Genomic DNA, 67,287 nt, shown 5'->3' with positions numbered 1-67,287 from the left:
AAAAAATCATACACAAAGTTTTCTATACAACGTATAACTATACAACAATAAGATTAATTTACTTGAGTGAATTTACTTGAGTGAATTCTCTTTCTCTCGAAAGAGCGAATCTCGTTTTTTTTTGTGCGTTTTGACCCCCGTGTTGAAGAAAAGTGAAGTTTAGTGCACGAAATGTGTTTTTAATAAAGTGTACCTTTTCCACAATTTTTAAAAGAATTTTAAACTTTAAAATGTGTGTTTATGCAAAAGAAAACTTCTATGGGTCATTTGGGAACAAATTTTCTAGGATTTGTCCAATTTAAAGAAGGTTTTAATTTTCAACGGAATTCCGTTTCTTTGCGCAAAGTATCATAAGCCAGAACTTATTGAAACTAGAAAAGAAACGAGATTTATGATGGAATTGCTCAACATGTTTGTATAGGACTTTGAAGACCATGGAGACAGCACGAGACAGCGGTTTGGTACTACATGATTTAGAAGCAATGATGAAGCGGCAACCAATAGGATTCTTATGCATTTTAGGAATCCAATACATAATGGGGAGAGTTTTCATTTTGTCAGATAATGATAATCCAAATGTTTACACAAGTTTTCGCTATTTTCTAAAATGGAGTTCAAATCAAGATTAGAAGGCTGATAGGTTTTATTTCCAGAGATTTCTCTCAGTAATCTAGAAACATAAAACTTTTTACAAATCAAAGCAAAGTTCTTAGATGCTTTGTCGATTGTGACAATGACAAATCTTTTCTGTAAGGTTTCCAGATAAGCCAGCACTTCTGGATTCTTTAGAATAGGTTTAGTGTCATGTATTTTCGTTTTCTTTTTGAGTTTTCTAATCTTAATTTCAACTTTCGAAATAATTGTGTCCCTCCAAAATTTAAATGCCCTAGCTTTGAATTTAGTTTTTTGCTCTAAAGTATCAATGCATTGATCTAAACTAGTAATGATATTTTCTAAAGCTCTTTTAAAATTTACACGTTTTGGTTCACGGTAGTTGGGGCCTTTTGTTAAAAGTTTACGTAATTTAGAGTTTTCTACAACTCTCAAATCACCAGTTATAATGTGTTGGTGGAAAGGATCACAAAATTCTGAATTAACACATTCACAACGATCAGAGTCAAGTGTAAATGAGACCTCATCATCCATAAAAATAGAATTTACAGTGTCTTGATAATTGAGAATTTTATTTCGTATAGTTTTATGTAGAGAATAAGTGACAAATGGTCTTTTTTCTTTGGTCGTCAAAGGTTCAGGAAGAAGTTCTAAAATGTCAGGTTGGTTTAAAATAGAAGGAAGATGAATGAGTTCTATGGCTTTGTTGTCAAAAAATACATTGCAAATATGTTTTGGTGCTACTTTCTTTACTTTAGTAGGGAGTGGAATATAAATAAGAGTTTCGATGATATCCAAAATGTAAAGATAGTGTTGCTCAGAGAAAGAGTCAAGAGAAACCAAAGGACCACTTGAGATAATTTCGGAAGCAATTTTCTTCAAAGTCGATTTCTTTAGCCTGTTAAGTGCAACTCTGATATCATAGAAAGAATCAATGATCTCATTCTGAAGATGATTGTCAAGAACATTGAAAAAGTCTGTGTGGCTTGAAAGTATTTGATGGTTATTTCTATTACTACGACTGTTTTATGAAGTATGGGAAAACCGTCGAAGAATTTTTACATATTTTCAAATTGTGAAATTGTTTCTTGTGTATTGTATGTGTGTGTGTGTGTGTTTTTTTTTTGTTTTTTTTTCTGTTTAAAGAATTAGCATTAGCATCGGAGGTATTCATTTCCTACTTTTCTTTTCCCTGTGCAGTCCTCCCGTCGCGGCTTGCCGAACCGGGTTCGCGTCCAACTTACGATTCTGTTCTTTTCAGTTTTTGTGTGATTTTTTCCATTTTTGTGTGAGATTGTGTTTGTTACAAATGTTTGTTTCACCTGTAGTGTACGTCTTTCTGCCCTTTTGTACTGTATTTTGTTGTAGTGTCTGTTTGTTGTCTGTTATTTGTTTGGAAGCTGCTGGTCAGTTCCTTTTTCTATTATGTTTTCCGAAGGCGACTGAGTGTGGGCCCTTAAACACGTGGAAAGCCGGTGGAAAGTCACTATGCCAGTCACAAGTCTGGGACTTCGGGTTTTGTTTTGTGTTTGTATCTTTTTTTTAATTCATTTGATGTGTTTGCTTTTGTATTCGTCCCCATTTTATATGTATTTTGATGAACTTGTGTAAATGATTGTACGGAAGTGTGTTTATCAAAAAAGTTTTTTGCAATTCATTGTTTCTCCACTATTACTTTTCTTCTATCTTCATTTGGATTAGGTTTTTCTTTCACATACCACTATTTAAGTTCCCTTTAACTTTTTGCTAAATTACCCTCTGTTTCGGAATGATTAAAAAATTAAAAATACCAAAAAAATCGTAAATATACACAATTAACAAAAATATTCTTAACTTTTTTTCGTTTTTATCAGTTTGAGTTATTTATATATCAATACTTTTCTTTTTCTAAAATGACAGATATTACATATCTTCACTATATATATATATAGTATGAAAATAAAATGTTTTCTCCTGTCAGGTCTACAAACAACAAAGAATGGCCGAATTCTTTTTCCTCTTAGAGAGACGGTGTTATAATGAAAGGGTATTTAGTCCTCTCTGAGTCCCTCTGTCTTTATCCTGGCTTGGGACAGGCTGACTGTCATTCAAGACAGTCAGGCGACATTACCCCAGTGGCCTGTACAAGATGAAAACAAACTCCAGGTAGACTGACAGGAGAAGAAAACAAAAAAATGAATCAACGAAGGTGTAAACACCTTAGACTCCTTTCGAGCCGACTGCACTAGACACCAGGCAGGGGACATCCTCGCACATCCTTATATACTAGGCAAATATATATAGTATGAAAATAAAATGTTTTCTCCTGTCAGGTCTACAAACAACAAAGAATGGCCGAATTCTTTTTCCTCTTAGAGAGACGATGTTATAATGAAAGGGTAATTAGTCCTCTCTGGGACCCTCTGTCTTTATCCTGGCTTGGGACAGGCTGACTGTCATTCAAGACAGTCAGGCGACATTACCCCAGCGGCCTGTACAAGATGAAAACAAACTCCAGGTAGACTGACAGGAGAAGAAAACTATATATAATGTGTTTTCTTGAAAATTTATGACTAATATTGAGTTACTTCTTTCCATCTTAACTCATATTGAGTCGCTTTCTTCCTTGTAGTCACTTTAGATTACTAGTTTTGCATTGGTGGATTTCTATGTCATCATATTTTCCTTTTCAATTCCAACCTGATTGATTTTCTGTGAATGTTCATTGCCACCGCAGGAAGCCTAAAGCTTCCGAGGATGGCATTCATAGCTTCACTCGTGAGGGAAAGTTGGGAAAACATCTCATAATTTTGCGCGCGCGTTTCAGTATTTTAGTTCCGCTTAGCGGAACATTATCAATTAACGGTTATTTGATTTCCCGGAATGAAGAGCGATAAGCCGTGTTTTACAGGATAGCTCTTTTTTAGCTTGCGCGGCGGACGTTTGTTTCTTCCTATCGTGTCGGAGCTTTCAAACAATGTCAATTGAATTATCTGGTATTTCTTCTATTGACTATGTTTCAAACGATCAGCCGATGGCTCTGGCTTTAGGTATAAGGTAATGTCAGCGATAAAAAAGGAAAGTTGGTGGACCTGATGTGATGGTGGCAGACATCTTGAATTTCTCCCTGTTTCTTTAAATCTGTTTTATTCCAGTTATTAGCACAGTCCAGTAGTCCAATCGCACTACTTTTCTATAAACCCAACAATCCAGTGTGAGTTTGCTGAAAGGAAAACTAAACAATTTGAATCCTTTTTAGACATTGAGATTGATTTATATTTTCCAGCGAAACAGAACACAGACTGACAGAACAACAGTCTGACAGTTATTTATATAGTTTTTTCCATCATCGTTCTAACACTATTGATACAGAACAGCACACAGCTGACAATTAAAAGAATTTTTGAAACTGAACTAAAGTATAAAACAAGGCGCCCTATAAAAGGGAAATTCCATAAAGGAAAGTTTGCATTTTGCAAAAATCTATATATACAGTAATTGACACTCTCTAATTCAAATTTCAAGGGATTCTCATCGAATACCACAGCATATTGAATATTGAGAAAGTCTCCCAAATCCCTAAAGTAAATATTGAATTATAGAGTAACACGGGAAGAAGAAGGCGAAGCGAAGGTTGATTATTGCGATTGGTTTTTGAACGTCGAATCAGTACAATAACCGAAGATCTTGCTGAAAATTTATATAAGTTTTTTGGAAGAAATCTTTGATATTTGCAATATTTGAGGAGTCAAATTTTGAGTTTCTAATTTGAACGCAACAAAATCGAACATTTGAATTTCAAAATATCTGGCATTTTTTTTGTTACTAGAAATCAAATAAGAGAGTGGTTTTTCAAAACCTTTAAAGTGACTTCAAATTTTTATCCAAAACGGGCTTATCAAATAGTAGAACGTCAAATTAGACAGTGTCAACTGTAATTACATTTTTTGCTTTTTGCTCCTAAAATAATTTGAAGATTTTTCACAGTATGGCAGAGGAAGACTTTGCGATTAATCTAGACACTGCATTGAATGTTGCACATTTCCGAAATTCAAGCAGGACAACTGGCAGTCGTACCTATTCTTGCGCTGTTGATTGCTTTCTTGAAATATGTTACCGCTTGCTTCTTCCAGAAATGAAAGCTAAAGTATCATATGAAAAATCAAGTGATTTTTTTAAGCTGCTTCAATTAAGTGGATCAATGGAAATTTCACTTGAAGATTACGATATGAAAAGTAATGCTTTTCGACTGCTGGATGAAATTAGGGAACCGGTATGGTCTAAGATTATTGAAAATTGTGGTACCTTTGTGAGAAGAAATAGCGACGCAGAGTTTCAAGAGATTTTTGGAAGTAATATTTTCAAAGAATTATCAGAAGAAGAGAGACATGTTTTTGAAACAAGTTTTGTAATTCAGGGTACTTGTAATAGTTGTGGTAGTGAGAAGGAACAAAGAGAAACGGGTAGCATTGTCAGTCTTCTTTCGCATTTTTTATATCCAGAGATTTTAGTTGATGCAAGTTTGTGGCCAAACTGTGTATCAAATTCTCTTAATCCAAGCTCAGAAATTAATTGTGATTCTTGCTCTGTCAACATACCAGCACAGATTCAAGTTGTCAATTTGCCTATTTTTCTTCTTATAGAACTCTGTACAACAGTATGTATAAACAATTGTAGATTTTTTGAGGAGATTATAGTAAAAGAAAATAGCTACACATTACATGCCATTGTAAGGAATTGTGGTGCCCATTTTGCATGTGGTATATTTATTGAGAATAAATGGATTTACATTGATGATTTAAATCCTGAAAAAATTTGTTTTCAAAACATTAATGAAATGTTTTCTGAAAACAAAGGAGGTTGGTTTTTTGCCTTTTATAGAAAATCTGATTCTGAAAAAATTGACTTTGTTATAGATACTACTAACCCTCTTAACACATGGACCCCCTCGCTGCGAAAGGGTTAATTTTGATACTCTTTTTAAAAAAGCACTTGAAATAATTAGAGTAACAAAATAAAATTAAAAATTCGATAAATTGGAATTTAAAGATAATATTCTATTATTTTCTCACTCAGTCTTTTGAAACACAGCACTCACTCCTTAGAATTTTGTATCAATATAAGACATAAGCATGCGGGTGCGCGTCAATAAGAAAAAATTTTACCGAATATTTTAACTGCATTCTTAAACGCAAATGAAAAGACTGAAACTATTATTTCGATCATTTATAAAATCCCAGCACAAGATGTTGTAATGTAAATTGTAAATATGTTGTGATGCCAAGCCTTTTAATTGGTCAAATTCCAATGAAAGTTAGAAAAAGTCTCTTGTAAATAAGTTCAAATTTACGTCCACACACTGTTTTTAATTTGTCTCCAACTCAATTATTAACATGACTGGGTAATAAATTAGCACTAAGCTGCTTGAAGTTTAAAAATGCATTAAAATCATTTTTTTAATCTGCTATTGCGGTGGCATTTTAATGACAATTATGGCTAGTTCTAGATTTTTGTTGTATTTATATTGTCTTCTTGTTTTGTGAGTTTTGTCTTTATTGTTTCCATTATGAGTAGTTGAAGGTTTTATACTTCTTGACTATATATATACAGTAATGAATGGACATACCTTCTTTTTAAGGAAAAATAAATTATTTTTCTGAGATGGACTTACCTCTTTTATGGACTTACCTTAGTCTAATTATGGACTTACCTTCTTTTAAAATATGCTATTGCACTGTCAATTTTCAGATTTTCCAGATACGAACGTTTAGCGCGTTTAGCATTTCCAATGTGTCAATCGAATGTTCGAATTCATTTTAGAAATCTAAAGTTTGTTTCGTAATTTCCCTCACTCTGAACTCGTCTTGTTAATTTAAACATGGACTTACCTTCTTTTTTTGAAAAAATACTATATAACCACGACATTCATTTCTTATGTCAAAAGCAGGTAAGTCCACAATCTCTCAATAAATCGATAATAAATAGCTGAGTAAAAGAAATTGACTAGCCTTTTATTTTCTACAATTACTTTCTTTCCAAAAATACAAAACTTGAGCTAGTTAATAGAGAAAAGGTACATCGGCTCAGGTCAAAAGATTTTTTGCGTTTTTCTTAATGTTGACTTTTATGGACTTACCTGCTTTTTGCTTTGGACGGCAGAATTCGAAAGGGCCTCTTCCGCGAAATATTTCTAAAGAAAACTCAAAATATCTCAGATAAATACAATTTGAATGGTTACTTGCATCAAAGAAGCGCTAATGATCTGTAAGTAAAAGCCTCAAAATCGTGAAAATATTGCCACCCAATAGTGCCACCCAAGAAATTATTGAATTTCGTGGATAGGCTCAACCGTGAAAATTAATCTCCGCGAAATTTTATCCCATTAAAGTACAAAAGTAACTTCAAATTTTTAGGCGTTCAGATTTTTGTGTGTTTTGTTTATGCATTTGCAAGCAACAAAACATAACTTTTTTGTCGGTATGATTTGACACGGTGGAAAAATCTTGGAAGTACGTCAGAGATGTTGCCTTGAGAATGAGAAAGTTTAGCTGTCCAAGGGTATAATTGGGGCAATAGGTTCGAGTATTGTCCTCTCTAAAAGATGGTGTGTAAAGGACCGATTTGCTTCATACAGTATATTAGGTAATACTCGACTTCAATTGAAAAATATGATTGGAAAGCAAAATTGGTTAGTTATAGTTTGCAAGATATGAAGAAAGTAACCTCTAAATGTGAACGCGCAAAGCTGAACAAATAGGGGGCCGTCCACATAGTATGTACGCTGTCGCGAACACGATTTGAATATTTAAAGAACATTCTCGAAAAGAGAAGAAACGAAGAAACATTTCGAAATTTCTCGACACGTTGTTTATGACGTAAACTGAGCACGTTTGTACAATTCATAAACTGAACTCAGCAATTCTCATTGTACATAAACGAGTTTGGCTAGTTTAAAAGCGGTAACTCATCGGACTTGAACGTGACGTAGAACACGTACTAAATCTTCATTATATTTGAACAATAGGTCTTTTATTTTGCTTTGTTTAGGATTTTCATTATATCAGCAGTTTTTGAAGTACACGTTTTTTTTTTATAAGAACGTCAAAAATTTTCGAAGCCTTCGGGTGTTCTTAGTTTTTTGGATTTGAAGCCTAAAAATGTTCTTAAAATGTTCTTATTTTCAGCGTTTTTTGAGCATTTTGATGTAATTTCTTAAGAAAATGCATGTTTTTAAGTCTCCAAAGCCTTAGAATGTTCTTAGAATGTTCTTAAATTTTTAGGCCTCGAAGCCTTATGTTCTTATATAGTTTGTTCTTATAAAAAAAAAAACGTGTAGTATATAAGTAGGGAATATTTTAGTCTACATAATATACAGCTCCAGGCTTTTAGGCCTTACTCTTTGTTATTGAAAATGTGTGGAGAGTATGTCTCGCAATACTCGAAGTATAGTCATTAAGCAATTGCAAAATAATTATTTTGAGTTTTTTAAGGTAAGTGATTACCAAATTAAAATGGTTGTGTCATTTGCTAATGTAACATTTTTGGAAGTTGTGTTATAAAATAAATCACCATTATATTGAGGTCATCAGTTGAAGCTACCGTCTACAAGGTTTTCGGCCCGCTGTTGCTAAGCAACATCTTCAATAACCTCTCATAATAGTGGGCCAAGCTAATTGGTAAATTAGCGTCCTCAAATGGTGTTTAAGAGTTTGAATTCTTACCTTTTCCTTGGTCAGGGTTCATGGTAAGAGTTGAGAGTGTAGTCTTATAGATGTATATGTACTATCAAGACGTTTGAACAGTGTGGTGACTGTTTTACGCTCGGAGCGAAGGCAGATATGACGTAGCCTAGGAATATTTCTAGGGTATTTTAGAGTTAAATTTTAATGAAATAATTACGATAATTACACGGTAGCAGAGGGTGGTTCAATTCGTTGTTTTATGGAGTCAAGAGGAAAATCGCCTCAACAAGCGCAAAGGAAAACAAAGCAAGGATAAATCTTGTAATCGTGGGAGAAACTTCGTTAACAAATAAAGAACCATATAATAAAGGAACATTTGGATTTATATCATTTAAATTCAATAAAGTTTGGGAAGGGACATCCAAACTTTTTTTTTTGTGGACTTTTTTTCTTTTTTTGTGGACTTTTTATCTTTTTTTGCTGACTATTTTTCTTATTTGTCAACTTTTTTTCTTTTTTTGCGGACCTTTTTTTCTGAAGACATCTTGGATGATTTGGAACATTACATCCAGGCTACCAAGGAGAAAATTGAGATGGAGGAACGAGAGAAGATTCGCCAACTACAATCATGGTCGTAATATTTGAGAAAAAAGGGAAATCCACCGGGAAGTTTTGAAACCACAATCGATTTGTAAGTGCTCTAAAGTAGGTTTGAAGGGTAGAATTTTAACTCTGAGTTTTAACACTAGACGTAAGACTTAGGACCTTAAGATCTCAGGATCCAAAAGTTCAAAAATAGTCCAATAAGGCTCAGAATATAGCCTTGAAGTCTGCCAACCCCTCCCAAATTGAAATATTCGATTAAGTTAAAGAGATAGCCCAAAATCGACTTTCTCGCCAGAACTTTAAATCTTGAAAAACGTTAAAATAACCGGAATTCTCATTCGACCATGATTGTAGAGGCTAAGGAGAAAAATCGCCAACTCGAAGCTGAGGAAAAGAGACAAGAACAAGAATTTCAACTGGAGAAACTTCGTATCGAGTCCGAAGTTCAGATGGAGAAGTGTAAATCCGACACAGCCACTGCGACCGAAACTGCAGCTTTAGAGAAAAGGAATACTGTGAAACAACAAACTGTTCGACTACCAAAGTTAGAGCTTAAAAGATTTAATGGACAGATATTGAAATGGCAAGCCTTCTGGGACAGTTTTGAGGGTCTGCAACAATTGATAAGAATGACTCACTTAGCAAGATAGATAAATTGAACTATCTTCACTCCCAGCTAGAAGGTGGAGCTCTGAAATCGATCAATGGACTAGAGCTGACACAGACAAACTATAACGTTGCTATCGAAATTTTGAAGAGGAGATATGGAAATACGCAACTGAAACTGATCATAACCATTATACAAAGCTATCGGACTTGGGTGTTGCAGCTGATAGAACCTATTCATTGAGATCAACTTTCGATACAATTGAACAACACCTACGATCATTGGAAGCCCCATGAGAACACATTGATCAAAGACAGAATATCACTCTAATCCGAATAAAATTTCCGTGAATCCGTCATCAAGCAGATCGAAATGCAAAAACCACCAGAAGAACTTTGGACTGTCCAGAACTCGAGAAAAACCTTACAGAGATATATTGCAGCAAATGAACTTGCAGTCCAACACGAGCCTAATACAAATCATCAGGGCAACCACCGACCCGACTACAGAGATGGAACCATGTTCTCCAACACCAGACAACGCACCTTGAAATGCATATTTTGTGGAAAGGGACATTGGAACGACGAGTGCAAAACTGTTCCAACCGTCAAGGAAAGAAAAGAGAAGTTGAGGGGGAAGTGCTTCATATGCTTAAAGGGCCACCAAGGAAGATTTAGGAGACAAAAACCGTGTTACCATTGCAAGAAAACTGACCATCATCGAAGTCTTTGCCCTACTCACACCAAAAAGGAAACAGACAATGGGATGATTGCTGATGACGTGGAGATTGATGAGGACACCTTAATCGAAGAAGAAGGACTCTTATCCGCTGGCAAGAATGTCATTATGCAAACCACATTGATCGAAGCTATGGAGAGAAAGAAATCGACATCAGAAACCACCAGAGTGCTAATGGACACCGGCAGTAGCCGCACTTACATAACCGAGGAACTTGTTGAGAAACTGAAACTAAAAATTGAAGATAAAAACCGATTGACTGTTTTTACCTTTGGCGGGAAAAAGCCAAAGGAAATGACTTCACCCGTTGTCACCATTGTGTTGAAGTCAAAGGATGAAAACATTCTCCAAGTAAAAGCCAAAGTTGTGCCTAAGATTTGTGCACAGATTAATCGTCATCCCGTTCATCTTGAAGACAAAATGAAATTCCAAAGAACTTTCAGACTAGCAGACACCTTACCTACAAGCAGCGAAGCTTCAACCATCGGTATTTTGATTGAAAGTGACTATTATAACGATGCCATAACAGGAAAAAGGAAACAAGTCCAGGAGGGATTATTCGTATTGAAATCAAAATTTGGATGGGTGATATCCGGACGCACCAAAAATAAAGACAAGCATCACTCCGAGAGCACCTTGTTTGTGATGACCCATACATCAAACAACATCCTATCGGAAATCCAATAAGCTACAATCACAGACAAATCACAACCGACACCTCCCAACCTTGAGGACTTTTGGAACCTGGAGACAATCGGAATCAAACCAGACGAACCAGACAACACAAACGAAATCGCCACAGAAATGTTCAAAAATACAGTTGCATACAAAGAAAGGTCAACGATACTTTGTCAGCTGGCCGTGTGAAGATGAGGATCACGATTTATTACCAGAGAATTATGAACTGTCCCTAGGCAGACTGAAGTCCCTAATAAAACGTCTAGAAAAGGATCCAGACCTTCTCAGGCGATATAACGAAATTATCCAGACACAAGTTGAAAAGGGAATGGTCGAGAAAGTAGATGTTTCTGAAATGAACAATGCTAACAGAAAACATTACATCCCCCACCACGTCGTTGTCAAGCCAGACAGTACAACGACAAAGCTGAGAATCGTCTACGATGCATCTGCCAAAACACGAAAGGACAACAAGAGCTTGAATGAGTGTCTTTACAGAGGACCAGTCATCATGGAAGACTTGTGCGGACTGCTCATGAGATTCAAAACAAAGAAGATTGGAATTGTATCAGACATCGAAAAGGCATTCCTACAAATCGGCATCCAAGAGGATCAACGAAATGTAACAAGACTTTTATGGGTGAAGGATTTCACCAAACCAGTTTCCAACGACAACTTGATGGTATACCGACTTGCAATAGTACCATTTGGCATTATTTCAAGTCCAATTCTTCTTGGTGCCACGATCCAACATCACATCGAGAAGTCAAACACACCAATAGCACAAAAGATCAAGGACAACATCTACGTTTACAACATCATCACTGGGGCCAACAACACGGGCGAAGCCGTCGAATTGTACAAAAATACAGAGGAATTATTCAAAGATGCTTCAATGAATTTACGAGAATGGTTGACAAGCTCAAAGGAGGTCAACAGCCTGATCGAACAGGAAGATCGCATTGAAACCATGACTGCTAAAGTGCTTGGACTCAACTGGAACATGGAAGATAACGAGCTATCAATCTCAACAAAGAAATGCTAATTAGCCGAACAAGCCACAACTAAACGAGAAGTCCTGGCAGCTATCGCATCAATATACGACCCCCTCGGAATGATGAGCCCAACAATCATCAAGCTGAAGATTTTCCTACAATCACTTTGGAAGAAGGACATGGACTGGGATGACCCATTAACTACGGAAGACAGAGAAACGTGGCAATAAACAATCTCATTACTCAACAATTCATCAAACAAGTCGCTAAAATCAGTTTCATTTCGTTCGTACATAAGCTTTTTGAATTCTACCATGATATGAGGTCGGTCCTCTGATTTAATGGAATGGTTCTTTTCAAATAACCATGTCTGGACCCTTTTTGCCATTTCCACCAAAAGGATGAGATGACAACAGAGAAGTATACAATTCCAGTGCCTGGCATAACGTCTCATCGCTAGTGATGAAGATTCCAAGAGGTAAGGCTCCGATTGGGGTATCTGTTACAAGCAGGAAAACACGTAAATTGTATTCTTCAGTATTAGAAGTCGAGTCTAAGAAAACCAATTCTTTCGCAGTTGGAACCTTTAAAAATTAGAGAGTTTGATTTCACCTAACGAAACAACATGTAACTAAATGAGACTGCAGCTTTTATTACGAGGTAAATTTTGAGAAATTTCGATGCACTGTAAGGGTCGATTTTTAGCCAGATTTTTCCTGCACTGTAAGACTCCGATTTTAGAGACCTGATTTTTGGCTGAGCGTACGGTCGTTTTCAAAATCGAGTGCCCCCCCCCCAAAAAAAAGTCACTCAAAATTTGAGTTAGACTGGCGGTCGGCAAAAACTTTGGGTCTTGTGTTAAATTGAAAATCGGGGAATTATCCTCGAACAATCAATATCTTTTCACTGACATATAATATAGAACAGCAGCGTTGTAAATTCCAACCCCCCCCCCCGAGCTAGTAGAATTAGGTTAGCATTGAGCTTCGCGCAATAAACCACAGCTAAATCTATGCGACTGGGTTAATGATATAAACAAATACACATACCTTTTATTCTAGAATTAATTTTTTGTATGATATGTAGATACATTTAACAACCTAGAAATTTCATTTTTAACCTGATGATGAGCAGTTAAGACTCGAAAACCTTTGTTTGAATAAAATCAAATTTTTGTGTTGTAAATACACATAATTATCTCCCTTTTTGGTCCAGCGCGCAGCAGAATGGACCTTTAAAAAGCAACTGATCGAAAAGATTTTGTCTTTGTCGGGGCCTGTGTGCGCAATAAATTAACAAGTCGGTTAGATTAAAGGGTTGTTCCAGGTAGGGTCAGGGTTAGGGCTAGGGTATGGGAGGGGAGTTAACCCCTGGTTAGGGTTTTAGCTCCCGGGTAGAGTATGGAGTAAATACCATGTTTATAAGGAACTTTGAACTCCTACATGCAGTTGTGACTCGGTGGCCGAGTGATTAAGGCGCTGGCGTTCTAATCATAGGTGCTTTGTATATAGTAGGTTCGAATCCCATCAGCGACAAAAGTTTCGAAATTTCGGGAAATGCATCAAAAACTTTCAAAACTTAGCAATACAAAGAAAGTGTCAAAGAATAGAGGCTCAGAGTGGAGGATAGGAAGGAAATTTTTTTGCGTCACTTAAGGAACCCGGTACGAACGACACTCGGTTATTGCCACGTCAGCTGGACCTTCACGCCGCTCCGCCTTCTTGTTTACCTTTTCATGGACACGTTGCATTAGTGGTGATATTAAACATAATATTAATGGAGTATTATCTTCTGCATTGAACTTTTGAATAGCTTGATCAGGTAATCTGGATTTTCATTTTCGAAAGATGAAATTCGTTCTGTAAACGAATAAAAGAATGAAAAGTTTCTTGCAAAAACTCAAATTTTATTATCTTAAATTAAAAAATTTACTTGAAATATCCGGTATCGGATAGGCATCGATCTTATATGTTTGCAGCTTGATTCGACAAAAGGGTATTAAAAAGCTTATTGTGTGTTTTTAATGAATGGGAATTCGAAACATTGTTTTAACACTCGAAAGAGCCATCGGGGATTCTCAAAATTAAATTGTCATTTAATAAGGGAGGGATAAATTTTAAAGAGAATGGTACAGACCTCTCTGCAAACTATGATATTCTTCCTTTCATTGTCAAATGAAAATTAAAGTATTTGCGTATACAAATTGTTAAAGTCATTTCTCCTTGGCATTTGCGATCTGTCAGCCATATTGGTATGAAACTCTAAATCATCACGAGATTTAACTTTTATATCCTGTATCAGTTCTCTATACGCAAGACCTGGTGTTAGTCCTCTCTCGAATAGTTGTTTCACTCTTTCCGTTGTTTCTTCAGAAATATCTCTAAAAGTCAAGGATTGCAGTCATGATACACTGTGGTTGTGTTCAATGTCGATTATGGGTGATGGTTCATTTTGATCAAAACTTTTCAAGAAGCTGACACTCAGGTTGAATGTTTGTATTTTGAACCCTTCTTCCAACTTTCTTCTGAGAAAGTTCTGAAGTATTCATTGTTGATTGGTTGCGCGATCGGTGTTGACAAGGTAATAGAATATCTTTTATAAGGGCTGCCTTTCCCTGGAGTGCGAGGAGTAAATGTTCTTAGGGTTTGCTTTGTGTCAGTGTTGTAAAGCTTGATGAAGTTTGCCACATCTTCGTCTGTTTCTAGAAAACATTCAATTCTTGCTTTGAGCTTCAAAGGATCTCCTTTCACATCAATGGTTTTCTTCTTTATTTGGATATGTTCATTCAGAGCTGCTACAAGTTCCTCCGTATTGGAAGTTGAGTTAAATTGCCCACGTATTTCACTCAGCACATCACTGCATGAAGCCGCCATCTTTGTTTGTTGTTGTTTTCAAGATTTTGCTGATTCTGCAAAATCTCATTATTGATACTTCTGACCGTCGGGGGAAGATACTTCCGACCATCGAAAACTAGATTTTCAAAGTTTAAGATACTTCCGACCGGCGATGATACTTCCCACCATGTACGAAAAAAAAATTCGCGGCGGCACCCTCCATCAGCTCGCAACCTTAGTATTCCCCCGGGTCTATTCATTGCTCTTTTTAATTATATAATCATGCTTTTAGGGTGAAAAGATGAAGATGATGAAAAGTCTTGTCTTATTGTTGTGTATGGTGGTTGCTCACTTTGATTGTGTTCAATCCTGCAATAGGCCATTGGCCAACAAGCCAGTGACACCAGAGGGAACGACGATTTGGAGTTTATACTTGCAGCAATGCCAGTTGATATCAAAAGGTTATCCATTGAAGTCTAGACTAGTTGGGCAATGTCATTCGAGCTATGCTGATTGTGAAAGTAAACAAGGTAGCACTAACGATATCACATGTTCAAATGATTGTATATTCACTCATGTTTCATGCTTTGGTCACTGTGAACTAACAAATGAATGCTCCGGATCACAATATAAGTGTTTATGTTGGAAAGCTGACGAAAGCGCTGGATTATCATCAACACCACCAAGTGGTTAATGAAAACAAAAAATACATTTAATTCATCCCATCGTATATATCTTTAAGCGTTACTAAGATTTAGTTATATAACTTAGCGGTAAATCAACCAGTGACGTCAATCTGAAGCTAAAAAGTAACATTTCATCCAATCAAATATTATTTTTTTACACATTTTTTTTATTAGGACCCAATTTATAAGAACGTTAAGGCTGAACTTTGGAAACAAATAAGAAGACCGTAAGAAGATTGCCAGTGTACCTTAACTGGTTTTTACACGTTTCTCATAATAACAATGTGCTACCGTCACAATGTGCAATGTGCAATCTGCTAGATACAATACCCCCAGTGGAGGGGGGGGGCACTTGGACGGTAAGGGTCAGTTTTTCACTTTTTAAAGTCTCTCTAAGGGTTGGAAAAAATAGAAAATTTTAAATTAGTTTAAAAGGTCGGAAAATTTACGATTTGTAGGAATTTTTTTTTATTTCGAGGGAAAAAATTGTAGAAAAGTCTCTCTAAGGGTACAACTTTTTTCAAAAATCGAAGAAAATTTTTCAACTAAAAATTTAATTTTTATAGTCATTATTTTTGACCAGTGAACTGTTATCAGATAGAATAATATCTCACTTTTGCTACTTCATCATCTATTCAGATTCCCTTTGTTAAAAGTGATTATTGATGGTCGTAAAAACAGTTTCTCAAAATCTGATGTGTGGATAGAAATCTCTTTATAGGGGTATGTTTGCACGGTATTTTTTCTCAGTTACGAAATTTTTAGTTTTGGAAAACGATTGATATTTACAAATCTATTTTAGCTTACAATCTGGAATTTCAGGAGCTGAAATTTAGTGATTCCATCGATTTTAACTCAAAAAAGATAACATAACCCCCGTTTTTAGTAATAAGTTGGAGATATTTGATATTTCACATAAAAGCGCTACCAAGGGGTATTTCGGGTCCCATATCTTCCGAAGGACTTTTCTGTTTGCCTTGAAATTTAACAAACTTCTTAACCTAAGGTTGAACTACCACTGGTGTAAAAATGGACATTATAGCATAAGTAGAAAAAAAGCTCAATTTTTGCAATCGCAAATTTAACCACTAAAAATCGCGAATTTTTTAACCAAAAATACATTCAAATATAGCACTTTTGATTCTCTAAAACAAGCAAAAAAACTTCCATAATTATATTTGACTATCAAAAGTTACAGGCATTCTTGTTTCCACTGCCAATTATAATCTGGACAGACTTGATGCGATATTATTAGTATAGGGGGAAATTTGTTCGTTTTTTTGAGGTCGCTCGATTTTTTTAGGTCAAAGTACATGTTATACATTTTTGGAAAGCTAAGGGGTAGGAGAATCAAAATAATTTGGGTACCAATTTTTTTCGGACACTTTGGTGTGATTTTCGGACAAATACGACGGTCTCAGGCAAAAATAATAGGGTGAAAAATAAATGAAAATTTTAGCTTGAGAAAACGGAGACCTGTTGTATATTTTTGGAAAGCTCTCATAAAATTAAAAAAATTAAGATTAGTGATATATTGCGAGTATAGGTGATTTCTGTACCTAACTCGAGATATTAATCCCGAAAAACAGTGTTTTCAGTGTTTTTCAGCCAGAAACAGCTGTTTTGTCCAGTTTTTTGCGCTTTCGGAAGCTCAATATCTCGAGTTAAGTAAAGAAATCATCCATACTCGCAATATATCACTAATCTTAATTTTTTGAGAGCTTTCCAAAAATATACAACATGTCTCCGTTTTCTCAAGCTAAAATTTTAATTAATTTTTCACCCTATGATTTTTGCCTGGGACCGTCGTATTTGTCCAAAGATTACACCAAAGTGTCCGAAAAAACATTGGCACCCAAGTTATTTTAATTCCCCTACCCCTTAGCTTTCCAAAAATGTATAACAAGTGCTTTGACTAAAAAAAACGAGCGATTTTACGAATTCACCCCTACTATATGGCTCTTAATAGCAATCAATGCTTGTTTATTTCTCACGGCTAATGAATTGTTTTTAACTAACATATTGGCCAAAATGATCCCTTCAGAAATGGGCTCTTCCAGAAAATGTCCGTACATGGGGGTGGAGGATGTATTGCCCGGGGGTAAAACCCGTTGTCCAGGGAGCCAAAAGTCACTTTGTCCGAGGGTAAATCACTAAAAATTGTTATATCCTCCACCCCCATATTCAATTTTTTTCTGGAAAAGCCTAATGCAAGCTATTGCAGAAGGTGTACACTTAGCATTTATCCAAGCTGGTGCAACGGTAGGCTTATTTAGCGCCGCTTTCACTCTCTTATATTTTGAATATTTGTGTGCTTTTATTTTCGCAATTCCAGTTCTATTTGGAGTACTTTTATTTGTTAGGAGAAAGATTTTTCAAAATCCTGCAATTAAATTTAGATGTTGACTTGTATATTACTTCTATTGAAAGAAAATGAAGAAAATGTTTATAGAGGGCCTGACTCGTCTTTTCTTTAAACCTTGCTATTGCAACGAACACATCCAACTACTTTTAGTGAATGAGATGGGTGTTGAAAGCCGCGGCTTTCTTATACTATGCGCTCACCTTTCTCCAAGTCGCCATCTAAGTTGCTTGTACACAGCAGACCAAGTATCTACAGCAAATTTCAAAATTCATTATCGTAGAGATTTGAGACTTTTCAAACCGATCACTGTGAAGGAGTCTTAGTGAGAGAGGTGAGACAATAGAGAAGAGTTGCTTTTTATAAATTATACTTCATCGCAGAGGTCTCCGTACGGGAATTTTTTATGAAACAGTCAATGCGTACAGAGTGCATTACGAAGCGATAAACGTGAGATTCTGGCACAGAGTACCATCTAAGGCCCCTGATTAGGAACAATAGTTGGTAGTTTGAGATATAAGAAGATATTTCAAGCAAATGCTCACAGAAATGGCGCTCCACCTTACACATAATATAGCTAGGTGCTCTTTGCAACAACTATCAGCTCAAAACCAATAAATTGTATGTCTGTTTATTTCATTATACTCTTTTCTGTTGCGTAAATCATATGAAACAAGCATCATTTTTTATTGCACACTCAAAACTATTGAGAGGAGAGGCGTAGGACGTAAAAGATACAAAATATTTTTCCAAGATCAGGGGGATACGCTATGACTCAGAAAACTTCTTCAGAAGATGGTTTGTTATTACTCTTGTCATTACTTTTCTTCTGTGGATTTAACAAAGGAAGAGTTATAAGGTAACAAAACAGGCGCACGAAAGACAATTTGTGCACCACCAAAAATGAAGCTAAAGAAAAGATACCTTCAAAATCTCAAGATATCAGTGGAAGCACCATACCAGTTTTTACAGCTGGGAAAAGTCCAAATCTAGTCCAAAGAGAAATAAGGCAAACTCCAATAAAAGAAATATTATCTCTAATACGCGAGATGAAAAAATATAGAAATCACCCTCTCACACTCGCATTCGTCGAGGTACAACAAATACAACTTTTGATCCATTACGGGATGACGCCCTACAAGAAATATGAGGCTAGTGACACCATTAATGTTTTCACTATTTTTTCAATTGTTGCTGGTTTCATCTTCTTTTTGGTTTTGATGTACCTAGAAGTAAGCGTAAACTATATTGTTCTATGTGGGGTTGACAATTAATTTCCAATGGTTTTCCAGATTCCAATGGTTTATACCTAAAATGTTTTTAATTAAAACTCTTATTTTAAGTATTTTGTAAGTAATTTAGTCTAATTTGTATGGGGATGTTCTTCTCTATAAAGAATTCAAACGTACTCAGTATGTTCTTAACTTTTCTGCCGGACAATGTTCTTATAGGTATTCTAAAATTTTTTTATAGAAAAAAGCATGTAATCTTGTAGACGAGGTAACATAGATAAAAAACACAAGACTTCAATGCCAGGGTGATAACCCTGAATTTATTTTAACAACTGAAAATTTTTCCATGATACACTTTCAAAGATTTTTTTCGATAATGCCCAGCGGTGCCTGTTATTGTTAATTTCGGCGCCTGCTTGCTTTTTTTTCACCCTAGAATCAGCAGTTCAGATTTCCATTTCTGCAATACAATTCTTTTGCCGTTTTCCTAGCGGAAAAAGATTAGGACTTCAGGTAGTTGAAAGATAAGCTTCGGAAAGTTAAACAGTTTTCCTGAGTAAACAACACAAGATTTTACGTACCTTTAGAAACAAACCCTTTCCAAATAAGAGGCCCCCCCAGCGGACCCTAAATTCACGCATTCACGCAAAAATTTTTCGCAATTCACGCATTCACGCAAGTTTTTCTCGAAATTCACGCAAACCCGATTTTTTGGGAAATCGGGGAAATTTTCGGAAAAATCGGGGAAATTGTCAAACATTTCTACACATTTGGGTGAAAAGCCAGTTTGCAGAGTCTGAATTATCAGAGAAGTCGTTTGTTTTTGTTAAGTAGTCGAGAGTGGGGCAGACGTTAGACATTGCAATCTACTATAAATGGTAGAATGCCCTCGTATACGAGGCGCCCCAGCGGAACCAAAATGACAAGGCTGCTACACTCGAGATTTTTCGACCGGATCTGGTCATGCACTTGAGAAAAACTTAACTCAGTAGTGATTTTTTCCTGTACACCTGACTATAAGCACATTAGCTTAAAGCGCTACGTAAGTTTTTAACTTTAATCACATGCCATCACGCAAAATATTTTATTCTTCTAACATGTCACTGTCGTTTAGAAAAGGTGAAACTTATCCAGGTTAAGGTAACGCGATAGAATTTTTGTACAAAAAATATCTTAATCATTATCAAAAATAGGTCAAACAAACTCCAGGGTGACACCATAATGCTTAGCTAAGGGGTAAGGAGGCGCAACCATGGTTTGCGCAGAGAGGAAATTTTTTGCATTTCTGTCACCTCGCGGTTGGCTAAAAATGCTATCTTTAACACCATTGAAAAAGAATGTAGTCTAAATTCGTTAAGAGGCGAGGTACGATCGCTTGATAGTTTGCAAAATGAGGTAAAATGATGAACATTTGTTGCGAGCGAAGCGAGCAAACAAAAATTTTAAAAAGAATACTTTTAATCAGGGCTCGCGTCTTGATTTCCTAACGTGGAGGGGCCGAAAACATAGTGACTAAGGGAGGCGCAACCATGGTTTGCGCCGACAGGGGAAAATTTCTATTTTCACACTCTGATGTGCTTAAATACGACTCCATTTCAGACTGATTTTGCCAAGAAATGAGGTTCTCAAAAGTCTGCATCATGGGTATTAAATATTTCTTTGAATTAAAAATTTGTGGTGAGGCCTGACTAATCTATACATGGTTTTTTTTATAAGCAAGTGTCTGTCCCTACATCAGGCTCGCATTATGCTTAGCATTCTATTGATCTCAAACAATAGAGCCATTGTTTAGTGACCAAAAACTGAGCCTGCATATGCTTATAAACGTTATGCTTATAAAAGAAAAAATATGTACTTGCACTCGACTTTTGGCGAGTGCTGCACTCAAAATCTCGAACAAACGTGCCACGTTCTGCAAACTGGGTGAAAAGGGAAATTCCCCGAGTTCACGTAAAAAACAGGGCAGATTCACGCATTCACGCAATAGAAAATGGATTTTCACTTTCACGCAAGTTTTTTTAATTCACGCATTCACGCAATTTTTTTTCAATTTTCACGCATTCACGCAACCAAAAAAGCCCATTCACGCATTCACGCAAACCGCTGGGGGGGCCCCAAATAACATGCCTGTTATCCCGAGAAAAATAGTGGAAATATTCCAGAAAAGTAACAAGAGAAATGCGAATCTTATACAAAACAATATCAATATTTCACAAAACTGTCTTAAAATACTTCATTTGTATTGTCAAAAGTTAAAACCTTGCATTATCATTTTTTAGAGACGTTTTTTTCTGTTATCAAATTTTGTTTCCGATTTTTTCTTTTATAAGCTACCAGGTTGCAAGCCTCGGGCACTCAAATGAGGGTTTTTTTCAACATTTCGTAAAGTGTAAGCTTTTTAGATCTAATCTTACCATGTCAAAGATAGCCCTTGACCTTGACCCAATAAGTATAAATATGGTATAACATCAGGGATGGTCAAAGAAAACCTTTCAAAAAATGAGCTAGAATGCTAAACAACAACAGGGCTGCAGGCCTGGTGGAACAACCGTTAAAGTGGGGAGGCTGAATGCTATGAGATAAAATTCGCCAGGAATTTGAAAAAAATTCTCATTTGCTCAAAATGGGGGAGACAAAAGTCTCCCCAATCTTCCCGCTTGCGCTGAGCCTGGGGTTGGCTCAAAAACTGGAGTTGTTTACAAAAAAATGTATTCTATCGTATATTTTATGCAATTCTACATGATTTAAATGAATTGCCACGAGTACTCATCATAATACGCTCCTCTATCTTGCCTTATAATCTAATTAGTATAATTAAGTTTCTGTCTTATCCATGATAAATTAAGAACTTTCTGAAGGGCAATTAAATCACACAATCAACGTACATCCTTCCCTTTACAATTTGTGTACCTCCTTTATATGTATTGAGCTACTCGTTGATGTATCCATAGTATAAGAAAGCCGCGGCTGGAATGGTAACATCTGAACTTCTGTTGTTCTATCTCTGTCGTAGTTGATGACTATTTTTTGATCAAGAGATCAGTAATGTAGCATCTTAAATGGTAAATTTTATTGGTTTGTCGTTAATACTTACTTCTCAGTGTGTTTTAGACATTAATGATATACCCTTGATAATACACTTGCATTATAAAATCATTGTAAAGGAAAGATCAACAATAAGAAATTTAAACAAGCACAAAATGGCTGGGCTGAAAGAACTAAAAAATAAACAAAGTGCCTCGAATGCCTTTGCAATATTTCACTGAAATCTTTTTAGAAATCAATGAAAAAGTACATCTAGATAATACTGTGAAAGTTTCAAGCCAGCACCTTCAAAATTTATCATTCAAACTGACAAGAAAGTTGTCATCTTGAATATAGTTCTTATAATTTCAATTTTGGCGAAAAACTATTGTTTCCACAAAATACCCCTAAAATATGTCCAATATTAGTTCAAGTGTTCTATTGGGTACAGATTCAAAGATATCTAGCAACAAAAAAACTTTTTGTGAAGGAAAGTAAGAGAAAAATTTCAAAAACTATCTACCAATGATAAACTGAGCATCTTGATGTTCTTATAAAGCTCGGAGACAGAGATGGAACAGCAATTAACTGAAAAGACAATGCGGTACATATTCCAGCCGTGGCTTTCTTATACTATGATGTATCCTTATCCCTTTTGTTTAAGCTGAGATTACTTTAACAATAGTTTTCCAACATTTATCTATTCCTGTGTTGTTGTTTTATTCATCATCTGTCAAATAGCAGATCTATTGAATAAGTTTTTAATAAAGTTTTGTGTTAATAGTGGTATTATCTATTGCTTGAAGTGAGATGTAAATGCTTATATCTTGTCATGTTACTGTACGAGATGATCTAGTATCTTTATAAAATTTTAAAGATGAGAGTTAAGATCAACTACGTTGGAATTGGTTTACTTGCTTCTCTACTATTCTTGGTATTTTATTATTATAAGGGATCTGGATCTAGACCTAAATCTACACATAACGAGATCTTAACATTATCAACAGAAAATGAGCGACACCCTGTACTTCGAACTGTAAAGAAAACAACAGCATTGGCTACGACCAACGATGATCAGGAAGAATCAAACAGAATCAAGTTCACTCAGCTTCAATATGGACTTGATGGTCTTGAGTATTCCCAAGAAGTTCAAAGTCGACATTTTAAAGAAGAGCTCCAAGCAATCAAAGAATCACGAAGCCAAATATTAGAGAAACAAGAAAGTTATAATGAAATACAAAAAGAGTTTGTAGATCGTCAGAAAATACTTGAAGAAACTTTGAAGAATCTGAAAAAACATTTCGATGATGAACATGATGAACGCATGCGTGAACGAGAATACGGTCAAAAGAAATTACATCGTTTAATACGAGCTGAAAAAGAGATCAAGAAACAACGTCAACAGCAGGTTAAGGAACAAAAGAAAGACGACAAGGAACAAAAAGACGCGAATGAATCGGAGGAGGATGAAGCAAAACGAATGATCGAAGAACAATTGAAACGAGACGCAGAAGAAGCTGAATATCAAGCAGAAGAAGAAAGGTAATGCTTATACCCCCATTCTCTCACAGACCAGGTAGGAATTTTTCAGGCAGTGGGAGGGGGTAGATGTCAAACATCAAGGACTGAAACTCGATGGGTGTTGACATCCCCATTTGCTTAATGGCTGGAGATTGGAATTCCATTGTTTTCAGGTCGGAAAATTCAACGGGGATGGAAAAGATAACATGGTATTGTGTGAGGAGGATATGTTTGTTCGATCATATCCATCAGGATCCCTCCCGTTTCTTATTAGGACCCCCCCCCCTCGTTTATTTTTTATTTTTTGAAAATATTTTCAGCTATCATAAGCTGAATTGCTCTAAATAGCCTGCTTGTGGCCTGTAATTACGTTATCTCTTTAGAGTTTTTAGAGGTACAATTTCGGACCCCCCCTACTATTTGGGACCTTAGAGTAAGAGTTAAGACTTCAACATGACAAAGATTGGCTGAAATTTCTCTGAAACTATTGAATGACATCATAGTTTAGCAATGGCATAAATTTTAAAGTAACTATAGCTTTAAAAAAGCCCCACCCATTCACCTATAAATCACGAAATCACGCAAAAAATTGAAAACCACGTTATCACGAATTAAATTTTCTCTCTATTTCGATCACGTTGATCAAATTGGTTCCTCCGATCACTTAATCACGCACTTTAAAATCTTAAATCATGAAATCACGAACTTAAAAAAACGCCAATCACGCCATCGTGAAAACCACTGGGAGCCTCTTAAAAGTACTTGCCCAATCTTTAGCTAATTTTGTCAATAAATAGAATACCCCTGTCTCTCAGGACTAGGATTTTTGTGGGGATGAAAATTTCTATCGAAATCTAATACCAATGAGATATTGTTCATAGGTCAAAAAATTCAGTGGTGATTTTGAATGTATATTTTTTTTGCATTAAATCATGAGTTTTAAATGGAGATGAAAAAAAAGTCAATTTTCCCGTGGGGCTCAAATTGTAGGGTATTTTTGCCACCGAGGATGAAATTTTGGTAAGATTTCCCAGTGGACAGGGGGTGTCATCGGGTATGTGACACAGTAATAAAATCTAAACTTTGAAGAATTTTATCATGTTTGCTAAAGGGTTATTGTTATTTTTGAAATTTTTAGGAAAGAGATGGAAGCAGAGAGACAACAACAGCGTGAATACGAAAAAGAACATCAAAGTCACCAACAAATACAAACAGAGGTTGTACCTTCTGGAATCGTCGTTAACAATCGAGAAGATTTAAACCAAATGAATCAACATGGTAAAATGACTACAACTCGCAATTCAGAACTTAAAAGTGGCAATCGAATGCAAAAAAAGAAGCCTTCGTCAGTGGATCGAGTTTATCAAAACAACTATCCTGTCACGTTTGATGAGGTTGCAATGCTACATATTCATAATGCGACATACTCTAAAAACACACATAAGGAAGTAAGAGAATTCTATGACCGTGAACGTGTCTCTAAGAAGAAGTATGGAGAACGTGTCTTAGACGTAAAGCGTGACCGTGATGTTTTAATGGCTTTATTTCCTGGACCAAACGAGAAGCGTGATCGAGTCACGGATCAGTTACGTGTTCGATTAAATGTAAAAGACACGAAAATCATTTATCTGAAATCTTCAGTGAATACTCAACAGAAGTTTGATAATGATAAATGCAAAGTCAATAAGTGTACTTTTACGAACGATATCAATTTGTTACCACATGTCGATGCTATCTACTCAGAGCTTGATACTATACCGCAGCCTTTTGATATCCAAAATAAAAACCAAATAAAAATCAGGTTTCAACTTGAATCATCAGATAATTACCCAACTTTAACATCAGACACTGCTATTTTTAACTGGACAGCTACGTACAGAGTTGATAGCGTTTTAAATGCACCCTACGAACGTTTTGTAACGAAACTTAGCGTTACTGACTTACCTACAAAGCCGTTAGAGAATTATGCAAAAGGTAAAAAGAAAATGGCTGCTTGGTTTGTGTCTAATTGTCATGCGGGTAGTGGCCGGCAAGACTATATCAAAGACTTACAGAAATACATAACAGTTGATGTGTACGGGCTATGTGGTAGAAAATGTTCGAAAAAAGACATAAAGTGTTTTGAACAGCTGAACACAGACTATAAATTTTATATGGCTTTTGAAAACAGTCATTGCAAAGATTACTTGACGGAGAAACCTTATTGGAATGCGCTTTTGTAAGTATTACTTTACTTTGACTGTGTAATCTCAGCTTTAGTTGCTATGAGTAAATTTCTTATAGTGATTTTACAGGATGGTTAAAGCAAAAACAAAATATTTTTCTTACTTAGTAAATAAGTTCCCTTATTTCATATGGAAGAGACTAGACCATGTTTTCAGGGGATTATGTCAGCCATCTTGTCTCCGTGTATCCAAGGCTTTATATACGTTACTAATGGACGACGGGGATTATTATGTCATCCCAAGTAAACACAAAAAATGCGATAATAGGCACTGAGGTTGGGTAAAGTTTCTGTAACTGTGGAAACTTGGGTGTGGTAAGTAAAATGATGTCACGCAAGGGGTGATATATGCATGGCTTTTATAAGAATTAACGATATAAGAACATCAGGCTTCCATGGCGAAAATATTAAGAGCAAGCTAAGAACAATTTTAGGCTTAACACCCAAAAAGTTAAGAGCAGACTTAAAAAATTGTGGATACTGTTATAAAAAAATGTGTAAGGTACACTATTCAAAGCTCTTAATAAGCATATATACTTCATTTTTTTTCTATTTATAGCTACAAAGTCGTTCCCGTGGTTTTCGGCGCCCATCGTGACGATTACAAACGCCAACTACCACCCAACAGTTACATTCTAGCCGAAGATTTTGAATCACCAAAACATTTAGCTGATTATCTAATTTATCTTGACCATAACGATGATCTCTATAACCAATATTTTCTTTGGAAAGGAACTGGAAAATTTATAAACACTAAATTCTTGTGTCGTTTATGCACTATGGTACATTTGGCGCCGCATTTTCCAATGTGGTATAGTGAAGTCAATGACTGGTGGGGTCCGGATAAAACATGTGTCCAACCAGAAAGGCATAAAAATTTGATGTATAGTTCTTGGGGGAATAAAACAAGACCATCCGAATTTTCGGAATATGTACATTACGGATATAAGAGGATTTATTAGTAGTCTCTTGTTTTTAAATCAGGTAGGGTGAAAATAAAAAAATGTAGTGTTTCCGGAATGCGTATGTACAAACAGTATTAAGTAAGCCCTATGAATACTAATGTTTCAACTACTAACGTGTCTGTGACCGGGTCAGAAAAGTTTTTATTTATACCCGGTCGGTTTCCTGAAACACTACATTTTTTTATTTTCACCTAGGTAAGTTTTTTAATTTGATTAATAATTAATATATTCTTATTATTTATTTTTTGATTTGGTTATTAATTCGTTTCAAAAAGTGCTAAAATTACATGGCATTCATTTTAAATACCTCGTGTTGAGTGATATTCACGCAATATTAAAAACTACCTTAAATCGAACATTAGGCGAATGATAAAAAATGTTTTGTTTCCGGAATGCGGGTGAAGGAAAAAAGTTATCATGCGGCCGGCCGGAAAATAATTTTTTTTTGCTATTTTTGATAATTTATGGCTCATTGAAATAGAGTTTAAGAATAACTTTTATGTATAAACACAGCATAAATTATGCCCTAAATTACAACAAGTACAATAAAACGAAGGATAATCCGAAAAATTTCACCATCATAATCTTAATTAGAAAAATGACGATAAATGTTGTTGTTAAAAATTCTATATTTCGTGTACATCTAACACATCTTTCAGGAGAAATAAAATTGAAATTCACAAATCTGCATCTTATGTTAAAAAGTAGAGAATAATTACAGTAATTAAAATCGTAAAAAATCGTAAAAAAAAAAAAAAATCGTAAAAAGTTCATTCAAAAAAGATACAAATCCCTAGACGCTTTCAAGCCATTGTTTAGAACTGGCTTGAGGCGTTTGATATATAAAGCTTCTTTGAATAAGAGAGAGGACCAATTATCACTTGAATCAATAACTTTTGTATTGTCATTAACAACAAGTACGGACTACTAACGAACGAAAGTTTGCGGCCGGGTCAGAAAAAAAAAATTTTTCACCTGGCCGGTTTCCGGAAACAAGAAATTTTTTTTGTTTCGCCTTACGATGCATTTTTTTAAATTTGTTGTCAATTTCAGGGCAAAAAAAGTCAGATTTTCAAAAATTGGCCCAAGTAACTTTCTTTTTCTAACTTTTTACACCATTAAAGAATAGGCTTTTCATCCTTATAGTTCACTTTTAGAAGGCTGAAATAAAGGCAAAAAACCCTTAAAATCTTTTCCGTGCAGATACCTCATTTTAGCAACTCGATCTATTTGCCGCGGCTTTTATCCAATGTCGGATATATCATGGACAAATATATGCGACAAATCCTTTTCGAAAATTGGGACTACGGGGCATTTAGCGCCAAAATGCTGCCTTATCTTTACAGCTAGGGGACGTCAAAAATGGTCAAATTTGGCTGGAATTTGGCATAATTGTTTCTTGGGTCAATAGATAAGGCCTATTATTGCAAGCTAGACGACTAGTTCAGACATAGTAGAAATATCCGACAATAGTAGGGAAAGAGTTAAGAGCCGCACCTTACGGTAGATCGCTCACCCTTTGTCTGTAGGTACCCCGGGGATGGTACTTAGGCAAATGGAGGGTACGGTATGTGCCGCCCTTAAGGGTACCTTTTTTGGATTTCCAAAGTCCCGCTAAGGGTCGGAAAAATCAGAAAATCAAATTTCAGTCCCACTAAGGGTAGAAAAAATAGGAAAATTTCAACTTTTTACCCCCAGAAAGATCGAAATTTGGTCAAAATTGCTCAAATTTGTCCCGGTAAGGGTCGTAAAATTCACAAACTTTTCCCTTTTTTCTCCTTTTTAGTCCCGGTAAGGGTCCGAGGGTCGAAAGTCGGGCGGCAACCCCTCCCGTTAGCTCGTAACCCTAGTACTCCCCCCGGGTAGTACCAACTCTTATCATTCCCGAGATCTACTGTGTCAAAATTTCAAAATGTGTTCAAAAATATTATATTTGATATCCTTTTTTCTGAGAACTTTTTGTTCGAGAAACAAAAATGGAAGCTGATTAATTATAATTGTATTAATTGTAATGCTTTGAAAATGCTGATAGTTATAAAACTTTCAGCACATTTGTTTGAATAGAAAGTTCTGAGTACGCAGATCTTTTCAGTGAGTTTTTCTTAAGAACATATTCAAAAAGAACAAATAATACAAGAGCAACTTATCCAAGTACTTTCCAAATGATCCTTATCGTTAGAAAGTTTTTCTTCTGACAAAAAAACTCTACCGCTAAAAGTACTTACTAAAGAAGTTCTAGGCGCAGGAAGAAAGAAGATTCTTGGATAAATTTATTTTTTATTTTGTATTTTTACCCTAAATTTTCATTCATTAGAACATTCGAAATTTTTGAAGCATTCGGGTGTTCTAAACTTTTTGGGCTTTTAAGCCTAAAATATTCTAAACATGTTCTTAATTTAACCGTTTTTGTGAGCATTTTTAGACGATGTCCTAAAAATTTGGGTGATTTAGAGTCAATACAGCCTTGTTCTCAATATTTAGGCAATGGAAGCCTCCTCATCTTAAATAGTTTGATCTTATAAAAAAACGTATATTGTATCTCTTATGCATACAATCTAATGATAGAGATCTAGGATCATAAATAGAAAGAATAGTGACCCATAACAATTTTGTTCTAATAGAAAATACGACACAATGACGTGGAAAGTACTTTCTTTCAGCATTTCAGAGAAAAATTACCCTTTTTGCATCATTACTAAAACAAGATATATTTATCTAAGTATCTCAACATAATATTGACAAAAGCTGGATTGACGCATTGTAAAAGTATATACATAGCTCTGTCTACAAATCATAAATTTTGTGATGAAAGGTTGTTTCATCAGACGTATCGTCACAGTTGCAGTTAGGCCGTCTTAGTTCAATGATTATCAATTTCATGGATGCAATATATTTCATTTTCTTATTTTGTGTTCACGTCGGTTTGTTTTGAAAGGTTTTGTAGATTAGCTTTGTGAAAGCCGGAAGATATAATTCATGGATTGCTTTATGGTTTACTCTGGTCTTAGTGATTTCTTTCTCTGTCCCAGCTGGCACACAACGATGTTTCAACGCTGATCTAGCGTTCACAACGTCTATATAAGCGTTATCCAGTCGCCAACACTATACTGAAATGGCAAGTATTGCTTCAAAGGCGGCTAGTTCGAAACGCAGGTCACAGGTCACAGGTCAACAGGTCACAGGTCACAGGTCAGTGATGACAGGTTGACTCTAATCAATGTCATTGCAGAGGAAAATGTTTGGAAAACACAAAGAATTATCAAAAACATAATTCTCAAGCAATTTCATCCATATAAAACCATTTCAAACATCAAAATTTAACCATGTGCTTTTATCGATCTTTCGCAGTTTGCGCCGTGTATAACGCAGACCAGAAAATTTAAAACCATATTATACGTATAACAGGTATATTACATATTGTAATGTTTGTAATGTTATATGATGGTTACATATAATAAAACTCATCGCTCTAAAACTACCTTCTCAGAGAACTCACGAGCTTCTGATTGGTGTAATTTTATATCCAGCCATATTGTTATCATCACATTCGGTATGCTAAATATTTTTGGTGTTTTTCTCTTGTAAGACATGATATTTTGTGATTCTGTCAACATTTTTGTCAAAAATTGTCATTAAGTCATTAAAATAACAATTGAATGATTAATTAGTTTCATCCTTCTAAAACCACTCTCTTAGGGACCTCACAAGCTTCTGATTGGTGCCGTTTTATATCCATTCACACTATCAACATCACATTCTGTATTATAAATATTTTTCGTGTTTTTGTCTTGTTAGGCATCATATTTTATGATTTTGTCATTATTTTTGTAAGCAAGTGTCACTAGGTTGTTATTTTATTCAATTGTCATTTTATAATATCTAAATAACATGTATTACTTTTTTGTAATTTAATGCGTTATGTATTGATGTTATGTTATGTATATGTTATGATCTTATTATCTTTTTTCCGGTCTGCACTTTGTTGACCTGTGACCTGTGACCTGCGTTTCGAACTAGCCGCTTCAAAGGGAAATATTTTCCAAACAGGGAGGAAGGAAACTTTACGAAACGGCTAGAAGGTAGCATGTTAATTTTGAGCATCCGAAAGTTGCAATTCATGATATGCATCATTGCAATATCTTCCACGGATCCAACAGCTGATTGGTTGTAAGTGACGTATTGACTGATTTTACGTCACTTACAACCAATCAGCTGTTGGGTCCGTGGAAGACATTACAATGGTGCATATCATGAATGGAAGATAGATAACTGATACAACTTGGTAAGAATAATAAATACATAACATTCACCGGTTAAGTAGGAAATTCACCAGGTAACTGTCTTATGATTCCACATTTCCCGTCTTTGCCTTTTAATTCGGCACACAAATTTCAAGGGCACGGAAATAGATGAAAAATTCAGAATAGTGACCAAAAAAATTACAAAATCGAGAAGTTAATTCCGTTTTGGGCAGCACCACTTTCCTGTTTGGGAAATGATGTTCTCTCAATTGAATGTTCTGTAAATCTTTAGTCTTTTAGAGTATCAGCATAGTATAAGAAAGCCGCGGCTGGAATATGTACCGCATTGTCTTTTCAGTTAATTGCTGTTCTATCTCTGTCTCCGACCTTTATAAGAACATCAAGATTGTCAGTTTATTATTGGTAGATAGTTTTTGAAATTTTCCTTCACAAAAAGTTTTTTTATTGCTAGATATCTTTGAATCTGTACCCAATAGAACACTTGAACTGATTTTGGACATATTTTAGGGGTATTTTGTGGAAACGATAGTTTTTCGCCAAAATTAAAATTATAAGAACTATATTTAATATGACAACTTTCCTGTCAGTTTGAATGATAAATTTTGAAGGTGCTGGCTTGAAATTTTCACAGAATTATCTTGTACTATTTCATCGATTTCTAAAAAGATTTCACTGAAATATTGTGAAGGCATTTCGAGGCACTTTATCAATTCTTGAGTTCTTTCAGCCCAGCCATTTTGTGCTTGTTTAAATTTCCTATTGTTGATCTTTCCTGCACAATGATCTTATAATGCAAGTGTATTATCAAGGGCATATCATTAATGTCTAAAACGCACTGAGAAGTAAGTATTAACGACAAACCAATAAAATTTACCATTATACAGGGTGTCCCTAATAAAAGTATCGAGTTTGAACATGCGATTGAGTAAAAAAGTTTGTGTGTGTTATCGCTAAAATATAAGAACGTTCTCCGTCACATAGGCTTCATTACAAAAGGTAGTTACAACGTATAAATTAATCAATAGCCCTTTTACTATTCCCCTGTTGCATAAATGTACGTCTTTAAAAATAAAAATTAATAAAAATTCAAATTCCCTCGTTTTACTTTTTTATTGTTCCATACATTCCATTTTTATTATTTTCATAGTTTTGCATACGATTCTTTACAAACATGTTTTAATTGTTGCGTTTTTCTCATGATCGTAATTTCGTTGCATTTGTAAACAGGCAGAGTATGTTTTTATTGTTACGTAATGACAAAGAAAAAAGAGGGAGAGCTTAAAATACAATTTTGTGAATACACACTTAAAACTTTCTACTCAATCGCATGTTCAAACTCGATACTTTTATTAGGGACACCCTGTAGATGCTACATTACTTATTTCTTGATCAACAAATAGTCATCAAATACGACAGAGATAGAACAACAGAAATTCAGATGTTATCATTCCAGCCGCGGCTTTCTTATACTATGGTATCAGAGACCATGGATTTTTTTCCCAAAATCTTTTCAAAATTTGACACTAACGGTGGGTCTTTGAGAAGAAACTTAAAGTTTTGCTTTTATCTAAAATGGAATAATCATGTAATAAAGATTTTTATTTGCAAGTATTCTCACACTTTTGCAAGTTATTCCCTAGCCCGGGGTCCACTTAAAGCTTTTTGATAGACTGGATGGCGCGATTAAGTGGCCCGGTAGTATATGGTAATATGCTTTTGCTTAGGCGGACTGTAAAACAGTCCGCCAGATTTTAGTTGTTTTTGGAAGGTAAAAACAGTACGAAGCAATGTTTTTATTTGAGAATAAGGGATTGCAAATCTGTTATTGATGTTTGTTTCTCATTTTTGATTAGACCTTTCAACTTCAAGTAGTTTTTTTGTTATTTGGATTTTAAACATTCTTTTTCAAAATGGCGACCCGCCAAACGCTCCTAGTCTACTTCACTGGACTCAGCGTCATCAAAAATTATCAAAAAGCAAAGTTCAGCCAGAAGTAGACTCTAGTCTAGTTATTCCCGAAAAGAAATTTGAACGCTTTAAAGAAATTAAACCTGATTTACTCTTTAACTCAAAAACAGAAGACTAGAAAATTATCAAACGAGGGGTCCGAAAAGTTTTTGAAAATTGATATAATCTGGTGAAAGTTTATTCGGGACATCTGAAGCATCCTTGGCACAAATGCAGTGGAATCAGGAAAATTGTGGCCCCACCTGTTCAATGATATATAGGGATGCACAAAATACTTTAACGATAAATGATATCATTTCTTTAGAAATAATTTATCGCCGAATGGATAGATAAAAGTCCATTTTAACATGGAAATTGTTACGAAAATTGTTTTAATCTTGCTGGTTTTGTATATGAGCTGTAAACATAATGTAGAAGCTCGAACGGATGGAAAACTTCAGATTGGTGGGTAAGTATCAGCCACTTATCAGCCATATTTTTATAAAGCCCGAAGGGCTAGATAACGTACTTTTGCTGAAAAGTGTGCCGTGGCTAGGTAGGAAATCCTACCTAAAGTCTATTCACGATAAGTGTGCACTCTTTTTTCATTTACCTATAACTTTCGAAGGAATTCTTCAATCTTTATAAATTTGGTATCATTTGAAAGATATTAGTGAGTGGAACAATTTGAAATAAAAAAAAATTAAAAAGATTATAAAAATGAAGATGAAAATGAAGAAGAAAAAAATGAAGATCTTGTAGAAAAGTGCTATAACTATCATTTTCACTGAAGTGAGTCCTTAATCATCGAACGTCATCACTGTGAAAAAAATTCTCAAAAATAATCATTCAGTCAAAAGATATCAAACAAAGTTATAAGCTGATTGAAGTCTAAAAACGCTGTTTTCTGCAGTTTTTTGCTGTTTTTTGGGGTCAATCACTTATGAACTTTGTATCATAACTTTATATTGAATAAATATTTTAATAAAATTTCTTCACAGTGATGATCTCCTAAGATCAAAGAATCTCTCCAGTGAAAATGAAAGTTATAGCACTTCTCTACAAGATCTTCATTTTTTTCTTCTTCATTTTCACCTTCATTTTTAGAATTTTTTTAAAGATTTTTTTATTTCAAATTGTTCCACTCACTAATATCTTTCAAATGATACCAAATTTATAAAGATTGAAGAATTCTTTCAAAAGTTATAGGTAAAAGAAAAAAGAGTGCACACTTATCGTGAATAGACTTTAAGTCACATGACATTGCAATAGAATTTCAGCGCTTGACCAATCAGAGGCTTTGCGGATTTTCGAAAACAATAGCAACGACATTTCTTCCGACATTCATTTTTTTGCCTGCTTAAAGCACGACATCTAGCCCTTTGCGCTTAAAAATCTATGTTATTAGCCCTGTGGTGGCGTGTGGTCTGTTTTTAGGGAGAATGGTAATGAATTAATAAAGAAAATTTCTTTCGACGACGGTATCGAAAACACAAGTAAGAAATTTAGTAGTTAACGTCTGAAAAAACGATATCGCAAACGCAAAGAAACTACAGCAGATTTTATAATCAGACTAACTTTAAACGGCAGCAGTAATACATTTTGAGAAAAGGGTGTGTCAAAATATTCGAAAATTTTTTAATTCCAAGTGGTATCCCGCAGTTTGAAAATCGATTCACCTCTAAACTAGTAAACTATGTCGTTCTTTTCACTGCATCTTAAGCTTGGGTGGGGTTTGACATGCAAACCATTCTCCCTAGCAATATATTTTCTATAAAAGCTCTCTATAAGCACTGTTCCCGCGATCCTATGTCTCAAGTAAGGTAGACCTTTCATAATCTATTTTCGTTTTCTAAAAGTTCTTCCTTTAATTATCATTTGTAGTGAATGTTTCTAAACGATAAGATTTGAGTTTAGAGCCATGGGCGCGTACTGAAGTCAGTAGTGAGGTTAAATATCGATAGATTTAATTGCGGGGTAAGTCAGGCTTGCTTTCTGACCAGCCTGTAAAAAAGTGCCATGGCGTGAATGAAGACTGGAAAAAATTCGTCCGTCGTCGTTATCTATCTATCGATACTTAATCTCACTTGTGTCCTTTCTAAGGCATTATAATTACATGGATTACACTTACGGACACCTCTAATAGATTTTTCATAAATTACGTCACGAACATCACTTGCTTCGTATTCAAACAATTACCATAGTGATTATGTCCCTTGAGACATTAAATGATTGTTTATAAATAGAAAGTAGTTTTACTAAAATCCACTGGGAGTTTTAATCACCATAGCAATAATTTCAAGAGGAGACAAGTGATGTTCGTGACCAAATCTATGAAAATGTCTACTAACGGACACTTACCCATTTCCCCATAACATTGTCCGCTGATCAGAGGTTTAACTGTATAAAGCATATCTATATTTTTCCTTTGAATATTCTTTTCAGAGCCAACGTCTGTAAACGCGTTTTTACGTACAATTCGTACGTTTATTTGACCAAATATTATACTGGATATGATAATTATCGAACATGCTGCAAGAAACTTGCATGGGTGTGTACTTCACGTTGTACAAAATCAAGGTAAAAACTCAGCCTTCTCTCTTTCCTCTCACTCACTTTTTTACCCCACTGACCTTAACGGCCGACGGGGACGTGCCGCTGGAGTTCGAAAAGTGGACCCTGTCAGATATGATTGTTTGGTAAATTTGGGACCCTGTCGGTAGGAAAATCGAAAAAAAATTCCCATTTTCACCCTGAAAAGTGGCAAAAATGACAAAATGTAGACAAAAGATTGAAAGTTTTTCTAATGTTCACTCTGGAAATTGTCCAAAATAGCCAAAAGACAACCCTACCTGATAATATGTTGAAATTAGTAAATTTGATATCCTGCCAGATATCTTCAGAGTCTAAAAAAGGGACCCTGACCAGCGGTACGTCCCGATTCCCATTCGCCTGAGTGCCTCCCTTGGGCTGTTTTATCAATTTGCTGATAAAATATCAACCCCTAACGACAAATTAAAGAAATTCTCTCGCACATGTGTCAATCTAATCACTGTAGAAAGAATCAAAGATGAAGAGCATATTTTACCATATTAATATCTAGCAGAGCTGCATATCAGTATCTATGTTTACTATTGACAAAATCCCCAAAAACCTCCAAGTGTAATATTGAAATGAGTTTCTTTCAAAAGAAATCTTCTACATGATTCCCTAAATTACAACAGTAATTACTAAACTAATAATGGCTGCGTTTAGACCAACTGGCATTTGCTCATGAGGGATTCGATTTTAATAGCTTTTCCATTGTATTTTCTGTCATGGCATTTAAGGAATCATCTTTTTAGAGTCATTACTGAAAAGGTGATTCCCTCAAGCTCAACTTTGACTGATCAAACAATGAAAAGCATGGAATTTCTCAAAAACTGCAGTCATTAAGACTGAAACTTTTTGCCGTAGGGCTAGGCTATGGCAAATCTTGCAAATTTTACAATCTATAGAAAGAACTGAATAAAAAACGTGCAAATACTTTAAAAAATCAAAAATGTCATTTTTTCTCTTTGTTTTGGTTCCTTTGTTTGATTTGAAATGCCAGAAAAGGGAATTCCTTTGCTCAAAATGGCATTTCAAATGCCAACGAAATGCCAACACGCTGGCACCATTAGGCATTTCACAAGCCGAACAATTGCGCGGAACAATAGAATCAAAAGAATACTGCAAGCAATTACAAATGCCAGGCTGGTCGTCTAAACGCAGCCAATTATGGTAATGTCATAATGTAATGATTGATACTTCAATCTAATCGACATAATAGACAGATCTTTATGTTATAGTTCTCTACCAATGACTCTTTTTGATCCATTCAGACCTTCATCAGCGCCGAAATATATTGGCAATTTTAGGTATTTCAACGCTTTGCAGAATTTAAAGTTCGGACGTACTTCCATTTGTTTCATCGGATTTTTCGATTTGGGATGGGTTAAGTGGCTTCCAGGCTATATTCCCAGTCTTGTTGGAACATTTTTTAGCTTTTAGATCCTAAAACATCTAAGGTTTTAAGTTTAATGTTGAAACTCAGAGTTAAAAACTCTACTTTCCAACCGTACTTTATAAAGCACTTAAAAATCAGTTGCAGTTTTAAGGTTTTGAGGGAATTCCCCTTTTGTGTCAAATATTACGGCGCAGGTTGTAGATCTAAAGATGATGGCGATAATGACTGTTTTTTTAATGCATTGATGACATTTTTGAGTTGTTTTTTCAACAACACGAATAAAAATATTGACTGTTGAACTTAAAATCTAAGATCTTGGATTGCCGTCATAGTTACTTTTTCCTCTGCGTCGATTGCGCGCTGAATGGCTATTTATTGTCACAGGTTGGAATATGATTTTGGCATGTGATTTTCACGGTATTTTAAAATTACACAAGAAATAGGTTAACTAATACTAAAATCTAGCTAAATTGAAGTTCAAGTGCCAAACTATTACAGTCAACGATTTTCAAATCTTTCATTTATTCAACTACACAGATCAAAACAGATGAAATACATACATTCTAAACTTCACGTACGAAGTGCCACATCTGTATTCTGCTGTCCGGGATGGGCTCGTATCCGTACAGCTATTGATTGTCAACAAGGTAGGGCTCCGTTTCGCGGGTCTAAAAGTAAGTGGGTGGCCGAAATTAGTTATCAGAGCTACCTTTTGGTGACATTGCAAACAACCTCCTTCCCCCACAAAAATGGGCTACTGTGGGAAGGGAAAATTTCCCCTATTAGATGAATCGATTCTATATGACTGCCCTCTGCACGATGTAAGAAACTTCTTAAAATGATTTGGAAAAATGTGGAGCATGTTTACCCAGACGGCATACAACGTCAAAACAACATCCATGTGACATTCATAACGTCCATATAACGTTATTTGAACGTCAAAACAACGTTGTGTGCCAGCTGGGTAGATTAAAGAATGTCATTATTCATACCTGTTTTTATAACGTTCTCCATGACAGCTATTTGTAACCCACGATGTATCAACGGTGATTGTGTCAAACCTAATGTTTGCAAATGTAAGTCAGGATTCACTGGAACATATTGCGAAAAAGGTAAATATCATTTTACACTTCTCAAATGCATCTGCTTACCTTTTAAAACATACCTGTGGCGACCTTCGAACTTCAAATGGAAGAAAAACCGGGGGGGTACTAGGGCAAAATGGATTACAGGGATGCACTGCTGGTCAGGGTACCTTTTTTAACCTCCACGAGTCCCAGGTAGGGTCGCAAAAACACTAAAATAAAAAAATCAGTCTGTCGTAGGGTGGACAGTTTAGGGAAAAAGTAGAAAATTAAAATACTTTTTTACAGTCGAGTCCCTCGTAGGGTCCATTTTTCGAACCTCAGTGGAGCACCCCCGTCGGTCGGCAAGGGTAGTACCCCAAGATTTTTCTTATACATAGTTATATCAAGTATGTGTCTGCGATTCACGAGACTAACAATGGCGAAAACAATTTTCCAGTAATAAAGAAATGCATTTTCATCTTAAAAATAGTGAATCTCTATGCTAAATATTCATACCACAACTATCATTTTGAGCTGTGAACAAAAGACGGTGAGAAATCCTCACTTCCTTATCGCTTTACAGTAGCTTAAAAAGCCACTGACTCTGAAAGATTTCAACACCTCCAAGCCTGTTAATCACCTTGGTCCGCCAAGAGATCCGACCTTTTTCTTTTGGCGATCTAACCTTGAGTATGACACTGTCTTACACTTCCGTCAACTTTTTTCTAGATCCCTTTATATTGATGTATTGCTTTGCAACCCCCTTTAAACCCTTCAGTACTGTGAAGAGCTGAAATTTAAGAAATTATTGTCAGCCAAATAAATCGTTCACAAATGAAGGAAACTTAGCTGTGTAGTAATGAAAGAACTAAAGTATATATATTTTTGAAATCGCCAAGCTTTAAGCTTTCCGAAGATGTAAAAATAACGTTTATACAACCGATCTATAAAAATTTTTTCTTTTTCATTTTTCTTCATGTTCTTTTCAAATTTAACGGAAAAAAAACAACAGTAAATTAATAAGCTCCTTCCTACTTTCCCAACGATACCAAACTTTTTAAGATTGAAGCATTGGTCGAGAAATAAAAAGTAAAGCAAAATTTAGTGCACACTTATCGTGAATAGACTTTAATCTGCAATTTTTTAACTTGTTATATATGTTTTTCATATCAACTATCTTCTTATAGAGATTAACGAATGTTTATCGAGTCCATGTGAACAAATCTGTACCAACATACGTGGTGACTACGCATGCTCGTGTAAAAAAGGATTTCGTAAAGTGATCAGCAATCATACCAGTGAAATGCATAGTCCAAGATGTGAAAGTAAGTTAAATATCCTCAGGTAGCAGCTGAAGATGTCTTAACATTTTTTTGTAAGCAAGCAGGTTGCTAAGGCTCGAGGGCTCAAATTATCCGATTTTTTTTTAGATAATCTTACCATGTCAAACGATCTCCATTGAACCGATAAGCATAAATATGGTATAATATCAAGGGTGGTCAAAGCAGATTTTTCAGAAAATGAGCTAGGGAGTCCTTGGCAACCACACTACAATTTAATTCTTTGTAAGAGCAAAGATAAGATCTAGTTTTTTCCGAATGTTCTTTCTTTTTTATAAAGATATTGATGAGTGTAAAATCAATGAAGACCTCATGATCAAAGATGGCGATACAAACCGAACACAAGCGCTCTGTAAATGTGCATTCAACCAAAAGGGATGCAAAGCCTCATGCCATAACACTGTCGGTAGCTACAAATGTAGCTGTTCTTCAGGTTATCGTTTAGTGGCCAACCGTGTTTGTACGGATGAGGATGAATGTCGACTTGGTACACATCAATGCCAACATATTTGTTTAAATCAAAGAAATGGATATGCTTGTACTTGTTATCCCGGCTACCGGTTGGATAGTGATGGTAAAACTTGTAATGGTACGTGTAATAGGCCATTTCATGGTCAAAAGGAATTATGGGTAATTAGGACCAGTCTATAATGTTGGAGGTTTTTACGTCTAATGAACACGAAGCCGTTAAAGGGGCACAACCAGCCCATTACCAACTATTCAACCATTACCAATAATTCAATTCGACCATGAAATGGTCAATATCAAAATTTGATTTGATTTGTACGCTCTTGAATTTGAATTTAGTGTAGCAAATCACTCGAAAATGATGCCAATTCTATATCTTATCAATTTTCTAGATATAAATGAATGTAGCGTGAGTAATGGTGGTTGTGAACAGATATGCGCTAATACTCTTGGTTCGTTCGAATGTTCGTGTAAAAAAGGATTTCTACTTCTTGGTGATAACTACAGGTGCCAGGGTAAGTCAGAGAAACATTTCTTAGCTGACACATATCATTATTGAGTCTGTTAAATTGCGCGCCCTGCGCGCCTGCGCGCCTTCTAAAAAGTGGCGCTCCTTGTGCTCCTTCGCTCCTAGCGCGCCTTCGCTCCTTGCGGGCCTTCGCTCCTTGCGCGCCTTAATCTTTTTTGCGTGCCTTTGCGCGCCTTCTAATTTTTGCACGTCTTATAATATTTTACGCATTTCTGATTTAAAAGTTTTGAAAAGTTTCTAAATGCCTGTATAATTTGTTGCAAACCCGTTGCAAATGCAAAGAACCAGTCACAAAGCTTTTTATTGGTTATTTGAATGTAAAAAACCGGACACACTTTTGGGGATAAAATTTTCATTTTAAAATCTAAACGAAATTACAATAATCGTTGGGTATGCAAGAGCAGGAGGGCGAAGCCTTCCTGCCAGCCCTATTTTCGATTTGAAATCTTCATTTTTAGCCTAGGTTGATGGATATGAAATGTACTTTCAAAATCAACACAAAAAAGCTGCAAATTTAGTCTTTTTGGAAAGTGGATTAGTTTTAGCGAAAAAAAGGAAAAAGGAAAATATATGTAGTAGTTTTAAACTGAATCATGCAATATTTTTAGGTTTGCGTTTTCAAAAACACCAGGGCCTTTTTTTGGTAAAATGAGCTATGTCAAACTTTAAACGTCATTATTTCCTAAACCAGAAGGAATTAGAGGTTGGTTTATATCGTTGGATAGCTGAAAGTCTTCTTTTTCTTTTGGGACCTGACGGCATATTGCCCGGTGGTGCGGTTTTAAATCACTCCTGTTTCAATTCTATTTGCTAGAGGGCAGAATCTAGTATACTAGACTATGTTATAGTCTAAGACGAATCACTATCTAAGAAAAAAGCCCAATGCCGAAGAAAATTCGCAAACGGGTTTTTTTGCCGAAAAGAGTTAACAGTCGGTAGAGTTGCCAGTCTTAGACTATACGATTTTGGTACAAAATACAAAAACAGCCCAAATCGTACGAATTCGAGTTTCCGTATGCGAGGCCAACTGTGTTCGGTATTCGAAAAAATCAAAACAAAAAAAAAGGGCGGGAGAGAAACTGAGATAAAAGAGGGATTCCTAGAAATATTATAGTTGGTCAGCCCCGATGACCCTTCAAATCCCTTTTTTCCAGCCGCCGCAACTTAAGAGTTTGGTTTTTTTATTCCGATTTCTAAAGTTTTTATCCGATCGGGATAAGTTTGGTCTCCCGACCTGTGTATTTACTCTCCAGCTTTTTTAGGGCAACGTTCCGGTTGGGGTACGCTTTCAATTCATCCAATCGGGCTCAGTTTGGTTTCCCGATATGTGACAAAAATAATTCAATATGGCTGCCAAGGCGGTGCTTTTTCGTTCGTTCGTTGTTTTCTCTTGCCAGCTTTTATTTATACAATCATTATATTTTGTTGAAGTGGCTTTTAAACTTATAACTAAGGAAGATACAACACTGGAGTTAGATTATTAGGATGTTCTTTTCTTTAAAGTATGAAGATTTTAACTTATTTGCTCAAGTTTTTTCCTGAATTGTGAGTTATTTTTTTACCTGCTAGACCTGCTCATTGTTTTGTAGCATGAAAACATATTTTTTCATTTTGGACTTGAATATAGAATAACCACCAGCAATTACTGGAATTTGATGGAGTGTATATATATATATTACAGTTCACAGCTTAATTATCTGATTATTCACAAAAATAATGTTTTCTCAAACTTGAGTGTTTTTTTTTTTGATTTGATATATATAGATAGACATTTTATATGCTAGGCTTGTTCTTCTGATAAAGCGTAAATGGAAATTGATCAAGTATATTAAAGTACAGCTCCTATGTGAATTTGAGAAAGACCAAAGTTCCTTCATCAAATTATTGATGCAAACAAAAATGATTTTTTCCTAGACTTGCGTTTTTCACTGGCAGTTACGTTTGTTTTTTTGGACCGACTTGGAGATAATTATGATAAAGCGTAAATGGAAATTGATCAAGTATATTAAAGTACAGCTCCTATGTGAATTTGAGAAAGACCAAAGTTCCTTCATCAAATTATTGATGCAAAAATGATTTTTTTCTAGACTTGCGTTTTTCACTGGCAGTTACGTTTGTTTTTTTGGACCGACTTGGAGATAATTATTATAAAGCGTAAATGGAAATTGATCAAGTATATTAAAGTACAACTCTTATGTAAATTTAAGAAGGAAGGAAGTTCTTCATCAAATTATATTGACGCAAAAATGATTTTTTTCTAGACTTGCGTTTTTCACTGGCAGTTACGTTTGTTTTTTTGGACCGACTTGGAGATAATTATGATAAAGCGTAAATGGAAATTGATCAAGTATATTAAAGTACCGCTCCTATGTGAATTTGAGAAAGACCGAAGTTCTTCATCAAATTATTGACTTAAAAATGATTTTTTCTAGACTTAAGTTTTCACTGCGATTTGAAAGCAGACACTTGCATTTGTTCTTTTTGACTTGGAGATAATTATGATCAAGCGTAAATGGAAATTAATCAAGTATATATATTTAAAGTGCAGCTCCTATGTAAATTTCAGAAAGGCTGAAGTATTCTTCATCAAATTATTGACAAAAATTATGTTTTTCTAGACTTGCATTTTTTTCACTGTGATTTGATGGCGGACACTTATACATTCTGGACTAATAATGATAAATAATAAATGTATATAAATGGATTAAATATTTTTTAATAGATAAATATTGCACTTTTAAGCATATTTAGGCTCAGGTCAGCTCAGGTTAGGGAAAATACAGTACAATAATTACAGTCTTTCTGGGTCGACACCGGGTATGCTAAACATAAAACTTTAAATTTGAATAAATTTTAGATGTCAGTGTAAACCTTATTTTGAATTTTTCATTGCTTATTATAAAAATATGTAGAAATAGCTAAACTATTTCTCTGCAGTTAAGATGAATAAGAATGACACCATTTTAACTTTTACTGATTTACAGCATCTTTGTTTTTGAAACTTTTTTGATTTTTTGTCCAGCTTGAGCTTGAATATAATTATAAGTCTAAGCTTAGTAAAAAATGAAAAGTGTATAAATTGTTTGTGATTTTTGATAAGTACAGTATGCCTTGCATTTAATTTCCTTGCAAGGATTTTTATTTTCTTGAATCTGTTTTTGATGTAGCCTTTTGTTGCTGTTTATCTGTATATCTAATTTTTATTATCTAAATATCTATCCTAATTATATTGTGTACAAACGTAAATTTGATGATTTTTTTACTCTCATTTTAGTAAATCATATCAATTTTTAACAACATATCTTTCAAATTCATCATCCGAAACACGCAAGATTTCCCGAAATTACTCTTGGATGAACCAAAACTAAATGAAAATGAAGAATACGTTTCGTATGACGTCGAATCACTATTCACCAATATCCCGATTATAGACACCATCAATTACATCGTAGAAGAAATTTATACTCGAAACAAACTACCCACCATATGTACCAAACTCATTTTCACACGTCTACTTACAAAACTTACAACTGAAAACACTTTCATTTTCAATTCCAAGTTTTACAAGCAAATAGATGGATGTACCATGGGTGGCCCACTATCAGTAATATTGTCTGATATATGTATGACCAAGTTAGAAAATGAAATTGTTGTACCAAGAAACCCACCATTTTACTACCGTTACGTAGATGATATTATAAATAGACGGCGAAAGGATCAACCAGATGAACTTTTTGAAACCTTGAACCAACATGAAAAACTACGTTTCACGTGTGAAGTTCAACCGACTAAATTCCTTGACACAAAAATGATAAAATGCCCTGACAACACCTTCGAAACTGCTGTTCATAGAAAAGCAGCTAAACTTCCAGCCCACTGGACCTCCAAAGCTCCCAAAAGATACAAAAGGAATGCCATCAACAGTGATCTAGCAAGAGCTAAAAGGATCTCCACTAATTTCGAGAGAGAAAAGAGAGTCATTACAGATAAATTCATTCGTGCTGATTTCCCCAAGCCATTCATTGCTAGTGTGATAAAAACCTTTGAAGATAAACAATCAACACAACCTCAACCGAGTCAAACTAACCAAACTGAAGTACCAGCTAAACTAAAGCTCTCCTTTGAAATACCGTACTGCGAAGAAAACGAGAAATTGTCTAAATATTTCCTCACCAAATTCAATAATTTCACTGACAATCGCTATAAACTTTCAATATTTTGGAAAACAAGGAAGGTAAATACTTTGTTCACGTTAAAGGATAAAAATCCACATCCCTCCTGCAAAATTTATGAGGGTTTATGTGATTGTGGAGAGAATTATATCGGGGAAACGAATCGTAATGTTGAAGTCAGATGGACTGAACATGGGAACCCCAATCATAAATCAGAACCCGCTAAACACCTACTCAACAACCCAGGTCACTCTTTTGTTTGGAAATCAATCTTCAACGCGTCAAAATTCTCAACACAAAGAAAAATCTTGGAGGCATTCTTTATTGCTACCAAAGGACCTAGTTTGAATAACCAAATAGAAACTCGTAGCCTTATGCTTTTCAGAAATGGAGTCACGTGAGACTTAATGATATTTATAGCTTTTTAATAATTCCCTATACTGTAATATATTTTATCGTCACTTAAATTTTTATTGCTTTTAATTACTCACATTTTTTTTTTTTTTTTTTTTTTCCAATTTTTTCAATAAATTTGTTACTTTCTTTTTACTTGTATGATAACTGATGATGGCGTAAGCCGAAAAGCTTTTTATTCAATTTTTCAAATATATTTTACATTCACAACTTTCTAAAGCGCAGCTGGTTTATTCTCTTTGGAGACCCTCCCTCTTCCTTTTATTCCCTTTACACGTTTTTTTTTTTTAAGAAACACACTTTTAAGAAACATGAGGCTCAGAATGCCTAAAAACTAAGAAACATCTAAGAAACATGCTGAGGCTGAAAATAAGAAAATGACATTTTTTAATTCGTTTTTTAAGAACCTTTCATTCAAAACATAAAAAATAGGCTGATATTATGTCAAAAAGTTTAGAAACATGTAAGAAACATTTAAGGCTCAAAAGGTCGATTTCTTAAGAAACATTGAGGCTGCTTGGTAAAACTAGTTTCTTAAAAAAAAAAAAACGTGTATATTTTCTTGCAACTACACTTTCTTTTCTTAGAAAACAATTTTTATAATCAGTCATTTTTTTAATAAGTTTGTAATTTCTTTGCAACAAGGATATCTATCTAAACTTTCACCTTATAAATTTCTTAAAAAACATCAAATCATGTAAGTTTGTTTGTTTGTTGTTTTTTTTGCCTGAGGATTATATCCTTATATTTACCCCTTTCATATATTAAAGTCCATGTAAATAAAAAGCTATAGTATATTCTCCCCACCACCATTTGCTCAAAGACAAAGGATATGTATACAAATCATTGACAGTTTAAATGTGACTTTCCTGTTTGATAAAAAAATTTACAGTAGTGGATGAAAAATCTTATGATAACTTTTGCAGGGAAAAAGTAAAAAAGTTCCAGCTTGTAAGCTTTGCAGCATGTTGATCTTGCTTTGATTTGAGCTTGAATTTCTTTCTACCCAAAAAGAGACTTTAAAAATGAGGATGAAATGGGAGAAAAGTTAAGAAATCCCCAGAAATTAGCTTATAATGGAAGAGTACCAATTAGTAAAAACCTTGAGGCAGATTTAAATGACATTAAATTTCTTATATACAAAAACTGATAAATAGGTAATTCAATCATGATAAACAAATTAATCTAAACTGTCTTCCGACAATACTGTATTACAGTCTCGACTAATTCCAGAAGGCTGATGTAAATTTTTCCAAGTCATAATCTCAATTTATATCAGGACGTCAAGTGAAAAATTGCATATCTTGATAACATATTTTCAGTAACAGTCTCAATTTATACCAGGGCGTTGGTGAAATATTCCAAGTCATAATCTCAAATTGTACCAGGACGTCAAGTGAAATAAGTTATAATTTCAAATTAAACCAGGACGTCAAGTGAAATATTGCAAGTTATAATCTCAAATTAAACCAGGACGTGAAGTGAAATATTCCAAGTTATAATCTCAAATTGTACCAGGACGTAAAGTGAAATATTCCAAGTTATAATCCCAAATTAAACCAGGACGTGAAGTGAAATATTGCAAGTTAAAATCTCAAATTAAACCAGGACGTGAAGTGAAATATTCCAAGTTATAATCTCAAATTATACCAGGACGTTAAGTTAAATATTGCAAGTTATATATATAATCTCAAATTATACCCAGGACGTCAAGTGAAATATTGCAAGGCATTTTCTCAAATAATACCATAGGACGTCGTGATTGCAAATCTTAATCTCAATAATAAACCAGGATGCTGTGCCAAATATTTCATTTCGGTATTGTGCTCTCTGCAAATTACTGCCACACATATTCTCATTATTTTCCCATGCATCCAATTTCTGAATTTTTGATTCTTACCTAGAAAATTTAGAATAATATGAAAATAACTTTTTAAGAGTGGAGATATGAGGGTATTCACATATCTAATGAGACACTGCCTGTGATTCATAGGATTCATAAGAAATATACAAACTGACTTACCTACTATTAGTTTCTCTGTGTCCTTTTGCTGTATGTCAGTATGTAGACTTCAGTTGAAAAATCATTTTAAAACAGCTTCTACAGAAGCATACTTGAGGAATAAATACTCCCTTAAACTAACTTATCTTGTAGTCTCAATAAAACTAATGAACCAAGAAGAAAAAATCCATAATGAGCTGGATTTTCACAGAAAAACCATAGATCCATCTTGTCCTTGGTGTCTTCTTTCCAGTGACCAGCGTGTTTTTGATCGTTTGTTGAACCAAGCTCGGCCTTTAAACTTAGGCGGTTTTCACCACGGAGCGACTAACCAGTCTCACTGGTTAGTCCAAGCAAAACCGCAAAATATTTTTTATGCCAAAGAGTTATCGTCCGTTTCTTCGAAACTCTCCCGCCGATTTTTTTCCGTATATCGCCATAACGCCATACCGCCATTTTCCCGCCTTTACTATCACTGTAACGGACGATAACATCGTCTACTAGTATACATGAGGCAAATTCTTTGGATTTTCTTTCGCTTGTTGACCAAATATGTCTAAAAAATGGTCAAAGTCTCAAAAAAGTGAGTTTCTGGAAAACTTTGGCATTTTTTTTACTTCAATGGCCAAAATCTCTCCAAAAAGACCAAATTTGTAACTTTTTTGTGTTGATTTTGAAAGTGTATAATTCATTTCTATCAACTTAGGCTAAAATGAAGATTTCAAATCGAAAATGGGGCTGGCAGGAAATTAGAAGGCGTGCAAAAATTAGGGCGCACAAAAAAGATTAAGGCGCGCAAGGAGCGCAGGTGTGCAGGGAGCGAAGGCGTGCAGGGAGCGAAGGCGCACCGGGAGCGCAAGACGCACGGGTGTGCAAGGAGCGCCACTTTTTAGAAGGCGCACAGGCGCGCAGGGTGTGCAATTTAACAGACTCATCATCATTTTAGCATTTATCTATTGTTTGCAGTGTTTGCAACTTCCAAATTTTACCTCTAAATACGCCAAAAATAGGTGAGGATAGAGAAACCTAAGCCTTTTTTGACAACTGAAAATATTTTCATAACTTACGGGTAGATCCCTTTTCATGCACTTTAAGAGCAATTGGTAAGATAAGATTTTCAGAGGGGAGGTTGGAAGACGTTCTGCATAATATCGATTTTACCATCATTCGCACATAGATATTAACGAATGCCAAATCGGAAGACCATGCGATCGCTTTAATGGTTATTGTATCAACCTTCCTGGGAGATATCAATGTGGGTGCAATCCTGGATATGAGCTGGATTTACTGGATCGAAAAACATGTAAAGGTAAAAGTCTTAAATAAAGCATTTTTAGAATAAAAAAGTTAATTTGGAAAATTAAGAGAAAACTTTCACTCACTGAACTTTATAATTCGCATTATAAGCGCTGGGACACAGTTTCTTGATCCAGACCAAGCAAAATCAACGATTGTGCTACCATTAGGGTATCACTTTCCTGAAAACCCTAATCAAAGATGGGTACAGCTTGGTCCAGGATATATAAAGGTCAGTGGTTTCCCTGAAATTACTTTTCACTAAAACAAGATTCCTAACATAAGATGTTGTTTTACTTCTTATTTTAGATGTTGATGAGTGTAAACGAAGGAATGATTGTCAACATTTTTGCTACAATATTGATGGCGGGTACGCTTGTGGATGTCGCCATGGTTACCTGTTACAATCAGATGGACGCACGTGTCAAGGTACTTAAAAATTTTCCCATTCTCTTATCTATCGATGGATCTGAAATCTTAAAGAAGGCTGCAAGCATAAATTCAAGAAAGAAAATTAGGTCTCTCCATTAATTTCCTTGTTTAAAACATACATCAAATTCAAACTCCTCAAGGTCGATTCAAGAAGAAGTTTTAGCAGATTTTAGGTATTACTTTTTTGCGTTTTTGAAAGATGTAGAAGAAGGAATATTTTGTTATGATATGTTAGGATATTCGAAATTATATTGTCAAGAGGAATGGTAGAGAGGAGTTGCAATGGCTCCGTAATACAGAGACACGTGTGTTAAAGAGCTAAAATCTATGTCGAAATACATTGATAATTTCGGTTATTTCCCCATTTTTAGAAATTTAAAGTGTGGCTGAGAAAGTCGACTTTGGGCTGTCTTTTAAATGGAATTGAATATTTCAATTTGGGAAGGGTTTATAGACTTCCAGGCTACATTCTAAGCCATATTAGACCATTTTTGAAGTCTTAAGTCAAGCGTTAAAGTTAGCGTTAAAATTCGACCCTTCCGACATAAGTGAGAGCGCTTCCAAATTGTTTGTGGCTATAAGCTTTCGTGGGAATCTCCCCTTTTTCTAAAATATTATGACCTTGATCGTAGCCAATTTTTTCTGATCTGTTTAAGCCCATAACGTTAACCTTAATTATTTTGCAACATTTTCATTTAGATCTAAACGAATGTGCTGATAAATACAATGGTTGTGAACAGATTTGTGAAAATACTCCTGGATCATTCAAGTGCAAGTGTAGACAAGGCTTTACACTCAACTATGACGGGCAAACTTGTAGAGGTAAAAATGAATTAGATATAAGAATAGTAGATAGATTGTCATATGCATTATCGATAAGATAGATGGAGGCGATATTTTACGCGGAGAGTCAAGTAACCTAGGACTTTCAGACAGTCTTTTGATTGTTTTCAGTGGGTTCACAACCCACAGACTTGGCTATCTATAAACTGACATAACATTAAAAAGAGTGAGAATTCGAACTGCAAATAACCCTGGTTTGAGGCAGTCAGGAAAAAGGCATCTCAGAGATAAATTAAATAGAAAGCCCAAGATACGATATCATCAGTATTGGCTAAAATCCGCGAATGATCACCGCTCAGTCATTTGTAGAAAACTATAAATTACCAACTTTTGAATATTCGTGTGTTTTTTGTGATTTTTGGGTTATCGAGACACGCTAGCTTATCGAAACCTCTTATATCTAACGGTTTTTTTTAGTCTAGCTAACTGACTTTCTTTTACTCTTTAAAAAAGGACTTCCATGTCAAACGTTATACAGTCCACCTCATGGATCCATAAAATGCGATGGTCACAACGTTGGTGATCGTTGTACATATTCTTGTGATCTTGGCTTTCAATTGATTGGTCAACAAACACGAACATGCTTGAACCGATCCGTATGGGAAGTCGGAAATACCAAGTGCGAAGGTGAGGCTAAAAGTTATAGTGGAGTCTATTTAACTCGAATGTCTCCTTGACTCGATTAAGTTGTATGGTCCCTTCCGTTGAGAATGTCTTATAAACCATAATTTTCACCATCTTTTTACACAATAAAGTGATTGAGTTCAAGAGACAATGATGAAAATTATGAAAATTATGACATCTATCATGGGTGCTATCGCTATCTACAATCAGGGATAGTATTTCTTGTGTCAGTACTGTAAAAGCCAAAATTAAGATTTTGGTGGGAAATTTTCATATATTCAGTGAATCAAAATAAAAATGAATAATCAAATACTCAGAGGTCTTTTTTAGACCCAGGGAACAGCGAACTTCGCCGGTCAAAAGCACAAAATAATTACAACATGCCGATCTAAAAATTCAATTCGTCACTTTAAGTACATACACGCTCTAATCAATACACTGGGCTTGCTAAGAATTCGCCGGCCCAAAATCTAGAATTCGTCGGAGTTAATTTTTCATTCGCCATCCTGTCAAATAAGGCGTTATAATTGGCAGCAAAACCACTGGGTACGGTGACTTATCAATGCGTTGTTCCTTTTGGTGTACTATTCCTATATCTAAACCATTGTTTCCTCTCGTTCAGCGATGCAATGCCCAGCAGCCACTCCACCCCAAAACGGTATTTTGACATTGCCGTGTGTTGAACAATACCGTTCAAAATGTTTGGTCAAATGCAAACAAGGGTACGATTTGGTAAGTGGTGGCCAACTCATAGATTGCAACGTAAATCAACAACAAATGACGTATTGGAATAAACCTACTCAATGTCAAGGTAAGCTGTTTCCTCGAGATGGTTTTACTATTTAAAATATTAATCACCCCTGTTTCACAGACTCGGCGGACTCCCCCACCTACTACAAAATTTGGCTAAAAATTCGTCCCTGGTGGGACGTAAGATTTCAGGCCAACTGGAAACTAACTTTGTTTTCACCTCCCTTTGAAATTCAATCGAAAAAATTCACTCTAAAACCATTCCAATTGGATTTTCTGACTTGAGAGCAATATAATTTCTATCCCCATTGGAATTGAAATAGAAAATTTTCATCCATACTGTGGGAAAAAGTTTCACCGGGCCTACAAGACAGGGGTGTAATAAAGTTAAGATTCTTTCAAAATAGTCCAGTTTTAATAAGAGCTATTCCTTTCCACGTGACCCATTCTCAATTTATTGCTCTCGTATATAGACTGAGTCGTCTTTTTTCATTCATAGCAAAAGAAGTGTATATATAACTATTTTCCATTAATATATAATTATAGTTCTTCACCGCGATCTGTAGTTGCAAGTATGAAAAATCGGGGAATTTTCAACATATTTAGGCTTAAAAAATAACGTTTAGTCGTCAAAAGTCCACAAATATTTGACAGAAAGTTGAAAATAACGTATAAAATCCACTAAAAGTATTTGTTCTCAAATAAATGTTTTCACCCTTCCAAACGAGAGCACTTTCGCTTTCAAAAGATCCCTCAATCCCCTAAAATCCCCTCTCAGATCCCTCAAATCGGAATCCTTATAATTCCTATTGTAGTTGGGTTCTGTAAATAAAATTTTGAGCTAAATTCAACATCCTATATGTAAAGAGGATACAACAAAAAGTTTTTATCAGGCATTAAGATTTTTAGAGAAACGTCAAATATCTTGAATTTGTGAATCCGATACAGATCGCTGTGCTTTATCATACTGATACCGATACTAATTTCGAAACCAAAAAGTAGCGGCGAAAACATTAGGTAATGACTCTAAAAGCATCACTTAATATTAGTGTCGGGATATCCTCTTAGCTCCCAATCTTTATCTTAATTAGCTACTTAAATTATATCAGAGATTTGGGGCCATTAGCATAATGTTTTCGCCGCTAATCTTTATAGCGTTAAAAAAAAGGTAAATTTAGACAGAGACTTTAACAATATAACTTCTTTACAGAAATATCACAATGCAAACCAAATCCTTGTAAGAACTCTGGTCGCTGTCAAGTTATATCTAAAAACTCATACATCTGCGATTGTTCAAATACTGGCTATCAAGGAGACCATTGCCAGAATGGTGTCATCAAAGTCCCTGAAATACCACAACTAACAATCAACACGCAAACAGATGATTTATATATCAGAGCCAAGCCGAAGAAATCTTTGATTTTCAAGCTAGTGGCTGAGCCATCTGATGCAGTGATCTTTTCACCAAGTAATGTATTGACGCTGTATGCTCCATTGACTGAAATCACATTCCAGATAACCACTAAAATAGCAGGAGTTGTCAGAATACAATATCAAATCAGTGGAGACGATTTTGTCCATTTTTTGCAACCAGCAGAAAGTATTGTTTTAGTTAAAGGAAACTCGAAACAAGGTTCTTTGACTGCAGTCCCTGATAACAATTTAATGGATGAGAATACCTACCAAAAGGCTTTGGACCAGTGTTTAGATGGTGCTAAATTATCCCTGAAGTCAAGTTGTCCTTGGAAACTATCCGGCAGTAGTGGTTATGTCAGTGTTCAATCGGGTTCAATCAATATTCCCATCTCCTTAGCTGGGATTACATTCCAGAATCGAGATGGTTCGCAGACTTTTAAGAATTCAGGGGTCATGACAGTTGCCAGGGAAACTCAAAACATGCTTGTCAATCAGAACCAAAGATGTAATGCAAATCTTCAACATTGTAAAAGTCCAAGTAGTAATTGTATAGAGCACGATTTCGTAATGAAAAGAAATCATTTTGTTAGGTCATATCTTACAGCTTTTTTAATTGAAACACCTTGGTGGTTGAGGCTGTCCTTACCAAACGTGTACTCTGGTTTCCATGTCAACGATATTCAATCTCTATTGGTCAAAGATGGACGAATCAAAGAGCTGAAATGTCCAAACATTCCGAGTCAGTTAACCGGCGTTTATGCAGCAAGTGTCTTCCAGGCTCCAGTCGAAGTCAATGTCCTAGATAGGTTCATCTCTATGGAATCAGCGCACTATTCCTGTTTTTTAAAATCACTGTGCAACAATAGCCAAACGTTTGTGTCCTTCCCGAAGGACGTTACAAAGGAAATCGTCAAGGATGATTCTAAACTACTTTCTCTGGTTAGTATCCAAGGTTTTGGTGTCGAATCTCAAAAACCTCTCCAAGTAAAATGTTGGAATGTCAGAGCTTCGGATTCTACAGATCAGCAAGTATGCATCAACGCTAATGTTTGGGCTAAAGGGTCTGTCAATCTGAAAACTTCAAAGGTTGATGTTCAATTCAATGGCGAGATGTTTGTAGAGTCAGATAACCTTCACAAGGTCAGTGTTTTAAGTATATGAAATACCTTTAGAGATCTGGGCAAGATACACAGTTTTCTAATTACCGTATTACTTTGAATAAACGCCCTAAATGTTTTCGATTTTAGGAGGGGTTTTTATTCGAGGGGGGCGTTTAAAAGAAGGGGCGTTTATTGAATTATTTTAGTCTAAAGTCGAATATTTAGAGCAAATATACCCTTTGTTTTAGTTCTTTATCAGGATTTTATTTCAAAATTTCTTTGGTTCAACGATTAAAATTGCATCTGGTTACAAGAAATGACTAAAATCTTCCTTTTCAAAACCAATCAACACTGGTATTGAAGTATTTAATAAAGTCACAAGTTTCTAATAAATGCCCCTTCCCTAGAGGGGGCGTTCATTCGAAGGGGGCGTTTATTTGAGGGGGCTTTTTTTAAATAATTTTCCTTTTAGGAGGGGCGTTTATTCGAGGGGGCGTTTAAAATAAGGGGGGGGGCGTTCATTCGAAGTAATACGGTATTGTGATAGCTAACGTTCTGCGACTGAAAAAATTCACTTGTTTTAACATTTGTTTTAACATATCTAAATATGGTAGGTTTAAATTTAGTTTGTTTTTGACACTAAATCTTTCCTTTTTCTAATTCAACTTTTTTGACTTTAGCTGATGACCACACGTTTTAATGCAAAGCACAAATTTTACCTGACTGGAAAAACAACAGCTGCATTTGATATTAAAGTACATGGCTCAGACCTGAAGTTTTTGTTCCGAGATAAACAAACGGAAATCATGACTATGATGGGAGGTAAAAATATAGGCTATGCTCTACCATAGAGTTGAGAGAAAATTCATCAATAACTAAATTTTTGTTGTTTCTTGCCTGTGACCCATCCAAATACATAAGTTTTAATAATGGCAAGGCAATCACTGAAGTGCTTTTATTGGCCCAGCTAGCTTTAGCGTACTGGGCCTTTCATTAGCATTCTACCCGGTGTCAGTGTGTAACAATTTACTAGGCGATACGCGTTTTCAAGCACAGCACAGGCTAGTACATATTGTGAAGGATTTGATTGGCTGTTAGAACATGATTGACAGAATAAAAAACAATTGAAATCGTCTTTATTGGTTAAAAACATAAAAGGAGAAAATACAATTAACTATTAAAACTATAAGAATATAACAGATGTAGTACGTTTTAAGAAAAACAATGTGATTTACACAGAAATAATCGTAACAAACCTTCTTCTCTTTAGGAAGATGTTCTTTTAAAAAAAAGTTGTTTTTACATTTCTCTATCATGTGAACAGTTCAGTTGTTCACGTGTTAGGAAAAAAACTAACATCTCTGTATATAAGTTTAAATATTATGAATTATTTCTCATTGTTGTAAATAAGAGATAGCCGAATGGTCTAAGGCGTCTATGACATGTATTAGCGACTCCAGGTTCAAATCCCCTCTGCTACTCAAGTCTTGTTCAGTTCATATTTTTATTCGCTGGGCCTTCATGCCCTCTGGGCTTCTTGTTTTATTTTCAACTTTTATTTAGACACACTGAATAGCACTTTGAATCAGGTCTAGTGAAGACATTTTCCAATAATAGTATTGCATAAAATGTTGAAGAAGAAAAATCTTCAGAAATGTTGTATCAATTTAGCACGTTGATTTTGGTCAACGTCCCTTTAAAAGGGGGGCGTACGAGGTTTTGAATTACCGCCATCCCGGCCATTTTTTTGAAAATCACCGTTATCCCGTCGAAAATACCGGTCCCGCTGTTTTTGCCATAAAATTCTAAGGACTGGAAGTCAAAAATTCGGCAAAATGGAATAGAATGTGTATGAGGTCGATCACTATTTTTGTATTTTGTTTCGATTGCCAAAATTCAGCCTAATCAGACAATTTTAGAAGTTTCTAGTCTGCCCCAAAGTTTAGCCTCGTTTTGAGGCTAAAACGTGTGACCACGCCCAAAGAAATCAAAACTTTGAAAAAATGAAACACCGCAGAAAGCCGGAAGGGCTAGATCTGCGGCCTGGATCAAAAAGTGGAGCTCATTCTTGTTTGTCTCATCTTTGTTTGGGCTTTAGTAGGACTTCCTACCTGACTAACATCATGCAATTTCACTGGTTTGGGGATGCGACTTTTCTTGATCTCGCACTCCGAGAATAATGAAAATGCTAGATTCTATCCATCACCTCGAAATTCAATCAAGTCACAAAATCGTGCTTCATTTACTTTGCTGCATAAAGGTTAGAGCTGCAAATCTAGCCCTTTGGGCTGTGATAAATCATTGAATAAAAGAAACACCCTTGGGATTCACCCAAGGAACAAGAACAAGCGTGCAAAATTTCAGCCGACAATTCGACCATTTTTGTCCTCAAAGTTTCGAGGTGACATATAGGACAGGCTGATCGAATTCGAAAAAAAAAACATTCAAAAATTCGAATCTTTGTCTGGTTTATTCTAGGCTACGGTCAAATCTCCTGTGCTCCGGACGTAAAACTTCTTCTCTTCGAAGAGAAGCTCAAGTGGAACAAAGGAGATATGACGTAGCCTAGTTTCTCCTCGAACAAAACATTTTCATAGGAACTGGGCTTTATAAAGCTCTGTTCACATCTGCATTAACGTTTCAAATAAGGTTTTTTATGAAATGTAAGATCCTTATTGCTGCGACTTTTCTTGATCTCGCACTCCGAGAATAATGAAAATGCTAGATTCTATCCATCACCTCGAAATTCAATCAAGTCACAAAATCGTGCTTCATTTACTTTGCTGCATAAAGGTTAGAGCTGCAAATCTAGCCCTTTGGGCTGTGATAAATCATTGAATAAAAGAAACACCCTTGGGATTCACCCAAGGAACAAGAACAAGCGTGCAAAATTTCAGCCGACAATTCGACCATTTTTGTCCTCAAAGTTTCGAGGTGACATATAGGACAGGCTGATCGAATTCGAAAAAAAAAACATTCAAAAATTCGAATCTTTGTCTGGTTTATTCTAGGCTACGGTCAAATCTCCTGTGCTCCGGACGTAAAACTTCTTCTCTTCGAAGAGAAGCTCAAGTGGAACAAAGGAGATATGACGTAGCCTAGTTTCTCCTCGAACAAAACATTTTCATAGGAACTGGGCTTTATAAAGCTCTGTTCACATCTGCATTAACGTTTCAAATAAGGTTTTTTATGAAATGTAAGATCCTTATTTTTTGGGTGTTTTTCGCGTTTTTTCACCTTTGCTGACTCCTGTAACAAGCTTTTTTATAGTCCGAAAATTTTATGTACACCGTCTACGTATGGCTTTTACCGAAATACCGTTGTTTTTTATAAGAATTACCTCATCCCGGACGAAAAATCAGGTGTTTTACCGTAACCGTGGCTCTTGCAAAATACTGTTTCCCGAACACTTTTTATCGTTTTTACCGCTTCCCGGCTCTAAATTAGGCCTTATCCCGAATACCGCCAGATCGTACGCCCCCACTTAAAAGACGACAATTCTTTTGGCAAACTTTACAAGAGAGTAGAAATTATTCTTAAAAATCAATAGAGAGTAAAATTAGGTGTAGACACTAGATGAATTCTATGGAATAAAATTTCAAACCAATAAAATGATTTTTGAACATTCGGTAAGGTGAAAAGACCTAACATGATTAAGAGTAACAGTTTATTGGAAAGATAACTATTTCACTTCTTTCACTTCTTCCAAAGGTGCGGCATTAACACTCTGTGACACTTGCAAAGATGATAACACTGGTGTTCAAACCTCTTACAATATTAACGACCTTGAAATCGATTACTCAACGAGTGTTTTACGATTCAATCTTCAACCTGACACAAAACTAACAGCGCGAGCTCACTATAATATTAACAAAGGATCTGTAACCGGAATTAAGAATCTCAACACCATTAGTTCCATCACCAGGTATATGGACCGTAGCCTTGGAAGACGTATTTCATTCATTCTCAATTCTGCAAGAAAATATCCAGTCATACGACAGGCTCTATCTAAAACTTCAAGTTCCTTGGTCAAGAAAGTAAAAGAATTGTCATATCTGGTGTCTAGAGGAAAGCCAACCTTCGAGGATGTTTTTACCAGACTTGAAGACATCAAAATGGTTGGAATGTCTTTTACTGATGCACTAGTTGCTGTAAATGATGCCGTTGCCAATAAGGAAAGCTCATCAATATCTGGCCGTATTTCTAATTTCATCAGAGGATTTCAAAAACTGGCCAGTCGACTCTATAACCTTAAACCTGAGGCTGAAACTGATGGAACCGTAGAAACAGACAATGGTTTGAGCGTTAATTTAATTGGGGAACTTTGTGTTTATCAATTATGCTTCAAGAATAATGAAATCGAAATTCAAGATTTGAAGACATCTTGTCAAGAGTGTGTTGATATGCAATATTTTCGAAATCTTGATCCGAAAGATTTTGTCCTTATAAAGATGAGGAGTCGTAAAACCAAACAACTTGGAGGAACTTCAGGTATCAGAATTGTGAAAGGTTCAGTAACAACGTTGGCAATCTCAAAGGTAAAGAATTAAATGCACCACTAAGGCTTTAAAAATTGATTCTGTATTTTATATTTTATATGTTTTTAGAACCTGTCGGATGAAGCTGTTACTAATTTAAAAAAAGTTAGGAATAGATGCTATACCAGCTAGCACACATGTTGCGTTGTTTCAACGTTTGTCTAATGCTCAAAACGTCCATAGTGCGTTATATGAACGTTGAAACAACGTTGCTTGCTAGCTGGGATTCATCCCCTTACGAAGGGTTAAAAATCAGCATTTCCGTTGTATTTACTGAGATCTAAGCTTGAGTTCTCAGCTTGTCTTTGACCTTTTATGCCATTGCAATTGGCAGCATCGCATTCTTTATAAATTGTTTTTTTTTTGTACTACGCTGACATTTTCTGTAAATGGACTCAAAATTCAAGGTGTATTTTGAGGAGTTTTTTACCATCTTTGACTTGCCATCTTTCCGGTGGTGAAATTTCTCATTCAAATTGCCTTTAAAATTGAGTGCTTTTATCATAATTTCAGGTTGCTGGTATCAATGGTCAGCTTGGTGACATAAGAATGTCCATTCCGGCAATCGCGGTCTTCCTTGGGAATGTCCACAACGTGACCATATCCATCAACCAAAGCTCCCTTTCTTACCAATTACAAAACGTAACATTCGCTGGCACTGATTTCCCATTCAATGTTAAAGTGAATGCACCTTTCAATCCTGCTACAACATGGGACTCCATACGTTTTAAATATAAGGCATCACCAAGCTCTGGAGATTTAAAACAAAAGATGGTAACATTATCAGATTCTTTTATCAATGGTATCGCTAAGCATACAACGATACGTATTCAGAACGCAACTGACTCATTAAACAAAGCTAAAACAACTCTGTCAGCTTCTGAAACCAATCTAGAAGGTTTGAAGAAAGACTACGAACAAAAACGTTTGAAGTATTTAAAGTCTGAGAGTGATTACCAAACTAATAAGACCGTTTACGAAAGGGTTAAAAAAGAGTTTCGTGGTTATTTCTCCCTTAAGTTTTACAAAGAAATGCAAAGTAACCTTAGCAATGTTTGCAAATTCGAAGATTGCCAAGATGTCTGTCATACCATGAGGTTATACGATCTCTGCCAAAAGTCAAAAACTATTGAAGCCAAAGAGATGCGATGTTTTCAACAAAGAACTGTTGATCGAACCACTGTCCTTGAAGATTTCAAAAATATGTGTGACTTAACCAAACGTAATTTTAGAACCATATATACCGGTACTTGCCAAGCAGGAAAACAACAAAAACTTCAAAGTTCCTTAACAACAATTGGAGCAGGAATTGGTAGTTTCTTTGGGCCTGTAGGAGCAGGTGTAGGGGCAGCCGTTGGTTATGTTTTGAGCAGATTCTCATCCTGTGATACGTCATATGAAGTTATCAAAGAAATAACGAATTATCAGGTGGCATGTACTCAAAAAAAGTCGACAACACGAGTCAAAATCTTCTTCGTCACGAAATGCAATTCGTTCCCTGTGAACGTTCACTCAGAATTTACTGAGCCGGAGATTTGCAAAGTGACGAATACATCCTGTATTCAAGTAACTGATGGTGCATGCATGAGCAGGAATGTCGAATGTAGAAAACGCAGAGATATTGAACGCAGGAAGTTACTAGGAAAGATAGGAGCTTTCAAAAATTGGTGGGCTGATCTTGATGGCAACCAAACAAAGTTGGATAGTCTATGGATAAAAAAAGATAAAGCTAATATTGAGATGATGGAAGCCAAACGCTTGTATGAACGCCAAAACACGATTGCAGTTATCCAGAAACGTGATATCAAAAGGTTCCAGAACCTCTTGGACAATGTATATACGACACTAACACTTGAGAAATGTGTATTTGATTTTCATCAACGTTCGAACCGTAGCAAATCTATTCTGAAATTCTCAGATATAAAGTTTGAAACAGATGTTTCGAATCGGGAGAATATTCTGCTTGAACTTGCCATTGATGGCGATGATTATCAAGGCAAACAAAAGACGCGATTTGTCTGGGAGATGGATGATCCTGATGCAATATCTCTGGAAAGAAATATTCTCCAAATGGTACAGAACTATCTCTGCAAACAACATACTAAACGACGTCGAAGATCAATCACTGAAATGATATCACCAGCACCTTTAGGTCGTCATGACGATTTTATTGGTATAGATTTACCACACAATGTAACTGACCATCAAATACATTGCCTTCATGCTAAAACAATCCTTGATTATCTGCAACATGTTGTTAAATCTTTGGTTCTGGAACTTGAAGCTACACACATAGAATACAACGATCTTTTGTTTGATGTTAGAAGTATCGAGACTGTTCTTAAACGACTTAAGACTTTGCCGACAAATGAACTAATCCAAGATCAAATAAAACTTCTTCAATCTGCCATTAATACTGGGAGGAAGTCACTGTCCACTATTTCATCCGATGAAGTTTTAAAATCTTGGAAACTGAAAATGGAGATATACACTGCGAACAATAACTTTACAGCGTGTCTAAACTTTGAGGATTGTCTTGATGTAGCCTTTCAGAATCTGCACCATTTCCCAAACTCATATTTAGTTACTCGACACAATTTCTTGGTTAATCTGGATAACCTCAAGGAATCCATACTTGGAGTCCAACAAACTCAACAGGACAGCTTCAGGCAACTTGAAATTAAGGTGAATAAAACTTCACTACAATTTTTGAGTTTAAAGAACAAATTACTTTATTGCGAGTCTGCACCAAAAGCAAAATTGAATTCTCCAGGACAGATAGATGCTTTGAGAAGTCAAAAGATTATTCTTCAGTGTTCAGCTGAAAGCAAGACTAAGCTATCATTCGCATGGAAAAGAAATGACGAGATTTTACCATTCGAAAAGACGGATAAATTGGCAATTTATGTCCATCAATCAACGGAAGGTCAATACAGATGCATTGCGTGGAACCAATTTGGCAATTCAACTTCAAATTCAACTTTGGTGGTACTCCGTCAAAAACCCGTTGTCCTTAAACAACCAGAAAGTGTTACATACCTTCTGACCCAAACGAAAGTGAAACCAACATTCATTTGCAATGTGACTGGAGATCCTTTACCAAAGATTTTCTGGCATCACCAACCCTTTCAACAGAAGACAAGTCTAAAACTACAAGAAAGGAAACCTATCTTAACATTGAAAACACCAACACTATCTAGTTCCGGTTTTTATTATTGCTTTGTTGGCAACAAATTTGGCAGTGTCTACAGTAAGAAAGCAAGGCTGGACATTGTAAAACCAATATTACCGAATCAAAAAATCTCAATGACTTTTGATCTTTCCATTGGTAATGTGGAGAAAATCAATAAAACATCATACAAAGAGAATCTAAGAAACACCACATCGACTTCAAATGAAAAGTTCAACCTTGATTTGGAATCTTCAGGTGAAAAGAAAGTCAAATTTGAAGTGAATTTTGAAGAAAATGATACAAGAATAGATGATGGGAACTCGTTGCTTTATTTTGACAGCATTGCAGATGATGGCGACGATCTGACTATGGTCAAAACAGTCTCCAATAAACGGTTAGTTCATTAATTGCATTAAACGTTTTTTTTATAAGAACATCCAAAAATTTTGAAGCCTTTGGATGTTCTTAACTATTTGAGTTTCAAGCATAAAAATGTTCTTAACATATTCTTATTTTCTTATTTCTCATTTTCTTAAGAAATTGGCTGTTTTCGAGTCCTCAAAGCCTTGAAATGTTCTTAACTTGTTCTTAGTATTTTTACCATCAAAGCCTTATGCTCTTATATATTGTTTGTTCGTATAAAAAAACGTGTATATAGTATATGCCCCAATCTGTTTGCGGCAATGCATGAATAGATATTTTACTGCGAAAATACGTGAAAATCGAATAAAAGAAATTGCGTGAATGCATGAAGTTTGGCTCCGTTAATTAGCCCGTGGTGAAGGGGTTGTATAGAAATTATTATGTCAAAAAAATTTTGCTCAATTCATTTGTATGATTGAAAATTAAATTTGCTCATAATATTCTCACTGCAGACTCAATGCAGTTTTATAGACGATATCGGCTTTCCGAATTCTCCCCGAATGATTACCCATGATGCATTACGCAAAAAAATTCACAGACGATATCGACTTTCCGTGAATTTTTTTGCGCAATGCATCATGGGTAATCATTCGGGGAGAATTCGGAAAGCTGATATCATCTATTAGCTTCTTAAAAAGAAAACAGAGAAATCCTATGATATATGACCATATGATATGGTGCAAAAATTAGGAATTTTCTTCATATAACCCCGGACATAACATAAAACATAAATGAATCTAATAAATCTTGCAATACTTTTTTAGTTTCACCTTATCCAATGAATTGGGCAGCGTGGTTTCAAAACTTGAACGTCTTGGTAATAATAACAACAAAGACTCTGATGAGATAAAGAACAGTATGGTGATTGGTTTTGATGGGAACAGGTGTCCTAATGGACATCAATTACATAGTAATGGTTATGCTTGCGGTATGTTCATTGTTTTACTTTTATTTTTGCTCAGGCGGCGAAAATAAAAAAATGCAGTGTTAGCTATCAAACGTCGTTTGGTTAGATATTCTCGCTTGTAAATCAAGTTTTGTTCCTTGTCGATACATTAGTATTCAGGGCTTACTTCATTCCGGAAACACTACATTTTTTAATTTTCGCCTCATTTCAACACTCTCATCGCGCTGTTAATGTTACTTTTTGATTGACTTTTACGATAATTCAGGATCTTGGTTAACCTTTCAGTGAGCACATGTTAACCTCTTATGTTCGAATTTTTTCCTCAACTGAAGTAAATACTTAGTTTGCACCAAAAATATGAATTATTTGGAACCATCGACTCTCCTACCGCATAAACGATACAGGAAAATTTCAGATTGTAGAAAGGAAGAATTTTTCCAATTGGGGGTAAAATGTTATTGTACTCCAAGGGGTTCTTGAAAATGTTCCCATATTTCCAGGGATATCCATACACACTTTCAAAAAGGTTTTCTCTCATTCTACATTATACGCTCCATCGTTCGATATGATTGAAAACCGTGAGGAAGAAACTCTCATAAACGACGCTTTACTATTCCATCGCTCCCTTATTCGATGAAAATGCAAGTCTCGTTGAAAATCGAATTAGAGAGCGTCAACTGTATTTATATCTTAGCATGTGTTATTTCATCATTCCAGTTGCATGTACTCCGGGATCATTTGAATGGAACCGTAAATGTTTGCAGTGTGCGATCGGTACTTATCAATCACGAAGCGGGATGACCAGTTGCGATCAATGTATGGATCATAAAGTAACAGAAACAGTTGGTTCGACATCGCCAAGTGACTGTATTGACCCTGGTAAGTTGATCTTAAGAACGGTCTCCACTTATACGGGCTTCAATCGCACTTTTTCGAGCAAATCTTCCATGCTACTGGTCAAAAGAAAAATGAAGCAACTCCATTGGCGCGATCTGACGTAACGGTTGAAAAAAATTAAAATGTATTCAACTTTTCTTTCGTGTGTGCGCTACATTTTTATGACGTAATCTTTTTTCCAAGCAAAAAGGATTGAAGCCAAAAGTGCGATTGAAGCGTGCGCAAGTGGAGACCAGCCTTAACACCATTCATGATATGTACCATTGCAATGTCTTCTGACATCACATCACGGACCGAACAGCTGACTGGTTGTAAGTGACGTAAAACCAGTCAATTCATGATATGCACCATTGCAATGTCTTCCATGGAGCCAACAGCTGATTGGTTGAAAGTGACGTATTGACTGATTTTACGTCACTTAGAACCAATCAACTATTGGGACCGTGATGTAATGTCAGAAGACATTGCAGTGGTGCATATCACGAATACGTCACTTTCAACTAATCAGCTGTTGGTTCCCTCGAACCATTACCAATGGTGCATATCATGAATACTTGTTTATCAGTAAGCATTGTTCTTAAAGACATTATTTCTAATGATATCTCCAATTGGAACATCATAGTTTCATGATCTGAACATAATTGCACAGATGAAAGTACCAAAGTACGCCGAACCGAATCACTCCAAAGATTATGACCACGTTCATATGCTACAGTTTCGTTCCGCTCCGAAACGAAATGAAGCTATTCTATTGGTTAAATTCAAGTTTTGCATCACCTTTAACCAATAGAGTGGTTTCAATTCGATTCAGATTGAAACGTAACCGTAGCGTGCGAACATGGTCTATATCCTAATTAAGAGAAGGTTCAAAAATGATTTGACCTGACCGAAAATTAACTACTACGTTACGAATAACATTTTCTTTATTCAGTGCTATCGAAAATGGACATCGCCTTTGTTTTGGAGACGTCCTCCCATTTAACACCATCTGAATTCACCAATATCAAACAGACATTAATGCAATTCATCAACGAATACGTTCTCTCAACCAAAACAATCAATCTCTGCTTGATAACATTCTCCAATATTTCAACCGTCAAACTTGGATTAAAGTACAAACTTAACCACGAATATATCCAACAGGAAATCAACAGTCTCCAATTAGCTAAGATTCGAGATGTAATCACTGATAAAGCAATTCTTAAAGCTTTTGAGATTTTGAATAAACAAGGATCACCAAAAAATAGAAAAATCATCGTTCCTCTTCTCAAATCGGTAATTATAATCAACTCTCCAAACCCAGCTGGCACACAACGTTGTTTTAAAGTTCATCTAACGTTATATGGACGTCGTGAACGTTAGATGAACGTTGAAACAACGTTGTGTGCCAGCTGGGAAGCCTGTCTCAATATATTTTGCAGCGGAGACAAAAAAGGTTATAACTTTTGATAGAATTGGAATTCTTTTTTTATAATATTCCACTCCAAGCATAAAACCGTTATCTAATTTGAATTCAAAATTTACAGCCTTTTTTTCTCCGCTGCAATAATTATATTGAAAAAGACTTTACATCATTCGCTCAGGGTTGCAGTAAACCATCATAAGTTCGTCGAAGTTGTCGTATGAATTGCTTGTCGAGTTTCGATTTTTAGCTCGTAAATGTCCGTTACCTCGCAAAGAGAGTACCCCACAGTCATCCTGGTGGATTTTTGTACATTAATTGCGGTCAATAATGATATGCCATTGTTTTATCTGTGTAGGTATCTTCCTCGAAAACAATAAACAAAGATCCTTTTGTTACTCTCCGAAATACTATGTTGACGTTACAACACAAGCTAAATGACTTGCAAATGATACCCATCGCTTATGGGTTGACCAACCATCAAAATTCAACTCAATTGAACACCATCAAGGCTCTGGCAACTTTCCCGAAAGATATCAATAGTTTCATAATACAAAACCAAAATCAACATCAACTGCTTGCAAAAGAGCTTGCATCAAAAATGTTGAAAGGTAAAAATAATACTTGATAATTTTTACCTAAAAATGCTGATTATGCACAAATCTCAATTTTTGCACAAATGCACAATTTTTGAAAAGATCATACCAATGTTGGCGATTATTTGATTCCATCTGTTTTCAATTTTGAAGATCTTGGTTGGTACTTTAATTTGGTGAGGTTTCCCCAAATCCTCTGAATAAATGCATAATGTAAATCTAAACCATGCAAGAATCAATAGTATCTATGATAGATTAAGACATTAAGTCTACACCTCTTGAGGTACCATATTCACCTTTCCGTTGTCCGAGTCACATTCTGAAATTGAAGTTTAAAGTACTTTTAGCTCAATAGTAAAAACTTTTTTCATTTGACTGCAGCATCCGAACCGTAAGTTTTCTTTCTTCAGGTCAATGTGGAGTACCGTCTTTTGACGTTGCAATCGCTATCGAAGTAAAAAAGATCACCAATCAAAATCTATGGGAAGTTACAACAGACTTTGTCCATAAGATTGTCACCAAAATGTCTTCCATACATACCAATGTCAATTCTGGATTAGTTTTATTCAACGATAAAGCACATTCGCTACTCAAAGTCTCCAAACATGGTCCTGATTCTTTTAAAAGCCACCTTAAAAGAATCTCAAACTATCAACAATCTGATGTTTCCGGAATAACCAATACTTTGGATTTCGTATACAATGACTTCCTGACAGAGAAATATGGATCTTTGAGTAAACACAAGATCTTGATTGCATTTACTGATGAGAGAATTACTGATGACCAGCTGGCTGCTGTCCAAAGAAATTATCCACAGGAACGTGTGTTATTCTTCAATGTCATTCTGAAGTACACAAAGCAAGATGTTGGTGTATCCGATTTTGGTGTCGAGGAAAGTATCCAATCAGTTTATTCATTATCTGAATTGACTGAGCTTACTGGACGGATGACTGGTGAAATACAGCATATTAACAATCATGGCTGTCATATTGATCCACGGTAATTCAAGTTGACTCTCAGTATAAACTTTATTATATGTTATTTGAGGTAATTAGTTTTTAAATTTACATATATTTTTCATAACTGGTTTGTAAAGATCAAAAATGAAATTTAACATAGTAAACTTCAAATTCCAAATATAGAGAACGACAACATTGCTAGACGATGCTATCGTCCGTTTAAATTCAGTAGTAAACGGGGAAAAGAGTTATAGGGCGTCAGGGCGGTTTACGGGAAAAAAGTGGCGGTAGAGTTTTGGAACAAAACGCAAACATCTCCGCCACTGCTTACTCCACCCGAATTTATCACGCCTCTCCTAAACTATTCCCTTTTTCAGTGATCTTGTGTAGACGATAGGATCGTCTACAACTGCAAAATATGATAAGAAAGTTTCAAACCACACTAAATATCATCATGGCTCTTTTGAGGCTGGCTCCTTTAAAATTGAGGCTAAACGCGGAAATTGAAACCCTTTTTGAGGGCTTGTTAGTTCTTCTAAAGGCTGTAGGCTGTAGGGTGGGTCAAATAGTTCATCCAAGCAAAGTCACTCACGGCGTTTGTCTTGGTAGGCTATTAAACCAATTTTTAGGGGTAAGGTCGAAAGGCAAAACCAAGCAAATTGATTGACCTCATTTGAAATTGGTAGGCTAAACGCGGAAATTGAAACCTAATCTGTAGAGTTAGGTTAGAGTACCTGTGTTAAAGGTTGTAGGGTACAATCAAAGTCATAATATTTGAGAAAAAAGGGAAATTCCCCAGGAAGTTTTGAAACCACAATCGATCTGTAAGTGCTCTAAAGTAGGTTCAATGGTAGAGTTTTAACTCTGAGTTTTAACATGAGACTTAGGAACTTAGGATCTGAGAATCCAAAAGTTCAAAAATAGTCCGATAAGGCTCGGAATATAGCCTGGAAGTCTGCCAACCATATTTGATTAAATTAAAGAGATAGCCCAAATTC

At 35.5% G+C, this 67,287-nt stretch overlaps 4 protein-coding genes across 4 annotated transcripts; all 4 read left to right on the top strand.

Moving 5' to 3' along the window:
- The first annotated feature begins 9,858 nt into the window (after positions 1-9,858).
- Positions 9,859-10,911, top strand: LOC136823244 (uncharacterized). The gene has a single exon (XM_067079425.1). It carries the CDS (start codon positions 9,859-9,861, stop codon positions 10,909-10,911), a length of 1,053 nt encoding a protein of 350 aa, XP_066935526.1.
- A 319-nt stretch (positions 10,912-11,230) lies between these two features.
- Positions 11,231-11,947, top strand: LOC136823243 (uncharacterized). Its single transcript, XM_067079424.1, has one exon. It carries the CDS (start codon positions 11,231-11,233, stop codon positions 11,945-11,947), a length of 717 nt encoding a protein of 238 aa, XP_066935525.1.
- A 10,885-nt stretch (positions 11,948-22,832) lies between these two features.
- On the top strand, positions 22,833-26,883 carry LOC136823208 (uncharacterized). The gene is made up of 3 exons (XM_067079381.1): positions 22,833-23,577; positions 24,695-25,774; positions 26,340-26,883. The coding sequence occupies exons 1-3, from the start codon at positions 22,913-22,915 to the stop codon at positions 26,740-26,742; spliced, it is 2,148 nt and encodes a 715-aa protein (XP_066935482.1). The 5' UTR covers positions 22,833-22,912; the 3' UTR covers positions 26,743-26,883.
- Positions 26,884-33,258: 6,375 nt separating this feature from the next.
- On the top strand, positions 33,259-66,492 carry LOC136823206 (uncharacterized). The gene is made up of 21 exons (XM_067079379.1): positions 33,259-33,423; positions 35,400-35,534; positions 37,480-37,589; positions 37,962-38,054; positions 39,197-39,334; positions 39,630-39,938; positions 40,210-40,332; positions 48,112-48,243; positions 48,540-48,659; positions 49,362-49,484; positions 49,959-50,132; positions 50,752-50,940; positions 52,090-53,435; positions 54,076-54,217; positions 57,107-57,933; positions 58,447-61,499; positions 62,293-62,456; positions 63,153-63,314; positions 64,264-64,607; positions 65,093-65,345; positions 65,741-66,492. The coding sequence occupies exons 1-21, from the start codon at positions 33,323-33,325 to the stop codon at positions 66,331-66,333; spliced, it is 8,631 nt and encodes a 2,876-aa protein (XP_066935480.1). The 5' UTR covers positions 33,259-33,322; the 3' UTR covers positions 66,334-66,492.
- Positions 66,493-67,287: the final 795 nt, after the last annotated feature.

Source organism: Clytia hemisphaerica, unplaced genomic scaffold (genome assembly GCF_902728285.1).
Source record: "Clytia hemisphaerica strain Z4C2 unplaced genomic scaffold, Clytia hemisphaerica genome assembly, whole genome shotgun sequence".
Classification (NCBI taxonomy): Eukaryota; Metazoa; Cnidaria; class Hydrozoa; order Leptothecata; family Clytiidae; genus Clytia; species Clytia hemisphaerica.
The sequence above is the reverse complement of the archived record's forward strand: the minus strand, read 5'-3'. Positions and strand labels throughout refer to the sequence as shown.

What these genes read in the sequence shown, in the direction of transcription:
- LOC136823208 (XM_067079381.1), top strand. Translation starts at nt 22,913, where the DNA reads ATGAGAGTTAAGATCAACTACGTTGGAATTGGTTTACTTGCTTCTCTA. An exon ending in TATCAAGCAGAAGAAGAAAG is followed by an intron (nt 23,578 to 24,694) that starts GTAATGCTTATA and finishes TGAAATTTTTAG; the next exon opens with GAAAGAGATGGAAGCAGAGA. An exon ending in CCTTATTGGAATGCGCTTTT is followed by an intron (nt 25,775 to 26,339) that starts GTAAGTATTACT and finishes TTCTATTTATAG; the next exon opens with CTACAAAGTCGTTCCCGTGG.
- LOC136823244 (XM_067079425.1), top strand. Translation starts at nt 9,859, where the DNA reads ATGCAAAAACCACCAGAAGAACTTTGGACTGTCCAGAACTCGAGAAAA.
- LOC136823206 (XM_067079379.1), top strand. Translation starts at nt 33,323, where the DNA reads ATGGAAATTGTTACGAAAATTGTTTTAATCTTGCTGGTTTTGTATATG. An exon ending in GCATAGTCCAAGATGTGAAA is followed by an intron (nt 39,335 to 39,629) that starts GTAAGTTAAATA and finishes TTTTTTATAAAG; the next exon opens with ATATTGATGAGTGTAAAATC. An exon ending in CAACGTTGGCAATCTCAAAG is followed by an intron (nt 57,934 to 58,446) that starts GTAAAGAATTAA and finishes TCATAATTTCAG; the next exon opens with GTTGCTGGTATCAATGGTCA.
- LOC136823243 (XM_067079424.1), top strand. Translation starts at nt 11,231, where the DNA reads ATGGTCGAGAAAGTAGATGTTTCTGAAATGAACAATGCTAACAGAAAA.